General features: G+C 43.0%; 1 protein-coding gene across 1 annotated transcript; it reads right to left on the bottom strand.

Moving 5' to 3' along the window:
- Window positions 1-38478: 38478 nt before the first annotated feature.
- On the bottom strand, window positions 38479-60504 carry LOC141206997 (uncharacterized). Its single transcript, XM_073664355.1, has 8 exons — window positions 60137-60504; window positions 59957-60054; window positions 48072-48221; window positions 47739-47918; window positions 47532-47655; window positions 47351-47448; window positions 47087-47177; window positions 38479-42401 (listed from the first exon to the last, which is right to left on the bottom strand). The coding sequence occupies exons 1-8, from the start codon at window positions 60267-60269 to the stop codon at window positions 39814-39816; spliced, it is 3462 nt and encodes a 1153-aa protein (XP_073520456.1). The 5' UTR covers window positions 60270-60504; the 3' UTR covers window positions 38479-39813.
- Window positions 60505-68702: the final 8198 nt, after the last annotated feature.

Genomic DNA, 68702 nt, shown 5'->3' on the forward strand with positions numbered 1-68702 from the left:
GTGTTACTAGCGCTCCTGAAACTACCACCTGCCAGGTAACATCAAACTCTCGAGGCAGCTGGATTCTTCGGCATAGCAAGCCGTCCTTCAGGAGAAGCCTCTCCCACTGACCTAGGATTTGTAGGGTAGTTGGAAGTGAAGCGGCTCTGGTTTCCTGGTCGGGTCTTGGATTAAGGGCGACCCATTCCCTCAATTTTGCTAACTCCGGATCGGATTGCTGCAGATGTATCCATTCGTCTCTTGAACGGCCCAGAATCTGAGTGGGCTTCGGCTCCTCTCTGGTCTCTTGGGCAGTGATGAACTGGCTGAAATCCGGAATCTCGTCGCCTTCGAGCTCCTCATCTCTGTCCTACTTCGGCCCCGCCTGAGTGACCCGGGACAGGGCATCGGCATGGGTGTTCAGGGCCTTGGACCGATAGGCAATCTTATACTGTTATTTGGACATCCTTGCGACCCACCGCTGTCCTAACGCACCCAGTTTGGCGTTCTCCAAGTGGGCCAAAGGGTTGTTATCTGTCCGCACTTGCACTTCTGACCCTGACAAGTACTCAGCAAATTTCTCGGTCATGGCCCACACCAGTGCTAGTAGTTCCAGCTTAAACGAACTGTAGTTCTCCGGATTCTTCTCCGTATCTCGGAGTGACCTGCTGGCATACGCGATCACTCGCTCTTTTCCTCCTTGTACTTGAGCCAGCACTGCTCCCAGTCCATACAAGCTTCCATCGGTGTACAACACGAAAGGCTGCGAAAAGTCGGCGTAGGCCAAGATTGGGGCATCTGTTAGCGTCATTTTCAATGCTCGGAATGCCTCTTCTTGTCATGGGCCCCACTGGATGGGCTGTCGCTTGACTCCCCCAGCTGTTCCTCTCAGCAATTCATTGAGCGGGATCGCAATCTTAGCGAAGTCTTTAATGAATCTGCAGTAGTATCCAGCAAGCCCCAGGAACGCCCTCAGTTCCCTTAGGTTGGCGGGCGTGGGCCACTTCTGCACGGCAGCTACTTTCTCTGCAGTGGGGTGTACTCCTGCACTGGACACAATGTGCCCCAGATACTCAATTTCTCGTTTGAAGAGACGACACTTTCGAGGCTTCATTTTCAGGCCGTGTCTCTGAAGCCGTTCTAACACTTGTTCCAATCGGCGGAGATGATCCTCAAACGTAGCGGAATAGATAATTATATCGTCCAGATATATTAAAGTGGCTTCAAAGTTGAGGTCCCCCAAGCATCTCTCCATCAGCTGTTGGAAGGTCCCTGGCACATTTGTTAGTCCGAACGGCATCCGATTGAACTCAAACCGGCCCATAGGGAGAATAAAAGCGGTCTTCGGATGATCCTTCTCAGCTACTGGGACCTGCCAATAGCCACTGGCCAGGTCGAGGGAAGAGAAGAATTTGGCGCTCCCTAGTGCAGATAGAGACTCTTCGATTCAGGGGAGTGGATAGGAGTCCCGGACAGTACAGGCATTCAGCTTTCGATAGTCCACGCAAAATCTCAGGGTACCATCCTTCTTTCGGACCAGCACGATCGGAGCCGCCCAGGGGCTCTGACTTTCACGGATCACACCGTTCCGTAACATGTGGGCCAACAGCTCTTTCACCTCCTGGTACATTTGAGGCGGGATCTGCCGATATCTCTCTCGGATGGGAGCAGTATTTCCGGTGGGTATTTCGTGCTGAATGTCCCGAGTGCACCCGAAATCATCTTCATGCTGTGCAAACACTCCCTGATATCGCTGTAGAAGTTGTTCGATCTGCCTTACTTGTCCAGCAGAAAACTCAGTCAGATTAGCCTCCATTTCTTCCAGAAGGTGGCGTCCAGCCAACGGTTCTCTTCCATTCTCCTGGCTGTTGAGGGACACCTCCAGGGTACATGGTTTTCCTTCCACAGGTGCCAGCCCTATAGCGTCCGCTCTAATACGGGCCTCTGGCATTATGTACACTCGCGCCACCTCTTGTCGGGGCAACAACTGTAAACTGGTGCCACCTAAATTGATGCAGCGCACGGGTACTCGGCCGTGCCGCACGGTGGCCAGGGTTCGAGCAATCAGGAGTCCAGAGGGCGCTTCTTCTCCTTCCATCGGTTCAGTTTGAATGTCCACGCCCTCTAAGGACACATGTGCCAGCACCGGCAACGTGAGTACAGTCTGTCCCACCGGCAGTGTCATTGTGGCTTCGGGCGGTATCAATACCTTGCCAAGGTACTGAGAGGTAGCAGGCAATTTTTGAATCTGGCTGACCCGCACGAGGTGTTGGAACACTCTCTTGCTAGCTGGGTCTTGAGTGGTGCGGGTCCAGTTGTTTTTGCTACAGCCCTCAGCCAGGAACTGTCCGACTTCTTTCAGCACATTCATGCCCAGGGTTACAATGGGCCCATCGCCTCCGGGCCCTGTGGTTAGTACGATCCCTTTTCGACCGAGGTCCTTTCCACATGCCCGCATGGACATTCATACTACTCCCGCTACTGGGATAGGTAGTTGATTGGCCGCCACCAATTTGACAGCGGGTTCCCGGCAGGAACGAGTGACTTCAGGAAAGTGACTTTGGAAATACGTCTCAGGCATAGTGGTCACTTGAGACCCGGTGTCCATCAAACAGCGGATCCGCTGCCCATTGAATTCAGCCCAGATGACGGGCCTCTCGGAGACAATGTCTTCAGAGCTCCCTCTTCTACTCTCTGAAGCACGAGACCCCACGGTATGTTCCACAACCGTGGGGCATTTTAGTTTAATGGCTGTCTCCTCCTCCTCCTTTCTCGGTTGGGACAGTCTTTGGAGATATGCCCCCTACCTTCGCAAGTCCAGCACTCCGGTCCTCTTTCTGCCGATAGGTCGGGTACATGCCGTGCTGGGGCCGGGTAGGAACGTCTCTCTAGTTCTGGTCTCTGTCCGCGTTGAGCAGTACGGTCCGTCGGCAAGGGGGCAGTAGGGGGCTTTCTAATAGCATTCAGCTCACCCCGAATGTCTCGAATTTCCTGACGTATTTCCCGTACCCAATCAGGCTCTTGGTTCGTGAATCCAGGAGCAATTGCCTCTTGACTTCTAACTGTGGCTTTGAGAACAGGAACTTCTCTCTCCAGGACTATAGCTTCAGCCTCTACCTCCAGGAAGCCCATATCAGGGCTCAATCGCAGCCGCTCCTTCAGGATCTGCCTCAGGGAAGGGTCTTTCAAGCCGGCAATCAGTTGGTCACGCAACACCTCATCCAATGGTCCCAGTCCTCGGTTCCCATCTCGAGCTTTCTTAGTGATATGGGCCGTCACTTCCTGCAACGCATTAACATACTGATTTACTGTCTCATTTTCCCTTTGGACCCGCTGGAACAACCGTAAGCGCAAGTGTCCCAAATCTGTAGTGTCACCGTGCATGTCCTCTAAAATTTTTATCACTTTATCCACGGTGTCACGGTCCCCAGGTGGGCGGTACATCACAGTCTGTCGGGCCTCTCCATCAAGGGTTAGAAGAGCCAGCTCCGCCTGGGCTAGGGGATCAAGGGGGTACATCCTTAGCATACTTCTCAGTCTTTCTACCCAGTCCCACAGTGACATGCCATCCTCTGAAAACTTGGGAAGATGGCTGAGCATAGCCCCCAGGGGTATATGGGTACGACCGGACCCAGCCACAGACTGATCCCCCATCTCTGCATCTGAATGTTGCCTCCTGCCGACTACGCCAAATGTAATGCAGGTGCGGGAATGCAATGCACAGAGACACAAGACGAGAACAGTCTGAGATGAAAATAAACAATTTTATGCAACAGGTATTCTGAACAAGGGATTAGTAATAAGGGTAATGAACAGTAATTCAATATATCAGCAAAAGGCAAAATCTCTCAAAATAAGACGCAGTCTCTCAAAGTAAGGTGAAGCCTCTCAAAGTAAGGTGAAGTCTCTTAAGTAAGGTGCAGTCTCTTTAGTAGGGTGAAGTCTCTTAAGTAAGGTGAAGTCTCTTAAGTAAGGCGAAGTCTCTTAAGTAGGGTGATGCCCTCAGTCATGGGAGACACCACGTAAGTTCTTTAACTGTACATTTGGCCCTAGCGGGGGTCATCGGTTATTCACACTAGGCCGTGAGTCTCTTCCGCATAAATTCAATTAGATCACGTTGTGCTCCTTTAGTCCCAACCGCTTCCCTCCCAACCTGAGTATCTAAACCCAATTGTCCCCGGTACTATGGGTGAACAGTGGAAGTGACGGCCCTGTTCACGTATGCAGCTCCTCTGCTTCCGCTGGCGTGACTTTCCTGGGGCAACCGTCTCTCAACTCCTCTCTGCTTGGCTGTTGGAGGCAGTCTCTCGAGCCTTGGATAGGGGGGTCCAGGCCTCGTCTGTCGGTGGGCGACGTCGGGTTCCGCAAACTCACTCAGCACCGCAATTAGGTTCCTAGTCTCCTCAGCAGGCACAGCACTCAGGTAACATCCGCGAGATATCCGGAGCTCTTTTACCGGTGCCCGGCTGTGGCACCTCACAGGCCTCTGGCTTAGGCCTGTCACGCGGGGTTTCTCAGGACGCAGGGAACACATCTGCTCCTTTCTGCTGCTTGGCGCCAAAGACCCCTCAGGTTTGGCGCGCTGGCCTCTTATTTTCCGGAACTCCTTCCTGAAAGTCACCTGATCAAGTCCAGCATCTGAACTTGCTCTCCCTGCAACTTCCCTTGCATATCTTGGTTCCGCTTGACTGCGTCTGGCCAGTAGATGGCAGTCTCTTTCCATCCTTGAAACATCATGTAGAAGTTCTTTTACAAGCTCTCTTGACTGGGCTACAATCACTCACTCACTCATGTCACCTGCACCTTAAAAACATCTCCAGAACCCCACATTTTCTCACCTTTGATACTGCAAAAACTCTTACTGTCGCTCTTATTCACTCTCGTCTGGACTACTGCAACTCTCTTCTAATCGGTCTCCCTCTAAACAAACTCTCTCCTCTCCAATCCATTCTGAATGCAGCAGCCAGGGTCGTATTTCTATCAGGCCGCTTCACCAACGCCTCTAACCAGTGCCAGTCATTGCACTGGTTACCCATTCACCACAGAATACAATACAAACTCATCTCTCTCACCGATAAAGCCCTCCAAAGTTCTGCACCACCCTATATCTCATCCCTCATTTCTGTCTATCACCCCTCCCATGCCCTCCATTCTGCAACTGATCTAAAACTAACATCCTCCTAAATCCCAACCTCGCAGGGGGAGGGGATTTTACCACCTACCTCCACCCTTTCTGGGATAAATTCCATACTGGAAATATTTTTCAAAATGCACAATATACATCTCTACATTATCTGCTAGAGGAGGTAGGCATAGTGGACCTATGGAGAATACGGCACTCTGATGTCAGACAATATTCCTGTTACTTCGCCTCCCATCATTCTTTGTCAAGAATAGACCAAGCTATTGGCTTTGAATCAATCATACTTACCATGGTACCAGCATTGTTAGCAACCCCGATGAGCTTTTTCAGCATGTGTTTCTACCTTACTATGACATTTCAATGTTACATTTCATTGATGATGAAACTGCGACCATTAACTGGAAATATGCAAAAGGCCATCATACCGTCAACAAAAACACAAACATTTTTATAGCGTGTTTTACAACCGCGTATGCCCGGCTAGAGCTCTATTCTCTGCTGGACCGGCTGCAGGAGAGGTGCCTTTATCACGACACAGATTCAGTTATTTTTGTGCAGAGGGAAGGTGAGTGGCAGCCGACTTTAGGCCATTACCTGGGCGAGCTGACCAGTGAGATACCCGATGACACTCACATCACAGAGTTTGTATCTGCGGGTCCCAAAACTTACGGATACAAACTCAACACTGGTAAAACTGTCTTAAAAGTTAAGGGCATAACACTAAATGTCGGTAACACTCAATCTATTAATTTTAGCAGTCTGAAAGATTTAGTTCTGGACTACCCGCTGTAAGGCAGCGCTCATCATCATACTGGGGGTAACTCGCTTCGCTGCGTCAATCAATGCACACGTGCAATGTCTTTACGTTTTTCACACAGTGTTGCAGTTTATTATGGCACTTCATAAACCGCTGTTCACACACAGTTCATCTTAGTCCGCCACCGGCAGGTTTACACACATAAACAATTCATGAGCCAAGTGGCACACCGGCCCACTTGCTCCAGGGTACAGCTTACGGCAAGGTAATAAAGTAGCAATGTTCATATCACAATGTCCATATAGCACCGGGTATTACCTTTGCCGGGTATAGCTGTCTCAGTCCGTTACTCTGCCACCACTGTGGCTCTGCGGCTTCCCAGGTAGGGGTCTCCAGCCGTCGTTCCCTCAAAGGCCACTGACATCCACACAGGATCCAGGCGCTGCCTTCCAGGACTCTTACCTATACGATGGACTACTTGCTAGAGATGGGGTGCACCTTACGAAGACTGGAAAACATGTATTTGGAAGTCGCCTTGCTACACTCATCAGGAGAGCTTTAAACTAGAACAATGTGGGAAGGGAAGCAAAAGGCCAGAAAAAGCCATACAGCTGACAAATACTATTGAGATCTCTGCTACTGGAAGTGGAAAGGAAGAACAAAGACAAAACAATTTAAATAATAAAAATATGGGAGGAAGAGAAACCAATCATAAACTAAAATGTTTTTATACAAATGCACAAAGCATGGGCAACAAACAAGGAGAATTGGAACTACTAATGCAGGAAAAGGAATATGATGTCATTGGAATCACTGAAACTTGTTGGGACGATACACATGATTGGAATAAAAGGCTAAAAGGATACAACTTATTTGCAAGAAACAGACTTGATAAACGAGGAGGAGGTGTCGCATTGTATGTTAGAAAAGCGTATATCTGCACAGAGATGGAAGCTTCAGAGACTGGGAGTTCTGTGGAAACTGTTTGGGTAAGAATACAAGGAGAGAACAATGGAAAGGACACCATTGTAGGCATTTACTACAGGCCACCTGGGCAAGCTGAAGATATGGATGAACTCTTTATGTATCAAATGACCAAGTTCTCAAAAAAATATGACGTAGTGGTCATGGGAGATTTCAACTATCCAGACATTTGTTGGGAATCTCTCTCAAGTAAAACTAACAGGTCAAGCAAATTCTTATCCTCTCTTGCTGACAACTTTATCTTCCAAAAGGTAGGGGAGAAAACAAGGGGATCTGCTACTTTGGATCTAATCCTTATAAACAGGGAGGAAATGGTTGAGGAGGTAAAGGTGGCTGGGACCCTAGGAGGCAGCGATCATGCTATTATAGAATTTTGGATAACTAGAGGAGGAAGACATGTGAAGACTCAAACTTCAAGGTTAGATTTTAGAAAGGCAGATTTTAAGAGACTCAGAAAGAGAATAGGAGGGATCCAATGGCTGGATGTCCTTAAGGACAAAAATGTCCAGGAAGGATGGGAAATTTTTAAAAATGAGATTCTCAAAGCACAATCGTTAACAATCCCGAAAAGTAGGAAGAATGGGAAGCATTTAAGGAAACCAGGATGGATGAACACAGAACTTAAACACATGCTAAAAAGAAAGAAAGAAATGTTTATTAAATGGAAAGAGGGAGGCATATCTAAAGAAGATTATAATGCAGTCTGCAGATCCTGCAGGGCACGTATCAGGTTAGCTAAAGCTGACAATGAATTAAGGCTTGCAAGAGATGTCAAAAGCAATAAAAAAGGATTTTGGAGGTATGTCAAAAGTAAAAGAAAAGTCAAAGATGCTATAGGATTTTTACAGGATGAAAATGGAGAAATGGTAAGAGAGGATGTTGAGAAGGCCGAACTTTTTAATTCCTATTTTGCATCTGTTTTCTCTCAGAAAGAAAATGTAACATCAACTGATCTTCACTGTCCTTTTAAAGGAATAGAGGAATCCAAGTTATCTGTAAACAGAAAGATTGTGAGGGAATATTTAGCTAACATAAATGAGTTCAAGTCTCCAGGTCCAGATGAATTACACCCCAGAGTACTGAAGGAGATCGTAGAAGAAATTTTAGAACCACTCTCCATAATCTTTGAAAATTCTTGGAGAACAGGAGAAGTCCCAGAAGACTGGAGAAGAGCAAATGTTGTTCCTATCTTCAAAAAGGGGAAGAAGGTGGACCCAGGGAACTATAGGCCGGTGAGTCTGACTTCTATACCAGGAAAGATCTTTGAACAAATTATTAAACAACATGTATGTAAGTACCTGGATAAGAATGAAGTGATTAACCAGAGTCAGCATGGGTTTGTAACTAACAAGTCATGTCAGACTAACTTAATTTTCTTCTATGACAGAATCACTGACTGGGTGGATCAGGGAAATGCTGTTGATATAGTATATCTTGACTTCAGCAAAGCATTTGACAAAGTATCTCACACCATCCTTATTGAAAAAATGACCAAGTATGCAATGGACCAGGCAACTGTTAGGTGGATTCATAACTGGCTTAGTGATCGGACTCAAAGGGTGGTTGTAAATGGCTTCACATCCAGCTGGATGAATGTCTCAAGTGGGGTACCACAGGGCTCCGTCCTGGGACCTGTATTGTTCAACATCTTTATCAATGATTTAGATGAAGGAATTGAGGGTAAACTGATTAAATTTGCTGATGACACAAAGCTAGGAGGGATAGCTAATACTAGAGAAGAGAGAGAGAGGATTCAAAAAGACCTAAATAAACTGGAGCAGTGGGCAGCAACCAACAGAATGGTTTTTAACAGGGAAAAATGCAAAGTACTACATCTGGGCAATAAAAATGAAAAAAGCATATACAGAATGGGAGGAATAGAGCTAAGCAACAGTACATGTGAAAAAGACTTAGGTATACTAATAGATCATAGACTGAACATGAGTCAACAGTGTGATGCAGCAGCAAAAAAGGCAAATACAATTCTGGGATGTATTAACAGAAGCATACAGTCTAGATCACGTGAAGTCATTATCGGTCTTTACTCCTCTTTGGTCAGACCTCATCTGGAATACTGTGTACAGTTTTGGGCACCACATTTTAAAAAAGACATAGACAAACTGGAGCAAGTTCAGAGAAGAGCGACCAGAATGGTGACTGGTCTGCAAACCATGTCCTATGAGGAACGGTTGCAGGATTTGGGAATGTTTAGCTTGCAAAAAAGAAGACTGAGAGGAGACTTAATAGCTGTCTACAAATATGTCAAGGGCTGTCACATTGTAGAAGGATCATCTTTATTCTCATTTGCACAAGGAAAGACTAGAAGCAATGGGATGAAACTAAATGGGAGGAGACACAGATTAGATATTAGAAAAAACTTTTTGACAGTTAGGGTGATTAATGAGTGGAACAGGCTGCCACGAGAGGTGGTGAGTTCCCCTTCAATGGACGTCTTCAAACAGACGCTGGACAGACATCTGTCTGAGATGATCTAGTGAATCCTGCTTTGAGCAGGGGGTTGGACCAGATGACCCAGGAGGTCCCTTCCAACTCTACCATTCTATGATTCTATGATTCTATGATACTCAAGCCGGCTCTCCCTCAAAGGCCACTGACATCCGCACAGGATCCAGGCTCGACCTTTCAGGTACCAGGCTTCACTTCAAAGCCGCTGCCTTCCAAGGCCACTAGCATCCGCACAGGATCTAGTCTTTGCCTTCAGGCTGCCAGGCTTCACGGTATCACGGTATCCCACACACATGGGGAACAGGCCTCACGCCTCTCACACCGAACACACCTGTCTCAAATTAAGCAGGTTTATATATGCTGTGCACAGACAGCCACATACCGACAGGACCTTGCTGATGTCACAGTCATGTGATCAGTCAGCTGTGTGTATAGGTCCTGTGTGCTGTCCCAGTCATGTATACAGAGCTTTACTGTGCATGCAGGACCTGGGTGATGTCACAGTCATGTGACCAGTCAGATAAAGGGGAAGGTACATGGTCCGGTAAGCACATCCTGGACCATTTACAGTAATGCTAGCAACCTGCTGCATTACACCGCGTAATTCTGACACAGAAACACAGAAGCGTATTGTCGTACAACAGCCGGGCATTGTGAGAAATAAAAAGTTCTGGGACATTGAAACAAGACCGCTGCGCAAAACACAAAAGTGCCTTTACACAAAGCGGCGCCTATTAGACGATCTCACCACCCTGCCATTTGGCTATTAGTTGGGGCTTGTGATGGATCCGCGGCTACAACACCCATTCTCCTGTATTCTAGCCGGCCCGTCTAATTCTGGAAAGAGCTATTTTGTAAAACAGCTGTTACATAATATTGAAACTCATTTTTCTCACAAACCCAATAATATTGTTTGGTTTTATTCGTGCTGACAAAAACTATATGATGAAATCTCTCTCTCTTTTCCCCACATCAGATTTGTGGAGGGTCTGCCGCATACATTCGTAGATGATGGTTTATTCCCGCCTGACAAGGTAAATTTGACTATTGTTGATGATCTCATGGAGAGCGCTAGCGAAAACTGCGAGATAGAAAAAGCATTTACCAAGTATGAACACCACAGAAATCTCAGCATTTTCTACCTGGTACAAAACATATTTTGTCAGGGTAAGAAAAGCCGCACAATAGCTTTAAACACAAAGTATATGGTGCTTATTAAAAATCCACGAGATAAATTACAAATTTTAACTCTAGCCCGTCAGATGTATCCTGGAAAAACACGTTTTTTCTTAGAAGCTTTTGAGGATGCCACGTGGGAACCTTATGAGTATTTGCTGTTAGACTTGAGAGCTAATACCCCTGAGGATCTTCACTTAAGGACGGGGTCGTTTCCACCAGCATTGCCCGCTGTCTATGTGCAGAAGAAAAATAGTTCTAAAAAGTGAATTTTACATGGAATCAGGCATTCTACACTACGGCCATAGTGTTGTAAAGATGTCTGAGAGACTCCGTCGTAACTGGGCTCTTCTAAAATGCTGGTGAAGGCAACACCCGCTGTCAGAAAATCTATTTTGCGCAATGCAAGCAGAGATTTAATTACAGCCATAGGTGAAATTGCTTTAAACATTTTAAAAGGCCGAATACCCCTGAAAGAGCGACAAAAAATATACTAAAGAAGTGGCGTAAAGCTATAAGAACCCTGAGTGATAGATCGCAGCCCATAAAGAAAAAGAAACACCTACTCAAGCAGACCGGCGGGTTTAGGTTTTGCAATACCGATAATAACAAGTCTGCTCACATACAAATAATGGGGCATACAGAGAAAATGTATCTCGTTCTCAAACAGGATCTAGTCAAACTAAGACCCCCTAATACAGATAACATACGAGAGAGTGTTATTTGTCGCCTTGATGATGAAATTAATCGCGGTTTTACAACGTCGTGACATATCCGATGATGTGAAAATTAAAATGTATAGTTCTGTGCTACAACGATACTTGGTACATGCGAGGCACAGCTCAAAAGAAGTAACCACTTTAAATCTCGTTAGCTCCTGAATCTGATCAGCAACAATTGCCAAATACAGGCCCTGATAAAAATCAAGAGGTCACTGAAATTGTAAGCCATGTAAACCAACGATAGAAAAAGAAGGCTGAATTTTCACTGAACAGGCTGCTGCAAAATAAAAATGTTACATCCTGGAATGATAAAAGTGAATTTATTTTCAAAAGATCTGTAATACCAGGATCTAACTTGCTGGATTTGGTACGTAGTACAACACAGAGCCATGGCCTGACCAGCAGGAATCTGCCTCGGGGTTGGGATTCATTTATGCAGGCAATGGCAGAGCTAAATATTCCATCTACAGTTGTGGGCAATCCCGCTACTAGACAGCTTTTAGATGGATTAAAAATCTCCATCAGTGAAGGTAGCGATGTATCTACACCCCGGACGCTATCCACACCAACCCGCGCTATTCAATCTTTACACTCTCCATCATTGGGTATCACACAAGGAACTTCGCTGCCTAAAAAAAGGTCTCTACCATTACTACAATCCATGTGGCTCACGATGTAAGTGATGTATTGGATAAATGATCTGACTGAATTATAACACTCTATATTAATCTGCAAGAATTGTAATGATGTATATTATTATTATTACATGCAATTTGGTACATGTGATGTAATACTTTTTATATTATGTTGTAAGAATTGTAATGATGTATACTAATTGTACTTGTGATACTTTTTATATTATTCTGTAATGATTTTTATATTATTGAAATGTCTTTGAGATGTATTTATTTTTAGAACAATAAAATCTTTTAATACTTTTACTGTGTCTTTGCTTTTTACATCCGTATAAGACACACACTTTATATACTTGAGGATCGTTGTAACTTGGCCATATAGATAATATGCCCAAGCAATAAGATCCACACTATCAAATAAACAGTATGGGGATATAAAACTCATAGAAAATGATAATTGTAACTTGGCCATATACATAATATGCCCAAGCAATAAGAATCAGCCTATCAAATAAGAATAAAGTCTTGGGGCTATAAAACTCATATAAAATGAGAATCTTCATCAGTGAAATGTGATCAGTGCTTGGTGATTAGCAGTGTTGGTTTTTACAAACGTATAAAATATATGATCTAAGAATCACACTATCAAATTAGAATAAATACTCTGATGGAATTATAAAATTCATATAAAATGAGAATTACACTATCTAATAAGAGTAAATAATCTGATAAGAACAACAAACTCATATAAAATTCTGAACAAGATACAACACAGGGCCTGATAGGGAGGGGGAGGAGGGGCGTGGCACCTGTCAAATTGAGTTTGACGATACACAGGACTGCTACACTACTTATATACAGTACAGACCAAAAGTTTGGACACACCTTCTCATTTAAAGATTTTTCTGTATTTTCATAACTATGAAAATTGGACATTCACACTGAAGGCATCAAAACTATGAATTAACACATGTGGAATTATATACTTAACAAAAAAGTGTGAAACAACTGAAAATATGTCTTATATTCTAGGTTCTTCAAAGTAGCCACCTTTTGCTTTGATGACTGCTTTGCACACTCTTGGCATTCTCTTGATCTGTGGGAAATCGCCACCCTAGAACGCTATCTAGCTCTTGACAGCATTCCAGCTGGATTACTGGCATCTAAACCACTGTCAGGGGATATAGGTGACCCGGATACCCTACTAGAATGGGATAACCTCTTTAAATCATTTTCAAAACAAGCGGTCTCCTTCATCATCAACAAAAGGAAACAGCATATGATGGAAAATAAAGTAAAAATTCCGGAACTCTTTAACCCCTTAACAACATTTGACGTACTAATACGCGTCTGTGCCCTGGGACTTAAGACCCAGACCCGTATTAGTACGTCATCGCGATCGCGCGCGAACACAGGCTGTGCGGGCGCGATCGCCGCCGGGTGTCAGCTGATTGTCACAGCTGACACCCGGTACTATGTGCAGGGAGCGGTCCTGCACCGCTCCCAGCACATTAACCCCCGCTATGCTGCGATCGAAGTTGATTGAAATCGATCGCGGCATTGCGGGGGCAAGGGGAGGTGATCGGCGGTACTCACCTCCTCTTCCGGCTTCCAGCGCAGTCTGCAAAGGCTTCCCGGGTGTTGCCATGACGACCCGATGTCGTCATGACAACATCCGGGTCACCAGAGAGCAGGAAGATTGCTTGGACATGCGCAGTGCATCTCCAAGCAATCTTCACACTGTGCACTTCTGACAGCCTTCATGGCAAAGGGATGGTGCTCCATTCCTGTGCCATGCAGGCGATCAGAAAAAAAAAGTTAAAGTCCCAGAGTGGGACAAAGTAATAAAGTGTACAAACTGTCTGAAAGTGAAAAAAAAAAAAAAAAAAAAAGTGCAAAAATATTATAAAAAAATAAAAAAATAATACACCAAAAATAAAAATATAATGTACCCATCAATAAATATTATTATAAAAAAAATTAAAAAAAAACAATAAAAGTACACATATTTGGTATCGCCGCGTCCGGAACAACCTGACCTATAAAACTGTCCCACTAGTTAACCCCTTCAGTGAACACGGTAAAAAAAAAAAAAAAAAAAAAACGAAGCAAAAAACAATGCTTTATCACCATACCGCCAACCAAAAAGTGGAATAACACGCGATCAAAAAGACGCATATAAATAAAAATGATACCGCTGAAAACGTCATCTCATCCCGCAAAAAACAAGCCGCCATACAGCTCCATCAGCCGAAAAATAAAAAAGTTATAGCTCTCAGAATAAAGCGATGCTAAAAAATATTTTTTTCTATAAAATAGCTTTTATTGTGTATAAGCGCCAAAACATAGAAAAATGATACAAATGTGGTACCGATGTAAACGTACTGACCCGAAGAATAAAGCTACCTCATCAATTTTACCACACGCGGAACAGAGTAAAAAAAAGAAAAAAAAACAATTCCTGAATTGTTGGTTTTTGTTTATTCTGCCTCCCAAAAATCGGAATAGAAAGCGATCAAAAAATGTAACGTGCCTGAAAATGGCACCAATAACAACGTCAAGTCATCCCGCAAAAAACGAGCCGTCACATGACTGTCTGCCAAAATCTGGAAAAATTTTAGCTCTCAAAATATGGCGATGCAAAAACTAGATTTTACAAAAAATGCGTCTTTTAGTGTGTGACAGCTGTCAGTCATAAAAACCCCATATGATTCTGGCATTGCTGTAATCACACCGACCCGAAGAATAAAGTCGTCTAATCACTTATACCGCACAAGGAACGGCGTCAAAAATATACTCTTGGGTTAGGATTAGGCTAGGGTTAGGGCTGGGTTTGGGGCTAGGGTTGTGCTGGGGCTAGGGTTGTGCTGGGGCTAGGGTTGTGCTGGGGCTAGGGTTGTGCTGGGGCTAGGGTTGTGCTAGGGCTAGGGTTGTGCTAGGGCTAGGGTTGTGCTAGGGCTAGGGTTGTACTAGGGTTAGGGCTGGGGTTGGGATTTTTTTCAAAAGTAAGAAAAAAAGATGACGATATGGCGACTAGTGTTGAGAGCAAGTGCTCGCTACTTGAGTTTGCATCGGGTGCTCTGGTATGCATTGAGTATCGTGGGTATTTGAGTGACATGCTCGAGTCTCTGCCCCATATGCTTCGCGGCCAAAAAACTTTACGGTGATTGCCTGCCATGCACGAGCGATCCCTGCATGTATTTTTTTGGGTGTCTAATAACCGTGAAACATGCGGAGCAGGGACTCGAGCATGTCACTCAAGCACACGCTGTACATGGTGCATACCTGAGTACCCGATGCAAACTCAAGTAGCGAGCACTTGCGCTCAAGAATAATGACAACTTATTCAATATGAAGACCTAATGTAAACAAATTCTGTGCCGTACCTCTGGGTTCAAAATGTTCACTATACACCTTAATAAAATCCTTGAGGGGTATAGTTTCCAAAATGGGGACACTTGTGGGGGAGCTCCACTGTTTAGGCACATCACGGGCTCTCCAAACGCGACATGGTGTCCGCTAACAAATTGAATGGAAAATCGGCTCAAATTGTTAGCGGATATCATGTTGCATTTGGAGAGTTCCTGTGTGCCCAAACATTGGAGCTCCCCCACAAGTGACCCCATTTTGGAAACTAGACTCCCCAAGGCACCTATCTAGATTCATTGTGAGCACTTGGAACCCCAGGTGCTTCACAAATTGATTCATAAAAATGAAAAAGTGTTTTTTTTTTCACTTTTTCATTTTTACGAATCAATTCGTGAAGCACCTGGGGGTTCCAAGTGCTCACTATGCATCTAGAAAGGTGCCTTGGGGGGTCTAGTTTCCAAAATGGGGTCACTTGTGGGGGAGATCCAATGTTTGGGCACACAGGGACTCTCTAAATGCAACATGGTATCCGCTAACAAATTGAATGGAAAATCGGCTCAAATTGTTAGCGGACACCACATTGCGTTTGGAGAGCCCCTCTGTGCCCAAACTTTGGAGCTCCCCCACAAGTGACCCCATTTTGGAAACTAGACCCCCCAAGGCACCTTTCTAGATGCATAGTGAGCACTTGGAACCCCCAGGTGCTTCACAAATTGATTCGTAATAATGGAAAAGTGAAAAAAAAAACACTTTTTCATTTTTATGAATCAATTTGTGAAGCACCTGGGGTTCCAAGTGCTCACTATGAATCTAGATAGGTGCCTTGGGGCGTCTAGTTTCCAAAATGGGGTCACTTGTGGGGGAGCTCCAATGCTTGGGCACACAGGGACTCTCCAAATGCAACATGATATCCGCTGACAAATTGTCGGCTCAAATTGTTAGCGGATATCATGTTGCATTTGGAGAGTCCCTGTGTGCCCAAACATTGGAGCTCCCCCACAAGTGACCCCATTTTGGAAACTAGACCCCAAAAGGCACCTATCTAGATGCATAGTGAGCACTTGGAACCCCAGGTGCTTCACAAATTGATTCATAAAAATGAAAAAGTGATTTTTTTTTCACTTTTCCATTATTACGAATCAATTTGTGAAGCACCTGGGGGTTCCAAGTGCTCACTATGCATCTAGAAAGGTGCCTTGGGGGGTCTAGTTTCCAAAATGGGGTCACTTGTGGGGGAGCTCCAAAGTTTGGGCACAGAGGGGCTCTCCAAACGCAATGTGGTGTCCGCTAACAATTTGAGCCGATTTTCCATTCAATTTGTTAGCGGATACCATGTTGCATTTAGAGAGTCCCTGTGTGCCCAAACATTGGAGCTCCCCCACAAGTGACCCCATTTTGGAAACTAGACCCCCCAAGGCACCTATCTAGATGCATAGTGAGCACTTGGAACCCCTAGGTGCTTCACAAATTGATTAGTAAAAATGAAAAAGTGTTTTTTTTTTCACTTTTTCATTTTTACGAATCAATTTGTGAAGCACCTGGGGGTTCCAAGTGCTCACTATGCATCTATAAAGGTGCCTTGGGGGGTCTAGTTTCCAAAATGGGGTCACTTGTGGGGGAGCTCCAAAGTTTGGGCACACATGGGCTCTCCAAACACAACATGGCGTCCGCTAATTATTCAAGCAAATTTTACAATCAAAAAGTCAAATGGCGCTCCTTCCCTTCCGAGCCCTGCCGTGCGCCCAAACAGTGTTTCTTCCCCAAATATTGGGTATCTGCGTGCCCAGGGGAAATTGCACAACAAATTTTGGGGTCCATTTTTTTTTGTTACCCCTGTGAAAATAAAAAAAATTGGGTCTAAAGTAACATTTTTGTGAAAAAAGTTAAATGTTCATTTTTTTCTTCCACATTCAAAAAATTCCTGTGAAGCACCTGAAGGGTTAATAAAGTTCTTGAATGTGGTTTTGAGCACCTTGAGGGGTGCAGTTTTTAGAATGGTGTCACTTTTGTGTATTTTCTGTCATAAAGACCTCTCCAAGTGACTTCAAATGTGATGTGGTCCCTAAAAAAATGGTTTTATAAATTTTGTTGGAAAAATGAGAAATCGCTGGTCAACTTTTAACCCTTATAGCTCCCTAACAAAAAAAAATTTTGGTTCCAAAATTGTGCTGATGTAAAGTAGACATGTGGGAAATGTTATTTATTAACTCTTTTGTGTGACATATCGCTCTGATTTCAGGGCTTAAAAATTCAAATTTTGAAAATTGCAAAATTTTCAAAATTTTCGCCAAATTTCCGTTTTTTTCACAAATAAACGCAAGTGATATCGAAGAAATTTTTCCACAATCATGAAGTACAATATGTCACGAAAAAAACAATCTCAGAATCGGGGGGATCCGTTGAAGCGTTCCAGAGTAATTACCTCATAAAGTGACAGTGGTCAGAATTGTAAAAATTGGCCCGGTCATTAACGTGCAAACCACCCGCGGGGCTTAAGGGGTTAATGACATTAAACCATACAAAAACATTCAGAAATCACTAGCCTCTCTAATAGTATCAGAAATAGGATTAATCAAAAAGAGGAGATTATAGACAAAAAAACAATGCAAATTTGGACGTGACGCTATCCCTCATATTGAAACACAGTACTGCACATGAGTAGGATATGCCTATGACACCATTGATGAAATCTCACCCAGCCCCCAACCGTCAGACACTCTTTTGTCCGAAGAAGGTATCTCCATGTACCCTACCCCAGACAGAAACTGCTCAACTCAGCAGAATGAGTACAGGACTAACACCACCAGCCCACATCCCCCGGCACGAGCCCCACCAGCAGTCAATTCATCCCCGACTCAACCCCAGTCACCATCCAGAACAAATTTGACCCACTTGACACCATCACTGAATCACCCTTTGATACCAGTGAACATCCACACACATCCCAAACCACAAACGTCAGAACGAGATCCCAATCTCAGCACCCACAGATACGGAAGAGGGCTAGTAACTAATTTTTTTCAGGTGGTTCAAAAAATAAAAAAATGCCAGAGAGGCTGTAGGGGACAGCAATTCGCCAAAAAGAAAAAGCAACCAAAAGAAATGAGTAGGAAGGATGACTCTATATTTAACCTGAGCAAATACGACCTAAAACCAAATGAAATCCACCTACTGAATAAGGGTCTAAAATATGCCCCATCAACGGGTCTCAATAAATTCCAAGATTTAATTAGGGTTAAACAATTCATGAGGAAACTGGCCCTCAAAAAATACTATCAGAAAAAAGAGACCCAACAATTAACACTAAACCCCTCAAACCCACCAAATATGTTCACACTAATCTTAAAAACAAATCCAGTTTCCATCTCCTAAATGAATACTCATCAGCATTCGACAGCTTCAAACAAAACGTAATCAATGACTTACACAAAATCAGTGATAAAAAATTTGCTAATTTTAAAAACAACCTCAACCTTGCTGAACGGAAATCCCTCCAGAGGAACCAAAGAATAATTATACGCCCTGCTGATACAGGAGGGGGAATCGTCATTTTTGACAATGAACAGCACCAAGCAGAAGCCTCCAGACTCCTCAGTGATAAACATACATATAAGCTCCTAGCCAATGATCCTACCACCAATTACTCAAACCAGATGAGATTACTTACTAAAAGGGGACTTGAAGCAGGATATATCAGCAAATCTGAATTTGACCATATCAATATCACCTCTCCAAGACTAGCGGTTTTTTACTACCTTCCCAAAATACACAAATCCCTGACAAATCCTCCGGGGATACGTTTCGGTCCGAAAATTGGACCTTCATCAGTGTACTGCAGAAAAAAGGATCAAAAAGAGAAATTGTCGCTTATACAAATGAAAATCAAAATACAAGTGTAACAACATAGGTCAAAATTGTGCTACAATTAGTTAAATGCATTAGCAGATTCTGTCAACAATATCAAAGCTGTACAATATATAGCCAATGAACACTTACTGAGTGTGGAATGGGGGAAGAGAAAATAGAATAGAAGAACGCTGTGTTCTTAGTGTGGAACCTGTGGACACAAGGGACATTGGTGGTTTAAGTGAAATAGCCTGAATAGTGGAAGACGCTAAGTTGGTCAGTAATACCTGGAAGATCCTGCTATACCTGGGCGCAGATGGAGTGGGAGTGATGGCATGCGGTATCCACCGCTAATGACCGGCATAGTGCTATGAGAAAACGCGCCGTGTGTAACTAGAGGGTGGGCGGGATCGGAAAGAAGCGATGGCCAATCAGCAAACGGGAGTTTGATAGACATGTTGGCCATATCCGGTAACAATACCGGAAGTGACGTTAGCGGTTACGGGGAACGCTAGTGATTGGTGGAAGTACGCGCATGCGCTAATGCGTGCGTGTCAGCCGATGGCAGAGTGCGTTCCACAGAGTAGGAAGAGGAGATAACAGCTGATCTGTGCATTCCACCTTAGGGGAGTCGTAGATGACGTGGTGGGTGTGGAGGGAAGAGGCAGGAGGAGGGCGGATAATGGAATACAGGGAAATCTGAAATGGAAGGAGATAATAGTTAGTACTGATGTAGGTAGACATATTAAGAACAAAATGTTTAAGAGAGGAGGACTTCAATGATAATATCTGATGAGACAAAACACAGTAAAAAATACAACAAAATAAACAAATGATATGAAACAAAGCACTATAAGATGATCACGGTCTTGATCAGGTGTCACATGAAAGCAAGGGGGTCATAGTCTCTGTTAAGCCCTCTAGGGGCTAAGGATTGTAATTCATGTATCCAGTAAGCCTCTCTTTGTTTCAGTTTCTGAATGCGGTTGCCACCGCGTCGAGGCTGCTGGATATGCTCAATTACCTGGAATCTAAGTTGTGTGACACTATGTCCTGTTGTGACGAAATGATGGGGGATAGGTAGCAGCAGATTTTTGCACCTGATCGTAGATTTATGCTTTGATATCCTATCCTTGATGGGTTGAGTTGTCTCCCCAACGTATATTAAACCACAGGGGCATTTTATGAGGTATATCACAAAGCTGGTATCACATGTGAAGAAACCTTTAACTGGGTATTGTTTACCGGTTTGGGGATGATGGATGTTATTACCTTTAAGAATGTTATTGCACTGATGGCATTGGAGACAAGGGAATGTACCCTTCTTTGGAGAAATCTCTGTCGTGGGCCTAGTGTGGTGGATCCTATGTCCGTTCGTATCAGAGAGTCTTTTAAATTCGGTGCCCTTTTGAAACATGGTAAAAATGGATGTTGAAATTCAGTGATGGTTGGGTATCCTGTGCTTAATATGTTCCAATGCTTACGTATAGTTCTATGTAATATATAAGCTGAAGGGTGGAACGTGTGTACAAAGGGAATACGGTTAGAGTTATTGGTCCGTGGGCGATTCTGTTCGCTCAATTGTTCATCTAACAATGGCTGTGGATATCCCCTTTCTTGAAATTTGAGGGACATTTCTAGTAGTCGCTGTTGACGAAGAGATGTATTAGAAACAATACGTCTAACTCTCTGGAACTGAGACTTAGGAATGGCGCGTTTGATGGAGGTAGGGTGATTGCTGGAGTAATGTAGTAGAGTATTACGGACCGAAACGTATATGTGGACTGCTCTAATAATAAATTCAATTAAATTCTAACCATTGGTGTGCCGAGATTTTACTATTGTTACTACGGTGTTGGATCCTACTCGTGCACCCTGATCCAGTTGTGCTGCGTTCTTCTCTACACAAATCCTCCGGGGAGACCCATAATCTCTGGCATCCAATGCCTCACCTCCAACCTATCAAAATACATGGATACTCATCTACATGACCTGGTCCCACTGCTGCCAGCCTACATTAAAGATAGCCAACATATCCTGCAAATACTCAAACAAATCACATGGCAGCATAATTATATTCTGGGTACCATTGACATCACATCCCTGTATATGGTAATTCCACATGATAAAGGGGGCCAAGCAGCCATTCACTTTCTACAAAAACAGAAGAGACTCCCAGATGAACAAATCTCCTTCATAAATGAATGCTTACAATTTATTCTCTCACATAACTATTTCAAATATGAGGAGCACTACTACTCACAGTAGTGGGGCACAGCAATGGGGACCAGGTTCGCGCCCAGCTATGCAAACCCGTACGTGGGTAGATGGGAAGAGTCCACCATCTACCCCAATGGGTCTCTGCGTGTGAACCTGGTCCTCTGGTATCACTTTATTGATGACATTGTCTTTATCTGGTCCAGTAACCAAACATTACTAGACATGTTCCTTTACAAAATCAACCAGAATGACTTCTTTCTCCAATTTACCTCCACCACCAGCACAGAACAAATGAATTTCTTGGATCTCAATATACACATATCCAACAACCAAATCCACACCCGTACCTACACTAAACCTACAGATTCCAACAGCTACATTTCCCTAGATAGCTGCCACCTCCCAAGCTGGCTTCTTAACATACCGAAAAGCCAATATATGAGTCTACATAGGAACGGCTCACAAATTGATTATTTTGAGGAGGAAGCAGACATCTTTTCTTTTCAAAATGTAGCAAAACCTACAAAAGACAAAAATATATCTCATACCCTACCATCATTATATATAAATGTAAAGCAAAGTTGCATAATAAATATAGGGTACTTAGTGAACTATTTTTGATCAAAAAAAGTATACAAGCCGTCCCACCAGCGGCAAGGTGACCCTAAATTGGGACGGTACCTATACTGTCTATATTAAAAACCTTACTGTATATCAAAGTTGAAGTAATGCATATAAAAGGGTAGACAAATAGGACCGGGTTCCAACTCCAGACCACCTAGGCCCGTGGTAAGCTACATATATACTAATCAGCTCAACAAAGGGGATGCCACACCCTTAAATTGCACAGAATGCAAACAAGACAAAAAACCAAGCAATGTGAACTGAGGTCTAAGATGGTAGACATGCAAGAAATAGGAGCATGTTCACACTAGCAAAAAGAAGCAAAACCTACAAAAGACAAAAATATATCTCATACCCTACCATCATTATATATAAATGTAAAGCAAAGTTGCATAATAAATATAGGGTACTTAGTGAACTATTTTTGATCAAAAAAAGTATACAAGCCGTCCCACCAGCGGCAAGGTGACCCTAAATTGGGACGGTACCTATACTGTCTATATTAAAAACCTTACTGTATATCAAAGTTGAAGTAATGCATATAAAAGGGTAGACAAATAGGACCGGGTTCCAACTCCAGACCACCTAGGCCCGTGGTAAGCTACATATATACTAATCAGCTCAACAAAGGGGATGCCACACCCTTAAATTGCACAGAATGCAAACAAGACAAAAAACCAAGCAATGTGAACTGAGGTCTAAGATGGTAGACATGCAAGAAATAGGAGCATGTTCACACTAGCAAAAAGAAGCAAAACCTACAAAAGACAAAAATATATCTCATACCCTACCATCATTATATATAAATGTAAAGCAAAGTTGCATAATAAATATAGGGTACTTAGTGAACTATTTTTGATCAAAAAAAGTATACAAGCCGTGCCACCAGCGGCAAGGTGACCCTAAATTGGGACAGTACCTATACTGTCTATATTAAAAACCTTACTGTATATCAAAGTTGAAGTAATGCATATAAAAGGGTAGACAAATAGGACCGGGTCCCAACTCCAGACCACCTAGGCCCGTGGTAAGCTACATATATACTAATCAGCTCAACAAAGGGGATGCCACACCCTTAAATTGCACAGAATGCAAGCAAGACAAAAAATCAAGCAATGTGAACTGAGGTCTAAGATGGTAGACATGCAAGAAATAGGAGCATGTTCACACTAGCAAAAAGAAGCAAAACCTACAAAAGACAAAAATATATCTCATACCCTACCATCATTATATATAAATGTAAAGCAAAGTTGCATAATAAATATAGGGTACTTAGTGAACTATTTTTGATCAAAAAAAGTATACAAGCCGTCCCACCAGCGGCAAGGTGACCCTAAATTGGGACGGTACCTATACTGTCTATATTAAAAACCTTACTGTATATCAAAGTTGAAGTAATGCATATAAAAGGGTAGACAAATAGGACAAATTCTGTGCAATTTAAGGGTGTGGCATCCCCTTTGTTGAGCTGATTAGTATATATGTAGCTTACCACGGGCCTAGGTGGTCTGGAGTTGGGACCCGGTCCTATTTGTCTACCCTTTTATATGCATTACTTCAACTTTGATATACAGTAAGGTTTTTAATATAGACAGTATAGGTACCGTCCCAATTTAGGGTCACCTTGCCGCTGGTGGGACGGCTTGTATACTTTTTTTGATCAAAAATAGTTCACTAAGTACCCTATATTTATTATGCAACTTTGCTTTACATTTATATATAATGATGGTAGGGTATGAGATATATTTTTGTCTTTTGTAGGTTTTGCTTCTTTTTGCTAGTGTGAACATGCTCCTATTTCTTGCATGTCTACCATCTTAGACCTCAGTTCACATTGCTTGGTTTTTTGTCTTGTTTGCATTCTGTGCAATTTAAGGGTGTGGCATCCCCTTTGTTGAGCTGATTAGTATATATGTAGCTTACCACGGGCCTAGGTGGTCTGGAGTTGGGACCCGGTCCTATTTGTCTACCCTTTTATATGCATTACTTCAACTTTGATATACAGTAAGGTTTTTAATATAGACAGTATAGGTACCGTCCCAATTTAGGGTCACCTTGCCGCTGGTGGGACAGCTTGTATACTTTTTTTGATCAAAAATAGTTCACTAAGTACCCTGTATTTATTATGCAACTTTGCTTTACATTTATATATAATGATGGTAGGGTATGAGATATATTTTTGTCTTTTGTAGGTTTTGCTTCTTTTTGCTAGTGTGAACATGCTCCTATTTCTTGCATTTCTACCATCTTAGACCTCAGTTCACATTGCTTGTTTTTTGTCTTGTTTGCATTCTGTGCAATTTAAGGGTGTGGCATCCCCTTTGTTGAGCTGATTAGTATATATGTAGCTTACCACGGGCCTAGGTGGTCTGGAGTTGGGACCCGGTCCTATTTGTCTACCCTTTTATATGCATTACTTCAACTTTGATATACAGTAAGGTTTTTAATATAGACAGTATAGGTACCGTCCCAATTTAGGGTCACCTTGCTGCTGGTGGGACGGCTTGTATACTTTTTTTGATCAAAAATAGTTCACTAAGTACCCTATATTTATTATGCAACTTTGCTTTACATTTATATACAATGATGGTAGGGTATGAGATATATTTTTGTCTTTTGTAGGTTTTGCTTCTTTTTGCTAGTGTGAACATGCTCCTATTTCTTGCATGTCTACCATCTTAGACCTCAGTTCACATTGCTTGGTTTTTTGTCTTGTTTGCATTCTGTGCAATTTAAGGGTGTGGCATCCCCTTTGTTGAGCTGATTAGTATATATGTAGCTTACCACGGGCCTGGGTGGTCTGGAGTTGGGACCCGGTCCTATTTGTCTACCCTTTTATATGCATTACTTCAACTTTGATATACAGTAAGATTTTTAATATAGACAGTATAGGTACCGTCCCAATTTAGGGTCACCTTGCCGCTGGTGGGACGGCTTGTATACTTTTTTTGATCAAAAATAGTTCACTAAGTACCCTATATTTATTATGCAACTTTGCTTTACATTTATATATAATGATGGTAGGGTATGAGATATATTTTTGTCTTTTGTAGGTTTTGCTTCTTTTTGCTAGTGTGAACATGCTCCTATTTCTTGCATGTCTACCATCTTAGACCTCAGTTCACATTGCTTGGTTTCTTTTCAAAATGTAAAGATTCAGATAATATGAATACCAATATAACGTAAACTGTAATACAGACAGATAAAGCAGATAAGACAACGGCGTAGCCTGTCGTAGGGATGAGGTCAGAAGAATCATGGATTGTCTACTTAGCTGTTCTCATTAGGTTAGCCTTAACTGAAAAAAAAAAGAAGAATAGATACAGTCCATTCGATATTTATAACTAACATAAGGAGGGAACTTCACACTGGGCATGGGGCTCCTTATTAGTGCGACCAAACAGATAAGTCCATCCACAGTATGCTGTGGTAGCATAGTCCAGCTTGGTGGTATTCACATTGTTTTAAAACCAGTAATAACAGAAAGTAGAGAAAAAAAAAAAAGGGGGGAGAGAAGGGAGAGAGGACAATAAAAGGGATGGCGAGAGTAGTGGGTGGTGGTGGGCACTTGGAACTGAAGTTTGTCGATGGATTGGTGTTTTTTTTAAGAGATGTACTGTCTATGTGGTAGAGATAGACTATCCAGGGGCGCCAGATATTGATGAAGGTCGGTCTAGTGTAGTTCACAGAAGCTACTATTTCGGCTACATGATATAATGAGTGGATTTTCTCCCATAGTTGTGTTTGCGTGGGTAGAATGGAAGATTTCCAATGTGTTGGGATTAGTAATTTCACTGCACTTAGGAAGTGTTGTGCTAGTATTGAGGCCAACCTATGACTCGGCCAGGTCGGGAAGTGTAGTAAGGCCATTTCTGGACTCAATGTAAGGTCTCTTCGCAAGACTTTCTGGATGAGAGACTCCACCTGTCTCCAGTATAGAGTTAGAGTAGAACAAAGCCACCACATACGGAAATAATTCCCAGTGGGTGCTCCGCATCTCCAGCAAGCTGTGGAGTGGCTGATGTTCCACGCATTAACGCGGATGGGCAAGATGTACCATCTCGTTATGATTTTGTGTGAGTTTTCTTGAGCTTTCACACATTGGGTTGGGCCATGTGAGTTTTTATAGATGAATTGAATTTGTGCGGGTGTGAAACAGTATCCCAGGTCTTTTTCCCAGAGCGAGATGTGTGCCCTTTTGAGGCAGATATCTGCAGTTAGCAGGGCTTGATACACAATAGAAAATACTTTCTTAGGTCTCGTGGTTGCTGCACAAAGAGTCTCGAATACGGTTAGGTTTCTAGAGAGGTCTGAGGGTTTTAGGAGTGGGCGTAGTAAGCCCCTAATGGAATTTTGTTGTAGGAAATTCAGTGTTGAGAGGCCAGGTAATTTTTGAATTTCCTTCAAAGAGAGGAGAGCTCTCTCATGGAGAAGTTGGTCAATAGAGTAGTTAGAGAGGCTGTTATTCATGTTTAGTCCAGTATCAGGTGTTGTTATCAAATGTGCTAAGAGGTCTGATAATTTAAGCAGCGGGGAGAGGGTTGGCGACAATATTTGTGACGATTCCTGCCAAATTTTTAAAGTGGCTTTGGTATAGGGGATTGAGTGGGGTTGTTTATGTTCCGAATGAGAGGGTACTAGGAATATAGATCTGATATTTTGCGATGCAAGGGTTTCCTCCACCTCTATCCATTGCTTGTCTGCTGATTGTCTAATTACGTCCACTATTCTAGTAAGTAATGCTGCTCTGTAGTATATCTTAATGTCTGGCGCCCCCATTCCTCCCAGATTTTTAGGAAGAGTTAGAGTGCAGTAGGATATACGTGTTTTTTTGCGATTCCATATATATGTTGAGAATAGAGAGTTTACATTAGAGAGGAAGGTAGAGGGTATTGATATGGGTAACATTTGGAACAGATAGTTGAACTTGGGCAAAATTAGGCTTTTCAGTATATTCTTCCTCCCCATCCACGAGAGGTATTTATCTTTCCAAGTCTTTATAAGAGCCGATGTGGACGCAAGTAGGGGGTGGACATTAAGTTTAAATAAGTCGGCATAGCTTCTGCCCAGTTTCAGTCCTAAGTAAGTAATGTGATGTTTGGGCCAAGCGAAGGGGTATAAGTTTTTTAATTTCCAGAGGGAGGGATTTGGATCTCCAGGGCTTCTGATTTGGAAATATTGATTTTAAAGTTGGATAGGGTGCTATACTTACCCATGAGGTTCATGAGAGCAGGTAGTCCCCTCAACGGGTTCGTCATGAGTACTAAGAGGTCATCCGCAAAGGCTGCTGTGTTAAAGTGGGACTTATTTATTTCGATGCCCTCTATGTCTCGATTATGCTGGATTGCCATTAAGAGAGGCTCCATTGCCATTACGAACAACAATGGGGAAAGCGGGCAGCCCTGTCTAGTTCCATTTTTAATGGAGAATGTTAATGAGTCGTTTATTTTAATATGTGCCGTGGGTTCACAATACATTGCCATTATGGAGGAAACGATTGTGGGAGGTAGTTGAGTTTTATAAAGCGTCTCTTCTAAATAGGTCTAGTTCACCCTGTCAAAAGCTTTTTCCGCGTCCGTTCCCAAAAGAACAAGAGGGATTTTGCGGGATTTGGCGTATTGAATAAGATGCAGTACTTTATGTGCATTATCCCTTCCCTCTCTACCCCCCACGAAGCCTGTTTGATTAATTGATATCAAGTTCGGCAGAAATTACGCTAATCTGCGAGCAATCATACTAGGCAGCAATTTCAAGTCTACTTTCAATAGAGAGATAGGCCTGTAGTTGCTGCACAGAGTCGGGTCCTTACCTTCCTTATGTATCAAAGAAATTCTGGTCTCAAGCATCTGATGAGGTAGTGGCTGGCCACCAAGAATGGCATTGCATAGTGTCAAAAGGTGTGGTAGTAGCAGAGAGGAGAAGGTCTTATAATAAAGGGCCATGAACCCATCAGGACCGGGGGCCTTACCCTTAGGACATCTTGACAGGGTGGACTGAAGCTCCTGGAGCGTAAAAGGTTTGAGTAGGTTTTGTTGGCACTTCTTCGAGAGGGTCGGGAGCCGGATCCCTTGTAAAAAAAAACCTTACTTCCGACCGTCTCTGGAGGATATCACGCTCTGTATCTTCTGAGAGTAAGTTGTAGAGTTGCGAGTAATATTCAAGAAACACTTTTTCGATATGTGATGGGTTTTTGAAGTCACTCCATTGTTATTTTTAATCGAATAGATTTGGGTACGAGTTTGTCGTTTGCGTAAGAAAGCGAGTAGAAATTTAGAGGCCTTATCCACATGTGCATATATTTTGTGTTTCCACGTTGTGTAGTGTTTTGCAGAGTTGGAATTTAGGAGATCTTTGAGCTGTTGTCTTTTAATTGTAAGGGAATTAAAGGTTGCTTGGTCTAGTGTTTTTTTGTATTGAAGCTCCAATTCCGCTATCTCATCATATAGTGTTTGGGTTTCTGTATGTCTCCTTCTATTATGAAAGGATGAGACAGAAATCAGTTCCCCCCTGATCACAGACTTGTGAACTTCCCACAGAGATTATATGGACATTCTCTCTGTTTGGTTTTGGGAAAAATATTGTTGTAACTTCTCAAGGAGTCACTTTTTAACGTCAGGGAGGGCCAAGATAGATTAATTTATTTGCCAAGATCGGCAGAGTGGGCGCTGTCTGGAAGTGGAGATCGTCGTTAGAACTATTGAGTGGTCAGAGTATATGTTAGGTATTATGGTAGATGCTATCAAGTCGGGAACGCTCTCCTTGCCCAGAACACATAGTCTAATCGATTATAAGATTTGTGCGGAATGGAATAGTAGGTATAGTCCTGCATGGAGGGATTCATGAACCTCCAAGATTCAACAAGCTGCATGGATCTCACACAGGTTTGGATCCTCGACAGATCTCTATGTGAGACGGCACTTTTTTGTTTGGTGGTGTCCAGAACAGACTCCATTGCTAGATTAAGATCACCCTCTATCAGGACTAGACCCTCTCCAAACCTCTCTACTTTTTTCATCGTAGCAGTCAACCACTTCAGTAGTTTTTTGTTTGGAGCGTAGAGGCTACCAAGTGTCATCAAGGAGCCATTAAGTAAGCCCTTGATCAGTATATATCTATCCAGTGGGTCTACAAGGGTCTCATGGGGCTGAAATTGAATATTTCTCCTGATAGCAATTGATACACCTCTTGAGCCCGTTTGGGTGGTAGTGGAGTGATACCACTTGTCATAGATCGATCTGTCGAAATTGGGGATTTTATTTGATTTAAAATGAGTCTCCTATATGAAGAGGATGTCTGCCCCTCGTTTTTTAAGAGCATGCAGTGTTGGGTGTCTGGTGCGAGGTGAATTAAGGCCATGTGCATTTAATGAAGATATCATGAGTACCTTATTAATTAACATTTCCGGATGTAAGAGATTGCATCGGTACTGGTATTTGGCAGTAGATGCCAGCTTGGGGTTATGGAGCTTTTGTAAACAAAGGGAATCCATATAAGATTGGGGGATTAATGGTGAGCAAGCAAAAATGACTCATGTAAAGTAAGTTCAGGTGGTGTCGTCTTGTCCTTTGGAAGAAGGGGATTTGGCTGCCTTCCGTTTGAAGCGCTGTGATCTCGGTGTCAGTGCTTGCTGCCATGGCGGTGGACTCGGAAGCAAATGCAGTAGCGTTGCTTAGTGAAAAGTTTCAAGGTCCGGGTATGAGTCCAAAACAATGTCAAGGGAGGTGCAGGCCACTTTAATATCTGCAGAGGTCCTGGCTACGATTTTTTTTAGCCCCAGTGGTGATATGTATGCCAAAGGGATAAAGCCAGCGGAATTTATGTCCCTTTTTAAGGACTGCATCTGTAAAAGGTTTCAGCAACCGTCTTTTTCTCAAAGTTATAGCTGAGAGGTCTTGGAAGAGCAATATTTTCGTGCCCTCATATATGATTTCCTGCTGCTCCCTGGCTTTGCGTAGGCTCAAGTCCTTCATTCGGTAGTCAAGGAAACGGCACAGCACATCACGGGGGGACTCTCCTTGCGCTGGTTTAGGGTAAAGTGTCCTGTGCACTCGAACAAACTCAATATCATGAGGGTCGTCTTCTCTTAGTAGAGCTGCAAATATCTCCAGTGCCGCCTTGCCTAAAGCTTCAAATGCCACTGTTTCAGGGAGGCCCTTAATTCGGATGTTATTGCTCTCTGTTCTTGTGGTCTTCGAGGGTGGCGTGGATCATATGGAGCTATTGCTCATGGGAGTTTAGGCAGTCTAATAGAGAGTTAGATTGTTGCATCATTGGCGTCTGAGTATTTTCTAATGATTCAATCCTGTGTCCCTGGAGGTTAAGATCTTGCTTGATTTCAGCCAGTTCTCTCCCTATGGGATCGAGGGCTTTAGCAAGGATATGTTTAATAAAGGACCTGGTAACAGTAGAATCTATTGCCGTGGCGCTAGTGTCGGATTCGCTCTCCATATCTGAGTCTGAGTCCTCTATGTATGGTAGGCCAGGTTGTTTGGTAGATTTTGGGGTCTCTGATGGATCACATTTCTTCCTTAGGAATTGGTCTACATCGGCCTGGGTAACAGACAGAGGTTTTGGGGGCACTTTTTGGGGCCTTATTAGTTGCTTTTCCCATGTTATATGTGGACTCCTGACAAATGAATCTATGATATACGACTTAGTCGCTCCCCCTGCTGGCAATGCGGTAGTTTAGCATGCCATGAATAGGAAAGAGGGTGAAGGGGTTAATCTGAGAAAAGGAGGAGGAGATCCTACTGATACTTTAGATGTTGTGCACCAGGCTAAATGGAGTTAATTGTAACCTGTCTCTAATACAGGTAGCTCTGAGGGCTGATGGTAGTACAGTCAATGTGTCCCTGGTTATCAAGTGCAGAGACTCCCTGCGGGTTATAGTCCATTTATGTCACTTGCCACCCGCTTATGCAAGCACCAGTATGCACTTTACAGAACTCAATTTGGGGTTCTGAATGTTCTGCCCCAGCGACCAGCACTGTATCGCTGCCTTGTGGCTCCTATTCTGTCAGACATCACTGTTATTAGGGTCGGGACGTCAGTGAGGAGGCCCGGCTCTTCTGGCTTCAATGGCGGCGGGTACTGGAAGTAAGCGCTCTTCTCCTACTATCCCGTGCTCCGGTAGTCCTCGCTACTCGGCGGGTGGACTTTCGGGTCTCGCTTGCGCCAGCTTCCGTCGGGATAGATCTCCAATGCAAAACAGGGTACGGGTCTCACTAAGAGCGGAGGCGCAAGCCGGCCTCCCGCTCCGCCCGTCACTATGGCGAACACATCACCGCAGCTATAGCAGGGCCTCAGTGTGGCCGCCGACAGGATTAAGCAGGATCCCGGTGAGCGGCGACCGTGGCAGGGAGGCGGTGTCGGTCACAACAGGAGAGAGTCCGCAGCAGAAGGACAGGCAGGCGGCATATCAGGCCCAAAATGGCAGAGGCTGGGGGCGCGTGAAGAACCCACCTGCAGAGTGCCAATGAGGGAGCAGTGGGCTTTCTTGTTGGAGTCTACTGGTTCTCTGGCGTTGTGCACAGTTGTTGGTGGAGGATCTATAGCAGATTGTTGGTGCTCCAAGTGTGGATGGCTTGGATGCTGCTGCTTTCACCAGGAGCTGTGTTTCATGTAGCCTCCTAGGTAAGCGGCCATCTTGGATCCCTGAACTTGACTCAGGGAGCAGACATCTTAACCAAAAAATTTTTAAACAAAGGCTATGACCACCAATTTCTCACAAAAACTAGGGACCATGTGAAAACAATGACACACGAAAATACTTCAAAAAAATTTCAACACAGGTACCCAAACATCTCAAAGTGAGATCAGCATACCAGTTATTACACCATATAATGCCAATACTAATCTATTTAGGAAAATTATTAAGAAACACTGGAGTTTTCTGGAAGGTGACAAGATCATCGGTGAAAAACTTCCAGATAACCCCCGCTTTATATATAAGAAAGCCTGTAATTTGGGCAACTTGATTGCTCCAACAGTCCAGAACCTTGCCCCCCAAAAAAGCGGCACCCTTTCCTATATGAAAGATATTTCTGTTTTTTACCCGTGTGGAAAGTGCAATGTATGTAAGAAAACATGTATGAAAAACAAAAAAACATAAAAAGAGAAGACATCATACATAAAATATCGGATTTTATTACATGCACAACTAAGGTGATAATTTATTGTATTGCCTGCCCCTGCAACAAGATGTACATAGGCAGAACAAAACGCCCCATGCACACTCGAATCAACGAACATCTACGTAACATTTCTAATAAATTTGATGAACAACCCTTATCAAAACACGTCGCTGAAAAACATGGGGGTTCTATACTGGACATCCAGATTACAGGTATTCAAAAAGTACCTAAACAATGGTGAAAGGGTGACTATCTGAAGCAAATGTCGAGAGTGGAAAGTAAATGGATTTTTATTTTTGACACCCTTAAACCTAAGGGTTTAAATTCCAAAATAGAGCTATATGCCTTTAACAATAGTGTTGAGACATACCTTCCGATATCGGGAAATATCGGATCGGATTGGATCGGACCGATACCCAAAAAGTATCGGATATCGCCGATTGCGATACCGGAAACTAATGCAAGTCAATGGGACACAAATATCGTAATAAAAATAAACCCTTTCTTTCCTTGTAGGTTAATTCTACATGAAGGAAAACAACTAAGAATGATGTAGAATGTATTACGCGAAAAGCCAGAAATTCAGCAGCGGCATACACCGGTACCCGACAATTTAGAACAGAAAGAATAGAACATCACACATAGATTAGATAGATAGAAACATATCAGTCACATATACATGAAGTACAGTGACAGTGTTGCTTACTGTACTTGTCATTTAGTGTAAAGGATTTATTTAAAAGATTAATAGTGTTTTCATGCACCGTCTCTTTAAAAAAGCCAGCCGGCAATTCAGCAGCGGTACCCGACAATTTAGAATAGAAAGAATAGAGAATCACACATAGATTAGATAGATAGAAACATGTCAGTCACATATATATGAAGTACAGTGATAGTGTTGATTACTGTACTTGTCATTTAGTGTTAAAATAAAGGATTTATTAAAAAAAAAAATTGGAGTGGGGTTCCCCGTAATTTTAGGCTCTAGTGGAGGTTAAGCAGACAGCTGGGGCAGATGTTTGAAGCCTGGGAAGGGGGTAATACCCACAGAGCTTCCCAGGCTACTAATATCAGCCCCCAGCTGAATACCTAGCCTTTACTAGCTATTAAAATGGGGGACCCCCCAAAAAATGACGTGGGGTCCCCCCTATTTTAATAGCTAGCAAAGGCTAGGCAGACAGCTGGGGGCTGATATTAATAGCCCAGGAGGGATGCCATGAATATTGGCCCCCTCCCAGGCTAGAAACACCAGCCGTCAGCCGCCCCAGAAATGGCGCATCCATAGGATGTGCCAATTCTGGCACTTAGCCTCGCTCTTCCCACTGCCCTGTAGCGGTGGCAGTGGGGTAATAGGGCTGAGGTTGATGTCAGCTTATAATGCCAGCTGACATCAAGCCCAGGTTAGTAATGGAGTGGCGTCTATAAGACACCCCCATTACTAACCCCATAGTCAAAGTTAAAAAAACCCACAAACACCCAGAATAAAGTCCTTTAATTGAAATAAAGACACAATTCTTTAATGTTCTAAATTAAACCATACTTACCATCACGCCCATTCCACCTGAAGCCAACGATCTCCTGCAATAAAAGTAAAATAATAAAGCAACATCATCCTTACCTTTCCAAGGTTCCCACGACGGCTCCAGCTCTGCTACATTCACATGACAGGCTGGATCGCAGCAGAACGCTGCCATCCAGCTTGCCATGCCGCACACACTGAGAAGCGCAGGCATGCTTGCGCTCCTCAGTGTCTGGCTGTGACAGCATAAAGATGAGCCGAGGTCATGTCCAATGAACTCAGCTTACCTCATGCACGTCACTGACAGCGTGGGAAAATTCTCCTGCACTCAGCGCTTCAGCGTGAGAATTTTCCCACGCTGTCAGTGACGTGCATGAGGTGAGTTCATGTCCAATGAACTCAGCTCACCTCATGCACGTCACTGACAGTGTGGGAGAATTCTCGCGCTGAAGCGCTGAGTGCAGGAGAATTTTCCCACGCTGTCAGTGACGTGCATGAGGTGAGCTGAGTTCATTGGACATGAACTCGGCTCATCTGGATGCCGTCACAGCCAGACACTGAGGAGCGCAAGCATGCCTGCGCTTCTCAGTGTCTGCGGCATGGCAAGCTGGATGGCAGCTTTCGGCTGCGATTCAGCCTGTCATGTCAATGTAGCAGAGCTGAAGCTGTCATGGGAACCATGTAAAGGTAAGGATGAGGTTGCTTTATTATTTTACTTTTATTGCAGCAGATCGTTGGCTTCAGCTGGAATGGGCGTGATGGTAAATATGGTTTAATTTAGAATATTAAAGAATTGTGTGTTTATTTCAATTAAAGGACTTTATTCTGGGTGTTTGTGTTTTTTTTAAACTTTGCCTATGGGGTTAGTAATGGAGGTGTCTTATAGACACCTCTCCATTACTAACCTGGGCTTGATGTCAGCTGGCATTATAAGCTGACATCAACCCCAGCCCTATTACCCCACTGCCACTACAGGGCAGTGGGAAGAGCGAGGCTAAGTGCCAGAATTGGCACATCCTATGGATGCGCCATTTCTGGGACGGCTGACGGCTGGTGTTTCTAGCCTGGGAGGGGGCCAATATTCATGGCACCCTTCCTCGGCTATTAATATCAGCCCCCAGCTGTCTGCCTAGCCTTTGCTAGCTATTAAAATAGGGGGACCCCACGTCATTTTTTGGAGGGATCCCCCATTTTAATAGCTAGTAAAGGCTAGGTATTCAGCTGGGGGCTGATATTAGTATCCTGGGAAGCTCCGTGGGTATTACCCCCTTCCCAGGCTTCAAACATCTGCCCCAGCCGTCTGCTTAACCTCCGCTAGAGCCTAAAATTACGGGGAACCCATTGCCAATTTTTTTTTAAATAAATCCTTTATTTTAACACTAAATGACAAGTACAGTAACCAACACTGTCATTGTACTTCTTACATATGTGACTGACATATTTCTATCTATCTATCTAATCTATGTGTGATGCTCTATTCTTTCTGTAGTAAATTGTCGGGTACCGGTGCTGAATTGCCGGCCGGCTTTTTTAAAGAGACAGGTGCATGAAAACACTATTATTTTTTTAATAAATCCTTTACACTGACAAGTACAGTAAGCAACACTGTCACTGTACTTCATATATATGTGGCTGACATGTTTCTATCTATCTAATCTATGTGTGATTCTCTATTCTTTCTATTCTAAATTGTCGGGTACCGCTGCTGAATTGCCGGCCGGCTTTTTTTAAGAGACGGTGCATGAAAACACTATTATTTTTTTAAATAAATCCTTTAACACTAAATGACAAGTACAGTAAGCTGAGCGCTGCCATCCAGCTTGTCATCCTTCAGAGACACTGCAGAGCGCAGGCATTATAGGAACTTCTGATTCCGGTATTCGATATTCTAAAAGAATCGTAACTCAGTATCGGAACTCCGATACCGCGAATATCGGTCGATACCCGATATTTCAGTATCGGAATGCTCAACACTATTTAACAATGACTGATTACCCCTGATTGAGCACCTGTCAAGGATAAAGAGAAAGAAGAAAAAAAAAAGGACCCTATACAGCCTTGGAACCAACTCTGAGGAAGGAATCCGTAGAATTCCGAAACGCGTCAGTTCCTGACCCTCCTGGGCTTCCGTACTGGTACCAGACACGTGACGTCACAAAGGTCCTTAACATCTGCCATGTGTACAGCGCAGGTCCTTGCGCACCACAGAACTAAGGCGCCTGGAAAAGCGGCACGGAGCAGCGGTTTCTGGCTGGGACCCTGCTCCTCCCTTCTCCCCACCAAGAACTTACCTCTGCCACAGGAGTAATCTCTCCTCTCTCCAGACCACGACGATCTGCAGACCTTGACCGCCTGACCACCACATTGGTGAAGTGCATATCCTGGACTAAGCACAGCTGTGCTTTTGTATGCACCAATGAGCTTTTCTACTCAGCATACCTTATACCTTACCCAGAGATAAACGGTTTTTTAACCTTGGGCGAACCCCTATACCATTTTTATAGGATTAACCCTGCGATGCCCTCTAGGCACATACTAACATTGGTTTTCTCATTATATATAAATATATATATATTTTTTGGGGGGGCGAACTCCTATACTATTATCTGTAGGATTAACCCCTGAATGCCCTTCAGGCACATACTAACATTTACCTTTTATCATCTGTTCTTTCCAAGGAGCTCTATTTTACAATGGTTGATTACCGCTAACCACAACAAGTACCATCTTTTTAAAAAATTAAAAAATAGGTACTATCCATACAACAGGTATTACCCCTATTCAGCTCACAAAATCCTAGCCTGAAGGGACATCTCCCCAGGTAATTACTTTGGTATATCTCAAGCGTCATATATTTACCAGCTACCACAATACAGGTACCGTTACCCCAAAATCTAAACTCCCCTCCTCCCCTCATTTTTTATTTTACCGCAATAATTACTGTATAAAACTCTGTAGAGATTGTCTTCAGTCAATTACCTCTATTCAACTGGTACGTGTCCTTTACCAGGCACGCCCTCCTCTCTATATCTCCCTGCACCCTGAGGAGGACCATAACCACAGAGGTATATCACCTATCCTCCAAGTCTGGTATATTCCTAATTCATCATTTAACCAGAGACCCTAAAAAAGCTAATCCAACTATCCACAGCTCCAGGGGAACTCCAACACTAAACTGGACCAAAAACTATCCTTCTACCACCAATTCAGGTAAATATACTCGCCATAAATTCGATAAATAAGAACCTAAATCCTAAACATCTACTTTGATTTTTAGAACAGAAGAGAATGCCAGGAGTGTGCAAAGCAGTCATCAAAAGGTGGCTACTTTGAAGAACCTAGAATATAAGACATATTTTCAGTTGTTTCACACTTTTTTCTTAAGTATATGATTCCACATGTGTTAATTGATAGTTTTGATGCCTTCAGTGTGAATGTACAATTTTCAAAGTCAGGAAATACAGAAAAATCTTTAAATGAGTGGGTGTGTCCAAACTTTTGGTCTGTACTGTATGTATTGCGTAAAGGAGAATAATACGATAATAATATTAATAATCCTTTACGTATGGATGTAGCATCCTCCATACATCGACCACCTGCAAAGACCAGAGCACAATTAGCAAAGCTTTTGGATGGTTTTGATTTGTGACTCCAGCCCAGGGACGCGTCTAAAGAAGGATCCAAGACAATATTAAAGTCTCCTCCAATGATGATAAGGTCCTCCGCAAAATGTTTTCATTTGTTTAAGTATTGACGGCATGTCTCACAATTAGGGAGATAGCAGTTTGCCAAAGTCAATATTTTGGAATAGATCGAGATCTTAACAAACACATACCTCCTCTCCGTGTCAGACAGTGTGTCTACAATAGTATGCGGCAGTGATCTGTGGCGGCCTATACTCAGCACCTTAGACTTCAAAACTGCATTTGTACTGTGATGCCAAGATGAATAATATCTGTTAGTAATCTGAGGAATATGATCGCCTCTAAAGTGGTTCTCTCGAAGAAAGATAAAATGTATGTGTTGTTCATGCATATGATAAAACACTTGAACTCTTTTCTCTGGAACATTAAAGAAGTTGTCCACTACTTTGACAATGATGCCCTATCCATAGGATAGGGTATCAATGTATGATCGGCCGGGGTCCCGCATGTAACACCCCCGCCGATCATCTGTCATCGGTGCCGGTGGCGGCTGCCGCCCGCCGGAAGTCCTTACCTGTGCTGCTTGGCCGTTCATCTGTAGTGTCCGCCACAGGGTACTGCACATCTGCCTTCCATTTAATTGAACGGGAGACGGATGTGCAGTTACAAGCGGCGCCCACTATAGCTTGACAGCCAAGCACCGTAGGCAAGGACTTCCGGCCGGCGGAAGCCGCTGCATACACAGATGACTGCTGATCGGCGGGGGTGCCGCGTGCGGGACCCCGGCCGATCATACATTTATGCCCTATCCTATGGATAGGGATTCAATGTCAAAGTAGAGGACAACCCAAGTCCTCTGACATTCAATGAACCAGTTTTAAGCAGTGCCTTATTATATGAAAAATAGGGGGAGGGGAGGAGAGAAAAATTTAAGAGCAAAGAGGAAGTATAGACGGTAGATAGTAATGTCTACCTCTCAGTGTCTAAGAAGTATAGATTATGAATATATCAAAACAGTAGGAAATTGTGAAACAAGCAGATCCCAATGCAAGTCCCTAACTGGGGGTTGTCTTTACAGGCGCAAGTCAAACTTTCAGTTCTAGGATTCCTATTAGGTGGAACCATGGAATATATAGCGAGCAAAGTAATACTATTACAGTAATATAATGTGAAGTCAACTTAAATGTCATTCTAAGATATGAACAGAGACATTCTATATAGTGGAAGAGTGGCACCTAATGCTCTATTTAGATATATCTAATTATATGCTTAAAGAAATAAGTAAGCATCTGCAAACTGTCTCTCATCAGGGAAGACAAGATTCATTTCAGGAGCTCATATGATTGGCAGGTTCCTTTCCCATCTGGCTGCATCACCATAAAGTTCCTGATCCATTGAACGCCTTCTGTGACGTGCTGGAACTCTCTGTGGCAATGGTGGAGCAGGTGGCCAATCAGATATATGGATTCTGGGAATGTCCAGGACATCACAGTCTTTCAAAGTATACAATGTTCCATTTTTTCGGACTTGCAGCTGGAAAGGGTACCACAGGAGTACAGCAGGCCATTTTTCCATAGAGCATCAAGTAGTGCTTTCAATACACTTCTTTTAGCAAGTGTCATTCAGGATAGATCTATGAGCAATTGTATGCGTTTTTCATTGAAATCACCAGGACCCAACTCCTCTGCTTTCCTCACAACGGCCTCTTTTACATTGAAAAAAATGTATGTGACAGATACTGTCCCTTGGACGCTCAGGATCTGGACCATGATTGCCTAATGTACGGTGCGCTCTGGCGATCTCCAGCTCCTTGTCAATAGAGTCACCAAGGATATTATTAAATAATGTCCATAGTGTTGGCATAATCGCTTGTGCATTGATGCTTTCAGGTATACCCATTATCCAGATATTATTGTGATTTTCTTGGTCATAAATCAAATTAAACAACTTGTTTATTTGCTGGCTGTGAAGATCCAGTTCTTGTTTATGAGCATTTTGATGGCCCACGACTTGTACGACATCAGCCAATAATCTCTGTACCTTGTCAGTAAGCTGTGACAGGATAGAAGTGAGGGGACGTATTTCAGTATTGTATGTGGTCTCCAGCCTCTGAATATATTGCTCCATATCTTCTTTAGTAGGGATAGACGCAATCTGATATACAAATAAGTTATGTTGTTCCCCATATCAGAATAACCTGTGGCTGGGGGGTAAATGTCCCTGTGAAGCAAGCACTGCTCAGCATGGGGGCTTTGGTGAGAGTACAGGGAGATTTGTGGAGCCGTTTTCTTGTGAGGCCTACATTAAGAGAGAAGTTGGTGCAGTACTTACAGACCTGAGCTGTCTGTCATCATGAGGGTTAAGACTGTTTCTTTTTCCACACTGAGGTGAGGCAGTAATAGCTCGGGAGCAGGAAGATAAGACCTTCCATAAGAAACACTGCATACCAGACATGCTGACAGAGGTGGAGGACCTCAGATTAACCTCTGATCTCTTCTTTCTTTGGCATATCGGACATCATGCTTGAGGCTGTAAATTGCTTAGAATTACCCAGGAACACAGTCTGAAGAGAGTGCTCTCAGTGTGTGCGTTCTCTCTATGCTATTTCCAGGCTATGGCCTTCCTGTTGATGTTCAATACGTCCAAAGGCGGCGTTGATTGGGAGCAGGATTGTGTGATTGTGAGTTCTCTGGTGCTTAACCAAATCTGATTTCTGGCCAAAATATTTTCCACATTCTGAACAGGAAAAAGGCTTCTCCACTGTGTGAGTTCTCTGGTGTATAACAACATCTGATTTCCGGTTAAAACATTTCCCACATTCTGAACAAGAAAATGGCTTCTCTCCTGTGTGGGTTGTTTGGTGGTTATCAAGGTGCACTTTCTGTTTAAAACATTTCCCACATTCTGAGCAAGAAAAAGGCTTCTCCCCTGTGTGAGTTCTCTGATGTCTGATTAAACTTGATTTATTTGTAAAACATTTCCCACATTCTGAACAAGAAATAGGCTTCTCTCCTGTGTGAGATCTCTGGTGGTTAACCAAATCTGATTTCTGTTTAAAACATTTCCCACATTCTGAACAGGAAAAAGGCTTCTCCCCTGTGTGAGTTCTCTGGTGATTAACTATATTTCTTTTCTGGTTAAAACATTTCCCACATTCCGAACAGGAAAAAGGCTTCTCCCCTGTGTGAGATCTCTGGTGGTTAACCAAATCTGATTTCTGTTTAAAACATTTCCCACATTCTGAACAGGAAAAAGGCTTCTCCCCTGTGTGAGTTCTCTGGTGGTTAACCAAATCTGTTTTCTGTTTAAAACATTTCAAACATTCTGAACAAGAAAATGGCTTCTCCCCTGTGTGGGTTCTCTGGTGGTTATCAAGATGCACTTTCTGTTTAAAACATTTCACACATTCTGAGCAAGAAAAAGGCTTCTCCCCTGTGTGAGTTCTCTGATGTCTGATTAAACTTGATTTATTTGTAAAACATTTCCCACATTCTGAACAATAAAAAGGCTTCTCCCCTGTGTGACTTCTCTGGTGATTAACAAGATTTATTTTCAGGTTAAAACATTTCCCACATTCTGAACAGGAAAAAGGCTTCTCCCCTGTGTGAGTTCTCTGGTGGTTAAGCAAATCTGATTTCTGTTTAAAACATTTCCCACATTCTGAACAGGAAAAAGGCTTCTCCCCTGTGTGAGTTCTCTGATGTCTGATTAAACTTGATTTATTTGTAAAACATTTCCCACATTCTGAACAAGAAAAAGGCTTCTCCCCTGTGTGACTTCTCTGGTGATTAACAAGATTTATTTTCAGGTTAAAACATTTCCCACATTCTGAACAGGAAAAAGGCTTCTCCCCTGTGTGACTTCTCTGGTGATTAACCAAATCTGATTTCTGTTTAAAACATTTCCCACATTCTGAACAGGAAAAAAGCTTCTCCTCTGTGTGAGTTCTCTGATGTCTGATTAAACTTGATTTATTTGTAAAACATTTCCCACATTCTGAACAAGAAAAAGGCTTCTCCCCTGTATGACTTCTCTGGTGATTAACAAGATTTATTTTCAGGTTAAAACATTTCCCACATTCTGAACAGGAAAAAGGCTTCTCCCCTGTGTGAGTTCTCTGGTGATTAACCAAATCTGATTTCTGTTTAAAACATTTCCCACATTCTGAACAAGAAAAAGGCTTCTCCCCTGTGTGACTTCTCTGGTGATTAACAAGATTTGTTTTCTGGTTAAAACATTTCCCACATTCTGAACAGGAAAAAGGCTTCTCCCCTGTGTGAGTTCTCTGGTGATTAACCAAATATGATTTCTGTTTAAAACATTTCCCACATTCTGAACAGGAAAAAGGCTTCTCCCCTGTGTGAGTTCTCTGGTGATTGACCAAATCTGATTTATGGCTAAAACATTTTACACATTCTGAACAAGAAAAAGGCTTCTCTCCTGTGTGAGTTCTCTGATGATTAACCAAAGCTGATTTCTGGATAAAACATTTTCCACATTCTGAACAGGAAAAATGCTTCTCCCCTGTGTGAGTCATCTGATGTCTGATAAAACTTGAATTATCTGTAAAACATTTTCCACATTCTGAACAGAAAAATGGCTTCTCTCCTGTGTGGGTTGTCTGGTGGATATCAAGATGCACTTTCTGTTTAAAACATTTCCCACATTCTGAGCAAGAAAAAGGCTTCTCCCCTATGTGAGTTCTCTGATGTCTGATTAAACTTGAATTATCTGTGAAACATTTTCCACATTCTGAACAAGAAAATGGCTTCTTCTGCTTGTGACTTCTCTGGTGATTAACAAGATTTGATTTCTGGTTAAAACATTTCCCAAATTTGAAACAAAGAAATCTATTCTCTGCTTTGCGAATGTTTTGATGTTTAACAAAAGACTTTTCAAGGGAAAAACTATTTCCATATTCTGAACATGAAAATGGCTTCTTTGCTTTAGGAGCAATTTGTTTTTTAATGATTATTTTGTGACTTTTATTTTCCTTAGTAGTCGGTAATGAATCAGAAGACAGGACCTGTTTCATAGGATCAGATGACAGATCTTTGCTGTGAAGGGATGATGGGATATCTGGAGTAATGGCATTCATTTCAATTGTATCCTGTGGGATCTCAAGATCATCTGATTTAAAAATTGAAGATGTCAGCTGTTCCTCTGATCTCCTGGTACAGTCATCTGTCAAGAATAAAACCAAGAAACAATCAACCTTACTAACACCAAATCAGATAACAAATGCATTAGCATTTTAGTGTTGCTTGGGTGTACTGGGGTGTCTGTTTATCTGGGGTGCACTTATATAGTGCTAGGCAGCCCTCCTGATCTAATAGTATGGGCAACATCACTAGTCACTCTCCACAAGGACAAACGTTACCCCTTAGACCTCAGTCCAGAGCCTCTCACCTAGCCAAATCAGTTCTCATACTTTGCACTGACGAGGGCCAACAGCCCGAAACACCAGGTCTGCAAATTGATATTCATATTGCACGACTCGTTAAAAGGTTGATTGTGACTTGTAGGATTGGTGCTACCAGTAGGTGGCGCTATAGAGTTCAAGTCCTCTTTTTCTCTGAAGAGGCAATTTGCATATTAAATTTCCCAGAAGAGCATTGCACGGCGAATAAGCCTCCTTACCTTGACGAGCCAGAGCTGGTAAGTCACTCTCCACAAGGAGAAACATTACCCCTTAGACCTCAGTCCAGAGCCTCTCATCCATCCAAATCAGTTCTCATACTTTGCACTGACGAGGGCCAACAGCCTGAAACACCGTGTCTGCAAATTGAGATTCTGATTTGGATTTTATCCTAAGTCATATTGCATGACTTGTTAAAGGATTGATTGTGACTTGAAGGATTGCTGCTTCCAATAGGTGGCGCTATAGAGTTCAAGTCCTCTTTTTCTCTGAAGAGGCAATTTGCATATAGGCTAAGCCAGACACTGTGCATCAAACCTGCCTGTGTGACTGGCGTCCTATGCAAGCTTCATCTGTGTGCATCTTTAATACTAGGCAACCATCCTCTCCATGAATTTTGTAGGTTTGTGAGTGGTTGCTCCATAAGTATTTTGCACCTGCCCTGCCCCCACCTTTATCATGGGGGTCTGTGGCATCCTGCTAGTGCATTTGTTATATGATTTGTGTTAGTAAGGCTATCTTTTTCTGTGATTTTTTTTTATTTTGCCCTATGTTAGCCGTCATTATTCACCAAGACAATGACAGTTCACAGTCTAATAGAAAACCTCATAGGATGAACCAGTAGAGCGTAGTGTTCAACTGTTTGTTCATTCTGCCTCCCTAATATGGAATAAAAAGCCACAAAACAATGTTATGTAGGTGAATAAAATACCAATAAAAACTTCTACTCATCTCACAAAAAACAAGTCCCCACTCAAGTCCATCATCTGTCAGTGGAAAAACAGAGGTTTCCACATTATTAGTGGCTCAAAGACTCTTGAAAAGCAACATGGCTTCCATAAACCAATCCAGCAATATCCGCTCTCCCAAAGTCAGATCTCCCCCTCACTTCTGAGCCTTGCAGTGCGCCCAAACCACATTCAGCATCCATGTATTTGGCATTACTATAGTGAGAAGAACCCACTTAATTGATGGTGTGTGTCTCCTGGAGCACAATCTGGGCACTATGTGTTGGGTAATGAAATTATATATTAGTAATTTTCACTCTCCATCATCCACTGCGTGCTAATTTCCAGAAAAACACTGTGGAGTCAAAATAGTCACTACTCCTATAGATTATTTCACTGAGGGTTATAATTTCCAAAATGGTGTCACTTTATGGGGATTTCTACTGTTCTGGTTTTCTGCAATTTGGTCACATTAGGGCTTCTGTAAATGGTGGGTCCCATCTCCTCTGGGATCTGCTCCTGTGACGTCTGCTTCTCTCACCAGGAGCCGCCTTATTCATTCTGCAGGCGGCGCTGGTGATGGAGGAGATGTCAGAACCAGAAGCTCTGGGTGGCGCAGGCTCTGTCCAGCCACTAAGATTAGGGTGCCTGGGACCTGTAGTACCATCCAGTCTGGCAGTATGGGTGTGTGCTGTCCAGCTGGAGTAATCTGCTCCCTGCTTCAGCCAACTGGAAAGCACCACACCCTACTAAAGCTGGAAGCATATTGCCGGAAGCTAAAACACAGCAAAATAGGGCAGCAGAGTTTACCTGCCCAGATCTTCATAACTAAATGCACTACCAGGGTGCAACAAACCCACATAAAGATAGTGCCTGAGGGGCCTGAGGAAAAGGCTGATGGATGGGAAAGTGATGTAACAGAATGGGAAGAGCATGGAGAATGAGCCTGCATGCATTTCTGACTCACATATGGTTTCTGGGAAAAAGTTTGTCGCAGTATTACGCCACTTTTACAGACACACAAGAACAACTACCAAACCTAACCTAAATTGCATTTAACAGGTCAAAAGGGTTAAGAAACAGATTTTCCTGCACAATCACTTGTATATAAGGTTAAATAAACCAAAGAAACCAAAAAATACCCCTTTTAGCCTTTTTTCACACATACTGCTGTGGCTTTTTTCGCTTTTTACAATTGGGAGGGTCCTGACTTATACATTTTGTAGGTCCCTCCGTCATACATCATTTTTAGTTCGCTATTCCCCAGCACTTTACAAGCACAGTTAGAAAGTACCAGTAGGTATGTTGATCTTTGACCTGAGAGGCCTCAGGTGGCTCTGTAACATGCGTTTTGGAGGGACAGCTGTTACTTAGACATTTGGGCGGTCCCTCCATCACTTACACTCAGATAGTGGAATAGACATTCAATAGCAGTTTACAATGTGCCCATTGTAGCGTTGGGCTTGACCTCCTCCTCCTCCACCACCATGTGATACTGCGGCCCTTAATTCAAATGTTCAGAGGGTCTGCAGTAAGCAGGAAAGCGGAGTTTTGTGAGAGCCCTCGTGTGGCCCTGTAACATACATTTTGAAGTGCCCTCCTCTAGAAATTTTGGAGGTTCCTCTTGTGTACATTTGAGAGTGCCCTCACTTATTCATATTGTAGGGCCCTCACTATTATTTAACTAATTTAAGTGCAGAGACTACAAAGAAAATGGCCAAGAGACATGGAGTACTAGAAGGTAGCAGTGAGTGTGGACTACGACCCTCAGGTCAGCCTACAGTTGCTGTCATGGCTATGCGTGCCAACGGTCCTGGTCGGATCAGTGGACTCATCATCGACCACCTCATCTTCTATTTCATCCTCCTTCCCAGTTGATATTGTAGGCTGACCTTATGGCAACTGTGTCTCATCATCATCAGCCTCCACCTCTGGAGACAAAAAATGACGTTCCCCCAAGTGGCTTTCTTCTGGTCGTAGGTCCTCAAATACTTGAGCATCAACACACGCCACCTCCTCTTGTCCCTCTTCAATGCTGCACGGTAATAGGCCAGAGCCAACCATAGGATAAGTACCAAACAGGTCCTCGGAGTGGCCAAGCTTGGGGTCATATGTCTTCTGTGACTGATAATGGCGGGAGGAAGGAGAACCAGCTTCAGGATTGGAAGGGCCAGCCTTCTGTGTATCCACAGTAGACTGTGTGGTCGTGGAAGTTTTGGTGCTGCTTGACAAATGCGTAGAGGCCTTGCCTGCTATCCAAGACAGAATCTGCTCTCGCTCTTCTGGCTTCCACACACGTTTACGTTCCAGACTGGGAACTTTTTCCAGGAACATAGTGGATGCATAAAGCTTCTTCTGACCTGACACAGACCACGTCCACGTCCCTTAACAACAGTTTTTTTTGGCATTTTTGGTTTTGTTGACAGATTTTCAGATGTTGATGGCACAAGCTAAAGTAGCTGTCACAGGCACAGCCAAAATAGTGAGTCAACCATGACTCAGCCCATAGGGCTAATTTTTACAAAACCTATGCAAATTGTGCAGTGGACAAACCAGGACAGTATTCCTACTCCAGCCTAACTACTATTTGTGATTGGTGGCCCTTGGGATGGTGACTTCCAAAATAGTGGTTAAAATGGCCTGGTGCGTGCATTGTAGGAGGCAGTAGGAAATGTATGGACTACTGCTTTGTGTAGGGCACTCAAAGATTTTTTAAGTGGACTAATATAGACAGAAGGCAGGCTGACACCCCAAAATAGCGGTTAAAATGGGCTGGTGCGTGCTTTTGTAGCAGGTTGTAGGAAATGTTTGGACTACTGCTTTGCGTAGGGCACCAAACGCCTTTTTAAGAGGACTAATGTGGACAGCAGAAGCCAGACTCTGACCCCTAAAACAGCAGGGAAAATAGACTGGTGCTAAAAAAAAAAGGCAGCACAAAATGCTACTTCTGTGTGTGCTGGAAAAATATTGCTTTGCCTCTGAAAAGAGCTGTTTTAAGATGGACACTGGAAGAACACTACCTAATTCCCTCCCTACTAGCTATTTTTGGTGGTATTATGGAGCTAGTGAGCGGCTCCTTTAAACACAGAACTATAGTATACACGGCAGGTAGCCCTTAAAGGGCGTTTGTTTTATCAAGAGGCCTAAACACTCTCCCTAGCAGCCCAGCGATCTCTCCGTAGGCTATTACAACGCAGGCTCCAGATGCAATGTGCACAAAATGGCGGCGGCAGGGCTTAAATAGACCCTATGATGCTGGGCGGCCAGCCAATCACAGTAATGCCACAACCAAGATGTCTGCGGCATTACTGTGATTAGTTAAGAAGCCCAGAATGTTAAGTGGCTGCAAAGAAGGCGCCAAAACTGCAGGGCGGGACATCCGAATATAGCGAGGCGAGTACACAAATACTCGCAATATAACAAGTAACCCGAATACCGTACTATCCGTGCGAATAGCAAATAGTAACGAATACCCTCGCTCATCACTAGTGGTTACTACTCACCTGGGTGGTCAAAAGTAGGAATCTCCTCTTTACACCACTCATCACCCCTCAGATAAGCCTCTGTAGTATTAATATGGGTCAGATCTTCACCCTGAAACAAATATTGTAAAAGTCACAAACAGATGAGAAATCACATCTATGAGCAGCTCTAATCCTGCCATCTCCACCGTTCTCATTACACAAGTATAAAACACATACTGAACACAAGACCTTCACAGCCATCTACACATCATAGGGGAGATCTCATGATACCTCTCCATCTACCTGATGATCCTGAGGAGCATTGGGATCTTCTTGTTTACAGTGATGTTGAAGAAGAGGATGGGAACATCTGTCTGGTGTTGCCCTCTTACTGGATAGATCTGGAGGAAACACATGCAGGGACTGAATTCATTCTTTACATACAGATAATTATAGGCCGTGTGTATTTAGTCCTGTCTATTACTTGGTGATGTGAGGGGCTGGGGAACCTCCATCATGACGTCTTTGTACAAATCTTTATGTCCTTCTAAATACTCCCACTCCTCCATGGAGAAATAGACAGCGACATCTTGACATCTTATAGGAACCTGACACATACAATGATAAGGTCATCTCCCCGATCCTTTCATAGTGTTACTGTATAATGTCCCAGTATTCCCAGCAGTGTCACCTCTCCAGTCAGCAGCTCAATCATCTTGTAGGTGAGTTCTAGGATCTTCTGGTCATTGATCTTCTCATGTATCAGGGGGTGAGATGGAGGCCCGGTGATTGGGCTCTGGGGTCTTTCCCATCCCTCAGAAACAGGGTCCTGACAGCGCTCACTAGAGGTTTTCTTCACTACTGTGTAATCCTGGTTATGGAGAGACACATTAATAAATCTCCCTCCAGACATTTCCAGAGTCCTCACCTCTCCAGTTCTGTCCATCTGTTATTCCCATAGATAAGAATGATGTAATGTGACGCCATCAGAATGATGTAATGTGACGCCATCAGAATCTCTCACCTCTCCAGTAAGCCGGAAGAGGATCTCTAGGGTGAGGCGTAATATCTTCTCTGCCATCTTGTCTCTGTCCATATCCATCTTTGATGGGTCCATAAGGAAAATTCTCTTAAATAGAAGATCTTCACTGAGAGGATCCGATATTGTAGGGACCTGAATGAGAAGATGATGAGCCTATGTAACATAAAAATCCTGTGTAATAATACAATTACTGGATATAATAAGGGGAAACATATGAGGAGATATATTACAGTATTTAGTTTTCTTCTTTACATCTACTAATAAAACCTATATATTTTAGGCCACAGACAACAAGAAGTTTCTTCCTTGGAGTCTGCAGCTGAACACGTTTCTCAAAGACTTATCTTCCATAAAGCTAATTCTCGTCTCATTTACTGACACTGGAATCGGCATTAGCAATACTGCAGGAGATATTTTCATGTGACATGAGAAATAACTACTTCATGAATAGGACGACATCTTCATCTTCTACTACGGCTCTAGAAACATATTTGGCTAGAGTGCTTCACTGACTACATCTCCACCGGTCGTCTATATGAATGTTTCCCGTCTTCCCCGGACTGTAATCTTCTATCACGTTAGATCTCATGTCTGATTCACACACAGAAGTTTGAGGCTTTCACACATGGTAAGGTTTTTAATATTATACAGAGTAGGACTATCCCGAAGGAGTTCACCTTGCCATGGTGGGATAGCTTTCATGCTATTTTTGATCCAAAACAGTGTTGCTAAGAACCCTATTTTATTTAAATGTACTTTGGCTTTTTATTTATTTATTTACAGCATGGTTTATGATCATTTTTCTTTATAATTTTTTTCTGATTTATGGCCATAGTAAACATGCGCCTATGTGCTGCATGGATACCAACTTAAACCAAGCTTAAAATCTGTGTTTTTTCACGGGCACCATAGTGGCCCTGTGGGCTGCTGCTATGGATGATACACCCCTAACTATCCAACTATCATATGGTAAAAATATCGTAGGTCCTGGATTCATTAGTATCTGCACCAAGAATGGGGCTAAGTAAGTATTTATTAAAGGGAATCCACTCCACCGACTACCCCATAGCTGATTAAAGGGAATCTGTCACTCGCTGGGACTTATCTAACCTCTAATATGGGCATACAGGTGATAGAAATGTGAATATATGCTTACCTGTATGCCTCATATTAGAGGTCTGTTTGCTGTGAAAAGGCTTTTTATTCAGTGAAGATTCCGATGCTTGCGGGCCGGTGGACAGGAAGAAATGCCCTGTGACGTGCAGTCACCATGTCCAGGTCCCGCGCACTTCACTTTTTACGGAAGGCGCAGTTGTACTGTGTATTATGCAGTCATATGCAGGGATCTTGTGCACTGGCGAATCACGGCAACTTCCCGGCGCCTGGGCTCAAGATCCCTTCAGTACTATAACTGCATAGTACACAGTACAAGTTCATCACTACCGTAAAAAGCACGCAGTCGCGGGATCTGGACATGGTGACTGCACGTCACAGGGCACTGTGATGTGCAGGGGAGGTGGGAAATATTTTAATTAACACAGTAGGTGGGGATTTCTTCCCTTCCCCCAGCCAGCAAGCATTGGAATCTTCACTGAATAATAAAAAGCCATTTCACAGCAAACAGACCTCTAACATGAGGCATAGATATATAGATTCACATTTATATCACCTGCATGCCAATATTAGAGGTCAGATAAGTCCCAGGGGGCGATAGATTCCCTTTAATCAGCCGTGGGGTAATCATAAAACCAGATATGTATCAAGGCATTGTAAGGGGGCTAATGGTTGCGTAGTCGATGGGAGGTATGTGTCACAGAGATGGATGGTCTCTGTGATGTAACCCGGATTGTTTCTCTAGGGCACATAAGCACTAAGAGGATTGTTTGGTGCACCTGGGAGCCGGGTTACGGGTAGCTAGGAGAGAATGGGCAGGTCCAGCTACCCACATACCTCACCTCTGGGTGTGGTTAACAGCCTATAAAATGAAGGCTGTTGTTTGGCACATGGTCTGTGTGTTTGGAGGGAGAAGGCCTCCTGTGTATGTTTGTCTTCAGACCAAACCAGGACACTGGACACTACCCCAGCTTGTGTGCCACACAGGCCTGACTGAGCAGAGACCTGCTAAGGACATTTACTTTGTTTGCCTGATCTAAAGGCTATTTGCTTTTCTGTTTGGCTTCTGGGTTTATGAAGCAATAAACCCACATGATACTTTTCAAGGAATATGCCTCATGTTATCCTCCCGTCGCATCCAAGTGAGTAAACCCCCTACAATATCTATAAAGGAAAGGGTATGATACTCAGAGAATGTTTCAATAATCCACCTCAAAGCATTTCCCCAACAGGTTCATCAGGAGACTTGATTCAGGGATGTTAATTCATGATGTTCAGCATAGTGTGCCTAATAGCCAGGTGTCCATGTATAAATATCCCAATTCATCCAAAACCCCTCCCAGACTAGGAGACCCATTCCCATTCCTAGAGGTGAATTGTCACAGGATATACAGAATGGAGTCTTTCTACAATAATGTACTGCACCTACGCTACTTCTCATGAGCTAGAGGTTCGATAATGTCCATCCCCTAGTGTGCATGTCCAGAAGTGACATGCTTTACACTGAAACGCCAGATAAACTGATTGCCGCCGCGCCACTCGTACCTGTGACTGCGCATGCCCGTAGTTATCATTCCACACTGGAGCGCATCTAGGATCATTGTCACATGCCCAGATGTCTACGTTCCATGCCGGAGTGCATATGGTATTGGATTGCATTCCACCAAATGAAAAATCCTCTCTCTGAGATCAGCGTCATGGGAGACTAAAAACAAGTATTGCACATCCTCCCATCATGTAATAGGCATGTAGATCTACTTTATCACTACAAAAAATATGGAATGGTGGCCCACAGTAAATTCCTAAATGGTTATATTTGACCCCTTTTGCATAATTAGAGATACACAAGGATCACCACACTTGCTAGTTACTTAATAGTATAAGTGGAAATAATTCTGATATAGAAGCTCAGATATCTCAATGAAGTACAACAATATGTGAACCTCATTCACAGGAAACTGGGTAGCAATGGTTAGAGTATAAAATCCAAAAATGTAATCCAGAATGGGGCTGTATTCATACAAAACAGGGATAGGAAATTTACTCATTGAGTCCCTTAGTTGTTTATGAATCAAGTCTGGAAATCCACTTACCGTATTTTTCGGACTATAAGACACACTTTTTCCCTCCAAAATTTTGCGTCTTATGTTGGAGGTGTGTGTATTTGTATATATATATATATATATATATATATATATATATATATATATATAGGGTGTGGGGGGAGTGGTACGCATGTGAATCCGCATGTATTCCGCATGTATTCCGCATGTATTCTGCAGGAAAAACGCATGTACAATCCGCATGCGTTTTTTCTGCCAGGGAGATGCAGAAATTTTCTGCTTCATTTCTGCATCGTGGGCACATAGCCTGAAAGATGTGTTCACTGTGGTGTCATATTGCAAACAAACGCTTACTAAGCTGTCAAAGCAGGTTACTGGTGTGCAAGCAGAAATTACTAATATTAAAGCTGCCATGCAGAAAGCCGATGTCCACACAGGAGAGGTGGAGGAAAGAGTGAGCACGGCTGAAGACACTATAATATCTGTGCAAGCTGCTCAAAAAAAGCAGGACAAGCTGTTAACTGATGTTATTGCTAAAAATGACGACTTGGAAAACAGGTCGAGACATAATAATGTCAGGATAGTGGGGGTCCCGGAAAAAGCAGAAGGATCAAACCGTACAGAATTTTTTAAGAATTGGCTGTTGGAAAAATTTGGAGCTGATAAACTGTCAAAGGTCTTTGTTGTAGAGCGAGCTCATAGAGTCCCACTGAGACCCCAGCCTCCAGGAACAGCCCCCCGAGCCATGCTTGCTTCTGTAATAAGACAGACGTGGTAAAGGGATTTCGGTATGGAATGGTTGAGGAGAAGACAGCGCTGTACGCAGATGATATTTTATTATTCTTACAGGACCCTCAGGCATCATTACATGGTGCAATAGCTATCATCACTAGATTTGGTCTGTTATCTGGGTTACAAATTAATTGGGATAAATCTCATATTATGGAAATAGATACTTTGGATGGCTTAGATGTTGAACACGTAGAACGTACACAACTTAGATTAGTACGAGAGTTTAAATATCTTGGAATTACAATAACACTACCAGTAAAGGAGTACCTTCAGTTGAATGTATACCCAATAATTGGGAAATTAAAAGATAAAGCATCTACATGGAGCAAAATGCGCCTCTCGGTGGTGAGACGCACCATTCTTCTTAAAATGGTGATGATGCCAAAATTGCTATATGTTTTACATAACTCCCCTGTGTGGATCCCTCGGTCGGTGTTCCAGCGTATTAATTCAATATTTAGGGATCTGGTTTGGAGTGGAGGAAAACCCAGAATTAAGCTGGAGACTCTCCAGAGGCCGAAAGAAGAGTGGGGTCTCGCCTTACCAAACCCATGGATATACTTTTTGGCAGCACAGTCCCAACATACTAGAGGGTGGGCGCTCAGGGCGGTGAAAGGGACTATTCTGGCGGTTTTGGAAGCTCATCTTAAAAAAAGTCCATTGGTGGTGGGCCTAGAGTCGGGATTTTTTGGGAAGAAAGGCAGGTCATACCCGACCTGTGGCCTAGTCCATAAACTGTGGACGAGGGTGAAGAGGATTAGAGGCATAGTGGGAATGTCTATGTATACTCCTATTTGGGATAACGAAAACTTAGGTGAATTTTATAAAATAGGAGAGCTGAGAGGATGGGTGGCAAGGGATATACAATACATCTACCAACTGATGGATAATCAAAACATTAAAACCTTAGAGATGCTGAAAGAGGAATTTCATTTATTAGACAGACACAGCTATCAGTATACACAGGTTAAGCATGCGTTTATTAAGCAAAAGAAAATTAGGAACCTGTCTGTTCAAAAAGATATTGTTATTGACTATATTTGTATGGGGGGGATGTACAGCGGGCGTCATATCTAAGGTGTATGCTGATCTGCTTCACACCTTTCTATTGAAATACCCTGTTTTGGCGAGGGAAAGGTGGGAAGCTTATGTTGGTGCCATTGAAGATGACAGGTGGGAATCCATTTTGGAATATATCCCTAGGTTGTCTCTAAATGAACCTGCCAGAATGTCCCAACTACTTCTTGTACATAGAGCATATAGATCACCCGATTTTTTGTTCAGGATAGGGGTATGGGACAATTCGGAATACCCGAGATGTGGGTCAGAAACTGCTGATATACTACATGTTATGTGGAGCTGCCCAAAGCTTGCAAGCTATTGGTCTGAAGTAGTTGGCCTAATTGAAGGGTGTTGTCACTGTATAATTCCTAGACATCCAGTGGTTTGCTTGCTGGGATATGTAGAGGAACTTGTGGGGAATGAGGTCGCAAAATTGGCAATTGCCAGACTCTTATATGCAGCTAGGAAAGTAATAGCTAGATATTGGATGCGAATGGAACCTCCCTCTAGACAGGATTACATAAGGCAGGTGGATTATGTGGTACGGATGGAGGAAAAAATTTATTTAAAAAGGAAAAACGCCAAACTCAGTGACAACTTATGGGCACCATGGAAGGTGTGTTAATGTTAATGCTTTTGGAGGAAAGAATCCGATGATTAAATTACATCCTAAATTACATTGTAATGATTATAAGACATTGGAAAATATTTTATATAATGATAAAGGTTTGTTGTAGTCCGTAAAAGGGGAGGGGGGGTGGGTGAGGGGTTCTTTTCGATAATAAGAAAATGGGAAATTATTGTATTGAAGATGTATTTTGTTATTCTATCTTTGAATGAATAAAAATGTATCTGATCAAAAAAAAAACAAGTGATTTTCTAATTTGTCAGTACATTCTACGTACGCTGTCATTTGACTTTGTAGTTTACAGATCTGGGCAGGTAACAGTCAGCGTCTCCTAATCCCAGGGTGTAGGTGGATCCTCCAGGTTGTAAGTTCTATAGAAAAGGGCTTTCACAATTTCCCAAAGTAATTTGAACATTTTCGGACGGAGGAGAATGTTGTGGTCTAGTGGTAAAATGGTCATCACACGATTGTGATACAGCCGGACTACACCACCGATAAAGCAGCCACAGCCGGTGACTGAGAAGAATCTGTGACTTCTCTGCATTTAGTGGTTACTACTCACCTGGGTAGTCATATGTAGGAATCTCCTCTTTACACCGCTCATCACCCCTCACATATGTCTCTGTAGTATTAACCCCTTTGCAACCCATGCTGTATTAGTACGCACAAATTGCATCCCCCCGTTCAGTGAGGGCTGCTGCACTGAGCCCGCACTGAACCGAGCACATGTCAGCTGATTCTTACAGCTGACATGTGCCCACAACAGCCGCGGGTGGAATCGCGATCCACCCGCGGCTGTTAACCCCTTAACAACATCTGACGTACTAATATGCGTCTGTGCCCTGGGACTTAAGACCCAGACCCGTATTAGTACATCATGGCGATCGCGCGAGCACACAGGCTGTGCGGAAGCGATCGCCGCCGGGTGTCAGCTGATTGTCACAGCTGACACCCGGTACTATGTGCAGGGAGCGGTCCTGCACCGCTCCCAGCACATTAACCCCCGCTATGCTGCGATCGAAATCGATCGCGGCATTGTGGGGGCAAGGGGAGGTGATCGGCGATACTCACCTCCTCTTCCGGCTTCCAGCGCAGTCTGCAAAGGCTTCCCGGGTGTTGCCATGACGACCCGATGTCGTCATGACAACATCCGGGTCACCAGAGAGCAGGAAGATTGCTTGGACATGCGCAGTGCATCTCCAAGCAATCTTCACATTGTGCACCGCTGACAGCCTACATGGCATAGGGATGATGCTCCATTCCTGTGCCATGCAGGCGATCAGAAAAAAAAAGTGAAAGTCCCAGAGTGGGACAAAGTAATAAAGTGTATAAAGTGTGTGAAATTGGGAAAAAAAAAAAAAACATTTGCAAAAATATAAAAAAAAAATTAAAAAAATAATCCACCAAAAATAAAAATATAATGTACCCATCAATAAATATTATTATAAAAAAAAAAAAAAAAAAAAACAATAAAAGTACACATATTTGGTATCGCCGCGTCCGGAACAACCTGACCTATAAAACTGTCCCACTAGTTAACCCCTTCAGTGAACACGGTAAAAAAAAATTAAAAAAAACGAAGCAAAAAACAATGCTTTATCACCATACCGCCAAACAAAAAGTGGAATAACACGCGATCAAAAAGACGCATATAAATAAAAATGGTACCGCTGAAAACGTCATCTCATCCCGCAAAAAACAAGCTGCCATACAGATCCATCAGCCGAAAATAAAAAAGTTATAGCTCTCAGAATAAAGCGATGCTAAAAAATATTTTTTTCTATAAAATAGCTTTGTGTATAAGCGCCAAAACATAGAAAAATTATACAAATGTGGTACCGCTGTAAACGTACTGACCCGAAGAATAAAGCTGCCTTATCAATTTTACCACAAGCAGAACAGAATAATAAAAAAAAAAAAAACAATTCCTGAATTGTTGGTTTTTGTTTATTCTGCCTCCCAAAAATCGGAATAGAAAGCGATCAAAAAATGTCACGTGCCTGAAAATGGTACCAATAACAACGTCAAGTCATCCCGCGAAAAACGAGCCGTCACATGACTGTCTGCCAAAATCTGGAAAAATTATAGCTCTCAAAATATGGCGATGCAAAAACTAGATTTTACAAAAAATGTGTCTTTTAGTGTGTGACAGCTGTCAGTCATAAAAACCCCATATGATTCTGGCATTGCTGTAATCACACCAACCCGAAGAATAAAGTCGTCTAATCACTTATACCGCACAAGGAACGGCGCCAAAAATAAACTCTTGGGTTAGGATTGGGCTAGGGCTGGGTTTGGGGCTAGGGTTGTGCTGGGGCTAGGGTTGTGCTAGGGCTAGGGTTGTGCTAGGGCTAGGGTTGCGCTATGGTTAGGGTTGTGCTAGGGTTAGGGCTGGGGTTGGGATTTTTTTCAAAAGTAAGGAAAAAAGATGACGATATGGCGACTAGTGTTAAGAGCAAGTGCTCGCTACTTGAGTTTGCATCGGGTGCTCTGGTATGCATTGAGTATCGTGGGTATTTGAGTGACATGCTCGAGTCTCTGCCCCATATGCTTCGCGGCCAAAAAACTTTACGGGGATTGCCTGCCATGCATGAGCGATCCCCGCATGTTTTTTTTTGGGTGTCTAATAACCGTGAAACATGCGGAGCAGGGACTCGAGCATGTCACTCGAGCACACGCTGTACATGGTGCATACCTGAGTACCCGATGCAAACTCAAGTAGTGAGCACTTGCGCTCAAGAATAATGACAACTTATTCAATATGATGACCTAATGTAAACAAATTCTGTGCCGTACCTCTGGGTTCAAAATGTTCACTATACACCTTAATAAAATCCTTGAGGGGTATAGTTTCCAAAATGGGGACACTTGTAGGGGAGCTCCACTTTTTAGGCACATCACGGGCTCTCCAAACGCGACATGGTGTCCGCTAACAAATTGAATGGAAAATCGGCTCAAATTGTTAGCGGATGCCATGTTGCGTTTGGAGAGCCCCTGTGTGCCCAAACATTGGAGCTCCCCCACAAGTGACCCCATTTTGTAAACTAGACCCCCCAAGGCACCTATCTAGATGCATAGTGAGCACTTGGAACCCCCAGGTGCTTCACAAATTGATTCGTAAAAATGAAAAAGTGAAAAAAAAAACACTTTTTCATTTTTATGAATCAATTTGTGAAGCACCTGGGGTTCCAAGTGCTCACTATGAATCTAGATAGGTGCCTTGGGGGGTCTAGTTTCCAAAATGGGGTCACTTGTGGGGGAGCTCCAATGTTTGGGCACACAAGGACTCTCCAAATGCAACATGATATCCGCTAACAAATTGTCGGCTCAAATTGTTAGCGGACACCATGTTGCGTTTGGCGAGCCCCTGTGTGCCCAAACTTTGGAGCTCCCCCACAAGTGACCCCATTTTGGAAACTAGACCCCCCAAGGCACCTATCTAGATTCATAGTGAGCACTTGGAACCCCAGGTGCTTTACAAATTGATTCATAAAAATGAAAAAGTGTTTTTTTTTTCACTTTTTCATTTTTACGAATCAATTTGTGAAGCACCTGGGGGTTCCAAGTGCTCACTATGCATCTAGAAAGGTGCCTTGGGGGGTCTAGTTTCCAAAATGGGGTCACTTGTGGCGGAGCTCCAAAGTTTGGGCACAGAGGGGCTCTCCAAACGCAATGTGGTGTCCGCTAACAATTTGAGCCGATTTTCCATTCAATTTGCTAGCGGATATCATGTTGCATTTGGAGAGTCCCTGTGTGCCCAAACATTGGAGCTCTCCCACAAGTGACCCCATTTTGGAAACTAGACCCCCCAAGGCACCACTAGATTCATAGTGAGCATTTGGAACCCCAGGTGCTTCACAAATTGATTCATAAAAATGAAAAAGTGTTTTTTTTTTCACTTTTTCATTTTTACGAATCAATTTGTGAAGCACCTGGGCGTTTCAAGTGCTCACTATGCATCTAGAAAGGTGCCTTGGGGGGTCTAGTTTCCAAAATGGGGTCACTTGTGGGGGAGCTCCAAAGTTTGGGCACACATGGGCTCTCCAAACACAACATGGCGTCCGCTAATTATTCAAGCAAATTTTACAATCAAAAGTCAAATGGCGCTCCTTCCCTTCCGAGCCCTGCTGTGCGCCCAGTGTTTTTCCCCCAAATATTGGGTATCTGCGTGCCCAGGGGAAATTGCACAACAAATTTTGGGGTCCATTTTTTCTTGTTACCCCTGTGAAAATAAAAAAAATTGGGTCTAAAGTAACGTTTTTGTGAAAAAAGTCAAATGTTCATTTTTTTCTTCCACATTCAAAAAATTCCTGTGAAGCACCTGAAGGGTTAATAAAGTTCTTGAATGTGGTTTTGAGCACCTTGAGGGGTGCAGTTTTTAGAATGGCGTCACTTTTTGGTATTTTCTGTCATAAAGACCTCTCAAAGTGACTTCAAATGTGATGTGGTCCCTAAAAAAATGGTTTTGTAAATTTTGTTGGAAAAATGAGAAATCGCTGGTCAACTTTTAACCCTTATAGCTCCCTAACAAAAAAAATTTTGGTTCCAAAATTGTGCTGATGTAAAGTAGACATGTGGGAAATGTTATTTATTAACTCTTTTGTGTGACATATCGCTCTGATTTCAGGGCTTAAAAATTCAAATTTTGAAAATTGCAAAATTTTCAAAATTTTCGCCAAATTTCCGTTTTTTTCACAAATAAACGCAAGTGATATCGAAGAAATTTTTTCACAATCATGAAGTACAATATGTCACGAAAAAACAATCTCAGAATCTGGGGGATCCGTTGAAGCGTTGCAGAGTAATTACCTCATAAAGTGACAGTGGTCAGAATTGTAAAAATTGGCCTGGTCATTAACGTGCAAACCACCCTCGGGGCTTAAGGGGTTAACATGTTAAATGCCGCTGTCAAATGCCGCTGTCGGAGATTAACGCGCGCTTCCGGGAAGTTCGTCCTAAGCCCCGCCCATCGGCGACCCCGTCACGTGATCGCGGGTCACCGATGGGTGGGCATGACAACCCAGGGTCTGCAGCAGACGTCTGTGGTTGTCATGAGCTGGTCGCTATGAGCGCCACCTAGTGGTCGGCGCTCATAACACAGGACCAATTCTGCTATATGCAGGGGATTTCTTGATCCCTGTATGTAGCAGAGGCGATCGGATAGTTGCTGCTTCTAGTCTCCTATGGAGACTATTGAAGCAAGCAAAAAGTGAAAAAAAAAAAGTTTTTAAAAATATAAAAAAAATTTAAAAAATATAAAAGTTTAAATCACCCCCCTTTCAAAATAAAATATAAAAAAAAAACCTACATAGACATATTTGGTATCGCCGGGTTCAGAATCGGCCGATCTATCAATATAAAAAAAGAATTAATCCGATCGGTAAACGGCGTAACGAGAAAAAAATTTGAAATGCCAGAATTACGTTTTTTTGGTCGCCGCAACATTGCAATAAAATGCAATAACGGGCGATCAAAACATCGGATCTACCCCAAAATGTTATCAATAAAAACATCAGCCCGGCGCGCAAAAAATAAGCCCTCACCCAGCCCCAGATCCCGAAAAATGGAGACGCTACAGGTCTTAGAATATGGCGCTATTTTTTTTTTTTACCAAATTTTGGAATTTTTTTTCACCACTTAAATATAAAAGAACCTATACATCTTTGGTGTCTATGAACTCATAATGACCTGTAGAATAAGAAGGGCAGGTCAGTTTTAGCATTCAGTGAACGTGGTAAAAAAAATAAATAAAAAACAACTGTGGTATTGCACTTTTTTTGCAATTTTACCGCACTTGGAATTTTTTTCACATTTTCCCGTACATGCTATGGTAAAACTAGTAACGGCGTTGAAAAGTACAACTCGTCCCGCAAAAAATAAGCCCTCACATGGCCATATTGACCAAAAAATAAAAACGCTATGGCTCTGGGAACAAGGGGAGCAAAAAACGAAAAAGCAAAAACAGAAAATGCTCTGGTCCTTAAGGGGTTAATATGGGTCAGATCTTCACCCTGAAACAAATATTGTAACAGTCACAGACAGATGGAGAAGTCACATCTATGATCAGCTCTAATCCTGCCATCTCCTCCGATCTCATTACACAAGTATAAAACATATAATACTGGTGGATAAAACAAGACTGAACACAAGACCTTCACAGCCATCTACACATCATAGGGGAGATCTCATGACACCTTCTCTCCATCTACCTGATGATCCTGAGGAACATTGGGGTCTTCTTGTTCACAGTCCTGTGGAAGAAGAGGACGGGGACATCTCTCTGGTGTTGTCCTCTTACTGGATAGATCTGGAGGAAACACATAAGGGACTGAATTCATTCTTTACATACAGATAATTATAGGCCGTGTGTATTTAGTTCTGTCTATTACCTGGTGATGTGAGGGGCTGGGGAACCTCCATCATGACGTCCTTGTACAGATCTTTGTGTCCTTCTAAATACTCCCACTCCCCCATGGAGAAATAGACAGCGACATCCTGACATCTTATAGGAACCTGACACATACAATGATACCATCATTTCCCCCAATCACTTCATAGCATTACTGTATAATGTCCCATGATTCCCAGCAGTGTCACCTCTCCAGTCAGCAGCTCAATCATCTTGTAGATGAGTTCTAGGATCTTCTGGTCATTGATGTCCTCATGTATCAGGTGGTGAGGTGGAGGCCTCGTGATTGGGCTCAGGGGTCTTCCCCATTCCTCAGACACAGGGTCCTGACAGCGCTCACTAGAGGTCTTCTTCACTACTGTGTAATCCTGGTTATGGAGAGACACATTAATAAATCTCATTACAGACATTTCCAGAGTCCTCACCTCTCCAGTTCTGTCCATCCATTATTCCCATAGATAAGAATGATGTAATGTGAAGCCATCAGAATCTCTCACCTCTCCAGTAAGCCGGAAGAGGATCTCTAGGGTGAGGTGTAATATCCTCTCCACCATCTTGTCCATCATTTTCCTGGATAAATCAGGAAAATGTTCTTATATAGACGACTTTCACTGAGAGGATCCGGTATTTTAGAGATCTGAATGAGAAAAAGATAAGCTGATGGATAAGACCATTTTTCTGCAAACGATGATGCGGAATCCAAAATGTACCACGAGTACCCTTCATCCCTTAATCTGGTGTTCAGGTCTATTGCCTGTATATTAAAATCTGTGACATTCGAGCAGTACCTTCTCAACCGTAATATTTGGTCCCTGGGTTTTCCTCTTTTTGTGGGGATGGGGGTGGTGGTTATCCCACTTCAATAGTTTATTAGTGCTTGAAGGTTTATGGTAGATGAGTGTCCCTATGGTCCCATTACAATCCTTCTTGATCAGTACATACAGGAAAGGCAACTGGTAATAATTGGTGTTAGTCTGCTCCTTTAAACAAAATGTACTTTTCAGGTTATCCCCCCAGTACCCTCACTTTTCTTCCCTTCTTTTGAGGTCCACACAGTCAGACTCTACTGGCCCTTCTCCCTGCCAGTGGCGGTTGTGTATTGCCCTCCGGGCCCCTCCCGTCAGTTTGTGGATCACTTTGCCACTTGGCTTCCAAACTTTCTATCCTATGACATCCCCACCCTCATCATGGGAGACTTTACCATCCTAATTGGCGATTCCCTCTCCTCATCTGCCGCTCATCTTTTATCGCTAACTTCCTCCTTCGGCCTTTCACAGCTTACTAATTCTCCTACTCTTAAAGACGGAAATACTCTTTGACCTGATCTTCGCCCGGCTTTGTTCAATACATGACATTACTAACTCTCCTCTTCCGCTCTCTGATCACAACCTTCTCTCATTCTCTGTCAAGAACTGTCACCCTGCGCAAGACACCCTCACTTTCCACACTTATAGAAATATACATGCCATTAACACCCAGAAATTTATGAAAACGTTGCAATGATCATTGGCCCCAATCTCCTCCCTCTCATGCCCTGACTCTGCACTGAAACATTATAACGAAACATTGCAATGCGCCCTGGATGAAGGCGCACCTCCTACACAGAGAACAACTCGGCACAGACGGCGACAACCCTGGAACACGCTGCAAACACATTTTTTCCAGTGGTGCTCCAGGTGTGCCGAACGGCTGTGGACAAAATCTTGTCTGGCCGAAGATTTCCTCCATTATAAATTTATGCTTAAAACCTATAACTCCGCCCTTCACCTCTCCCAACAAACCTACTTTAACAACCTCATCATCTCATGGTCCAATAATCCTAAACACCTGTTTGACACTTTTCACTCTCTCCTTAATCAATCCGCACAGGCCCCAACCACCGACCTCAGCACTGAAGATCTCGCCAATTATTTCAAAGAAAAAATTGACCATATCCGACAGGAATTTTTTTTCTCAATCCCCAAATGATATGCATGCTCCTCCCTCCCACATTGTATCTTGCTTATTTTCTGACTTCAAACCAGTCACGGAAGAAGAAGTGACAAGGCTCCTTGCTTCCTCTCGCTCTACCACCTGCACCAGTGACCCTATTCCTTCACATCTCCTTCAGTCCCTTTCTCCAGCTGCCACCACTCACCTAACTAATTTTCAAAATTTTAATTTTTATGCCCTTAAATCAGAGAGATATGTTACACAAAATAGTTAATAACTAAAATTTCCCACATGTCTACTTTACATCAGCGCAATTTTGGAACCAAATTTTTTTTTGTTAGGAAGTTATAAGGGTTAAAAGTTGACCAGCGATTTCTCATTTTTCCAACAAAATTTACAAAACCATTTTTTTAGGGACCACCACATTTGAAGTGACTTTGAAGGGCCTTTATGACAGAAAATACCCAAGAGTGACACCATTCTAAAAACTGCACCCCTCATGGTGCTCAAAGCCACATTCAAGTAGTTTATTAACCCTTCAAGTTCTTCACAGGAATTTTTGGAATGTGGAAGAAAAAAATTAACATTTAACTTTTTTCACAAAAATGTTACTTTAGACACAATTTTTTTTTGTTTTCGCAGGGGTAACAGGAAAAAATGGACCCCAAAATTTGTTGTGCAATTTCCCCTGAGTACGCAGATACCCCATATGTGAGGAAAAAACACTGTTTGAGCGCACAGCAGGGCTCGGAAGGGAAGGAGCGCCATTTGACTTTTTGAATGTAAAATTTGCTTGAATAATTAGCGGACGCCATGTTAAGTTTGGAGAGCCCCTGATGTGCCTAAACAGTGGAAACCCCCCACAAGTGAACCCATTTTAGAAACTAGACCCCTTAGGGAACCTATCTAGATGTATGGTGATCAACTTGAACACCCAGGTGCTTCACAGAAGTTTATAACATTGAACCGTAAAAATAAAATGTTCACATTTTTTCAGCAAAAATGTTTTTCAGCTCCCAATTTTGCATTTTCATAAGGGTAACAGGAGAAATTGCACTATGCAATTTATTGTGCAATTTCTCCTGAGTAAGCCGATACCCCATATGTGCGAGAAAACCACTGTTTGGGCACGCGGCAGGATTCAGAAGGAGAGGAGCGCTATTTGACTTTTTGAATGTAAAATTTGCTTGAATAATTAGCGGACGCTATGTTGTGTTTGGAGAGCTCCTGATGTGCCTAAACAGTGGAAACCCCCCACAAGTGACACCATTTTGGAAACTAGACCCCTCAGGGAACTTATCTAGATGTGTGGTGAGCACCCTGAACCCCCAAGTGTTTTACAGAAGTTTATAACATGGAACCGTGAAAATAAAAAAATAAAACTTTTACCACAAAAATTATGTTTTAGCCCCAATTTTTCTTTTTCACAAGGGTAAGAGGGGAAAATGGATCCCAAAAACTGTTGTGCAATTTTTCCTGAGTACGCCAATACCCCATATGTGGAGAAAATACAGTGTTTGGGCACACGGCAGAGTTCAGAAGGGAAGGAGCACTGTGTGACTTTTTGAACACAAAATTGGCTGGAATCGAGAGCGGATGCCATGTCGCGTTTGGAGAGCCCCTGATGTGCCTACGTAGTGGAAACCCCCCCACAAGTGACCCCATTTTGGAAACTACACACCTCAAGGATTTTATCAAGGGGTATAGTGAACATTTTGAACCCAGAGGAACGACACAGAATTTGATAACATTAGGTCATCATATTCAATAAGTTGTCATTAGTCTTGAGTGCAAGTGCTCGCTATTTGAGTTTGCATCGGGTGCTCAGATATGCACCATGTATCACGGGTGCTCGAGTGACATGTTCTTGTCCCCGCCCCGCATGCTTCACGGTTATTAGACACTCAAAAAAAACCATGCGGGGATCGCTGGTGCATGGCAGGCAATCCCCGCAAGGTTTTTTTGGCTGTATAACAGCTGCAAAACATTTGGGGCGGATACTCGAGCATGTCACTTGAGCACCCGCTTTACTCAGTGCATACCCAAGCACCCGATGCAAACTCAAGTAGCGAGCACTTGCGTTCAACATTAGTCACCATATCGTAATTTTTTTTCTCTACTTCTGAAAAAATCCCAACCCCAACCCTAACCTTAGCCCAACCCTAACTCTAGCCTAACCCTAGCCCAACCCTAACCCTAGCCCAACCCCAACCCTAACCCTAGCACAACCCTAACCCTAAAGTTTATTTTTTACGCCGTTCCTCGTGCGGTATAAGTGATTAGACGACTTTATTCTTCAGGTCGGTGCAATTACAGTGATGCCAGATTCATATCGGGTTTTTATGACTGACAGCTGTCACACACTAAAAGACGGATTTTTTTGCAGACTAGTTTTTACATCGCCATATTTTGAGAGCTATAATTTTTCCATATTTTGTCCGACAGTCATGTGATGGCTTGTTTTTTGTGGGACAAGTTGACGTTTTTATTGGTACCATTTTTGGGCACGTGACATTTTTTGATCGCTTTCTATTCTGATTTTTAGAAGGCAGAATGAACAAAAACCAACAATTCAGGAATTGTTTTTTTGAGGGTTTTTTATGCCGTTCTGCGTGTAGTAAAACTGATAAGGTAGCTTTATTCTTTGGGTCAGTACGTTACAGCGGTACTACATTTATATATTTTTTTTATATTACACAATAAAAACTATTTTATAGAAAAAATAATTGTTTTTGCATCTCTTTATTCTGAGAACTATAACTTTTTTATTTTTCGGTTGTTGGAGCTGTATGGCGGCTTGTTTTTTGCGGGACAAGATGACGTTTTCAGCGATGCCATTTTTATTTACATTTGTCTTTTTGATCGCGTTTTATTCCATTTTTTGTTTGGCGGTATGATGATAAAGCATCGTTTTATGTTTCGTTTTTTATTTATTTTTTTATATCGTGTTCACTAAAAGGGTTAACTAGCAGGACAGTTTTATAAGTCAGGGAGTTCCGGATTCGGCGATACCAAATATGTGTACTTTTATTGTTTTTTGGTTTTTTTTCATAAGATTATTTATTTATGGGTACAATATATATATATATTTTTTTTATTATTATTTTTCATTTTTTTATATATATATTTTTACAATTTTTTTTTTTCCCACTTTCTGACATTTTTATTACTTATTCACATTATCTCACTTATGGGACTTTCACTTTTTGCAGCCTGATTGGCTGCATGGCATAGAAAGCAGCAGCTCCATATGCCATGCAGCCTGTCAGCGCTGAACAGGGTGAAGTTACTTTGGTCGTGCACTGTGCATGACCAAAGCAACTTCTTGCCTCTTGGTGTCCCAGATGTTGTCTTGATGACATCGGGTTACCATGGCAACATCCAGGACCGGACTCAAGCCGCTGGACGCCGGCAGAGAAGGTAAGTATCGCGCTTACCTCCTCTTGCCACCGTAATGCTGCGATTGATTTAGATCGCTGCATTTCGGGGGTTAATGTGCCGGGAGCGGTGCAGGACCGCTCCCTGCACATACAGTAGCACTGGGTGTCAGCTGTAACAATCAGCTGACACCCGGCGGCGATCTCGCCCGCACCGCTTGTGTGCGGGTGAAATCGCCAGGGCGTATTAATACGTATCAGGCCTATAAGGCCCAGGGCACAGATACGTACTAATACGCCCTGGGTCATAAAGGGGTTAAACACTCCAGCATACATCCATTACTTAAAAAACCATCCCTTGACCAGAACTGTGCTGCTAACTACAGACCTGTTTCCAATCTTCCCTTTACCTCTAAACTCCTGGAACGACTGGTCCACTCCTGTCTAATCCGCTATCTCTCAGATAACTCCCTTCTTGACCCTTTACAATCTGGTTTCCGCTCTTTACATTATACTGAAACTGCACTCACTAAAATCTCTAATGATCTACTAACAGCCAAATCTGATGGTCGCTACTCCCTGCTGATTCTCCTGAATCTCTCTGCAGCTTTCGACATTGTGGATCTACCCCCCTGACCGCTCCTTAACTGTGTCTTTTGTTGGCTTCTCTTCTTCTCCCCTTCCCCTTACTGTCGGGGTTCCTCAAGGATCAGTCCTAGAGGCCCTTCTTTTCTCCTTATACACAGCTCCTATTGGACAAACAATCAGCAGATTCGGTTTTCAGTACCATCTCTATGCTGATGACACCCAATTATACACCTCTTCTCCGGACATCACCCCTGCATTAATACAAAATACCAGCAATTGTCTTTCCTCTGTCTCTAACACTATGTCCTCCCTCTGTCTAAAATTGAATCTGTCAAAATCTAAACTACTCGTATTTCCTCCCTCCACTAACCTACCTATGCCCGATATTGCCATCTCCGTTTGTGACTCCATCATTACTCGCGAGCAACATGCCCGCTGTCTTGGAGTCATACTTGATTCAGATCTTTCCTTCACTTCTCACATGAAATCACTCGCTCGCTCGTGTCATCTACACCTCAGAAACATCTCTAGAATCAGAAGTTTTCTTACCTTTGACTCGGTAAAAACTCTTACTGTAGTTCTTATTCATTGTAGTCTGGACTATTGCAACTCTTTACTTATCGATCTCCCTCTTTCTAAACTTTCCCCTCTCCAATCCGTCCTGAACGCAGCAGTCAGGGTCATATTCCTCACCAACCGACACAACGATGTCTCTTCCCTGTGCCAGTCATTGCACTGATTGCCCATCCAATACAGAGTTCAATATAAACTTATTGCTCTTACCCACAAAGCTATCCACGATTCAGCACCGCCCTACATCACCTCCCTCGTCTCAGTCTACCACCCGTGCCCTCCATTCTGCTAATGACTTAGAACTAAAATCCTCCGTAATCCGAACCTCTCACTCCCGTCTCCAAGATTTCTTGCATGCTGCACCAATTCTTTGGAATCTACTACCCAGGACAATTCGATTAATTCTCAATACCCACAGTTTTAAGCGTGCCATAAAACCCATTTCTTTAGACTGGCCTATCACCTCAACACACTTATCTAACTGTCTCAGTTTGGCCCATATTAAAATTTTCTTCAAAATCATGCCCATACCATCCATGCACTGAATAGCCTCTGTCTGTACTGTACACATACTGGCTGGGGACCAGTTCATGTAGTGTTATGTACTTACCCTATTTAGTATATTAAGGCAGTATTATACAATATATGTACATTTTACCTTTTGTGTCTCCCCTATTTCCTTATAGGCTGTAAGCTTGCGAGCAGGGCCCTCACTCCTTTTAATATCTGAGTTATGCTTATTCTGTAAAGTCTGTATTGTCTGTATAAGTCCCCCCTAAAATTGTAAAGTGCTGTGGAGTATGTTGGCACTATAAAAATAAAAATTATTATTATAATTAAATTCAGATGTAAATCTAAGGCCCACTCTATTGATGTTGAGTTCCCCGACAAATGAAAAAGATTGTTCACTCGTCCCTGACCAGGTGATAAAAATGTAGTCAATATATTTGTACCATACCCCCACCTGATGAAGACGGCTTAGACCGTCGAAACACGTTGTGGCAGTGGTATTGGAGGAAGAATAAAGGTCGGTTATCATCTATTAAATTGTCCAGTATTCCTTTGGCGCTCCCTGAGACCGCTGCACCATTATTTACATAAGAAATATCTCCATATGGAGCCAAAGCGGCAGGAGCAGCCCGGCATATTTGGATGTTTGAGGACCTGCGGTTATCCAGCCACCGGGATAAACAACTGAGGACCTGCGGTGACGTGGCATCTGGTCCGGCAGGATCGTGTGACCATCCGAGGAGCACGGAGTTGCGATGCAAATACCGATAGGACGGTACTACAAATAGAGAGAGGTGACCCGGAGCCTCATTAATCACACGCTTAATCTTGGCTGTGTAGACGTACACAACCATCACAGGTGAGTGCACTGGCACTTTTTAATTTATATAAATAGCCCTGTGAGTCTACACATGCGCCCTTTCCTTTTTCTTTTTGCATACCCCAATATATGGATCACATCACTTATGATCATCCCTGAATATTGAGGATTCCTCCCACCAGTCCAGGGATAAGTTAGCATATAAGGGGGCACAGGGGCTCCCCAACGCAGTACCCCTAAGCTGGTGGAAGTACTTACTGTCAAAAAGAAAGAAGTTATGAGTAAGAGTGAATTTTAGAAGATCCTTCATGAAGTCATTATGTCTGCTACACTCTATTGATCTCAATTTCAAGAAATGTCTTACTCCTCTGACACCATCCTCATACGGTATATTACTGTACAAAGCCTCGATATCTAGTAAGGCGTGCTCCCCTACATGCATGTATACATGCTCGAGAGTCTACATGTAGGGGAGCAGGCAGAGGGAATACCAACTCCAGAGGGATTATTCCAACTGCAGGACCTCAGGCGGTACTGGGGGAACATTATACTGTGGGGGGCATCATACATACTGCATAAGGGACATAATGGGGACTTTACACTGTGTGGGGCATCATACATCCTGCATAAGGGGCATAACGGGGGCATTAAACTGTGGGGGCATCATACATACTGCATAAGGGGCATAATGGGGCCATTACACTGTGTGGGGGGCATCATACATCTTGCATAAGGGGCAAAATGGG

This window comes from Phyllobates terribilis, unplaced genomic scaffold (genome assembly GCF_046119375.1).
Source record: "Phyllobates terribilis strain yellow unplaced genomic scaffold, ASM4611937v1 Scaffold_156__1_contigs__length_4398808, whole genome shotgun sequence".
In the NCBI taxonomy this organism is placed as follows: domain Eukaryota; kingdom Metazoa; phylum Chordata; class Amphibia; order Anura; family Dendrobatidae; genus Phyllobates; species Phyllobates terribilis.

Coding starts and splice junctions, on each gene's coding strand:
- LOC141206997 (XM_073664355.1), bottom strand. CDS start 60,269: ATGTGTCAGGTTCCTATAAGATGTCAGGATGTCGCTGTCTATTTCTCC. Junction 47,656..47,738: donor TTGAGCTGCTGACTGGAGAG/GTGACACTGCTG, acceptor TGTATGTGTCAG/GTTCCTATAAGATGTCAAGA. Junction 42,402..47,086: donor TCCTACTTTTGACCACCCAG/GTGAGTAGTAAC, acceptor TATTCTTGACAG/ATGACTGTACCAGGAGATCA.